The sequence below is a fragment of the Lathyrus oleraceus genome, chromosome 5 (assembly GCF_024323335.1).
Source record: "Lathyrus oleraceus cultivar Zhongwan6 chromosome 5, CAAS_Psat_ZW6_1.0, whole genome shotgun sequence".
Lineage (NCBI taxonomy): Eukaryota > Viridiplantae > Streptophyta > Magnoliopsida > Fabales > Fabaceae > Lathyrus > Lathyrus oleraceus.
The window spans coordinates 307,759,098-307,831,186 of NC_066583.1; positions in this window are offsets into that span (position 1 = coordinate 307,759,098).

A 72,089-nucleotide genomic window follows, 5' to 3' on the forward strand; every position below is an offset into this window, starting at 1 on the left:
TCACCGTGGGGTGCACCAGTGTTGTTGGTTAAGAAGAAAGAAGGTACTATGAGGTTGTGTGTGGACTACAGGCAACTGAACAAAGTGACGATCAAGAATCGGTATCCTTTGCCGAGGATTGATGATTTGATGGATCAGTTGGTTGGTACGAGTGTGTTCAGCAAAATAGATTTGAGATCGGGTTATCATCAGATACGTGTGAAAACTGAGGATATCCAGAAGACTGCTTTCAGAACAAGGTATGGACATTATGAGTATTCTGTAATGCCTTTTGGTGTGACTAATGCGCCTGGAGTATTTATGGAGTATATGAATAGGATTTTCCATCCGTACCTAGACAAGTTTGTTGTGGTGTTTATTGATGACATTTTGGTGTATTCGAAATCTGAAGAAGAGCATGCTGAGCATTTGAGAGTGGTTTTAGGAGTTCTACGAGAAAAGAAGTTATTTGCTAAACTGTCGAAATGTGAATTTTGGTTAGAAGAGGTTAGTTTTCTTGGTCATGTGATTTCAAGAGGTGGTGTTGCTGTTGATCCTTCTAAGATAGAAGCGGTATCTAAGTGGGAAGCTCCGAAGTCTGTTGCTGAGATTCGAAGTTTCCTTGGGTTGGCTGGTTATTATAGGAAGTTTATTGAGGGATTTTCTAAGTTGGCGTTACCGTTGACGATGTTGACTAGAAAGGGGCAAGCGTTTGTTTGGGACTCAAAGTGTGAAGAAGGTTTCCAAGAGTTAAAGAGAAGGCTAACTACTGCTCCTATTCTGATATTACCGAGTTCGTCGGAATCATTTGAGGTTTACTGTGATGCTTCATTGTTGGGTTTGGGTGGTGTGTTGATGCAGAATAAGCAGGTTATAGCTTATGCTTCAAGACAGCTGAGGGTTCATGAGAGGAACTATCTGACACACGACTTAGAGTTGGCAGCTGTGGTATTTGTTCTGAAGTTATGGAGGCATTACTTGTACGGGTCAAGATTTGAGGTTTTCAGTGACCATAAGAGTTTAAAGTATTTGTTTGATCAGAAAGAGCTGAATATGAGACAGAGGAGATGGTTAGAGTTTCTGAAGGATTATGACTTTGGTTTGAATTACCATCCGGGTAAAGCAAACGTAGTGGCTGATGCATTGAGTCGGAAATCATTACATATGTCTATGTTAATGGTTAAGGAATTGGATTTAATTTAGCAGTTTAGAGACTCGAGTTTGGTGCGTGAGAGTACTCACAATAGTGTTAAATTGGGAATGTTGAAGTTAACGAGTGGTATTCTGGATGAGATTAGAGAGGGTCAGAAATCCGATGTGCTTTTGGTTGATAAGTTGACTCTAGTGAATCAAGGTCAAGGTGGTGAATTTAGAGTCGATGAGAGTGGTGTTTTGAAATTTGGTAATCGGGTGTGTATTCCGGATGTTACCGAACTTAAGAAGAGTATTCTTGAGGAAGGACATCGTAGTGGCCTGAGTATTCATCCTGGGGCTACGAAGATGTATCATGATTTGAAAAAGTTATTTTGGTGGCCGGGAATGAAAAGAGAAATTGCGAGTTTTGTTTATTCTTGTTTGACTTGTCAGAAGTCAAAGATTGAGCATCAGAAGCCGTCTGGACTAATGCAACCGTTGGCTATTCTAGAGTGGAAGTGGGATAGTATCAGTATGGATTTTGTTTCTGGTTTACCGAGGACGATTAAGAATTTTGAAGCCATTTGGGTGATTGTTGACAGATTGACGAAATCGGCTCATTTCATTCCGATCAGAATGGATTATCCGTTAGAGAGATTAGCCGAGTTGTATATTGAGAAGATTGTAAGTTTGCATGGTATTCCGTCGAGTATTGTTTCGGACAGAGACCCGAGATTTACATCGAAGTTCTGGGAAGGTTTGCAGAAGGCTTTGGGAACTAAGCTGAGATTGAGTTCTGCATATCATCCGCAGACTGATGGTCAGACTGAGAGGACGATTCAGTCATTAGAGGATCTTTTGAGAGCTTGTGTTTTGGAAAAGGGAGGTGCTTGGGATTGTTATTTGCCTTTGATTGAGTTTACCTACAACAATAGTTTTCATTCGAGCATTGGTATGGCACCGTTTGAAGCTTTGTATGGTAGAAGATGTCGGACGCCTCTATGTTGGTATGAGTCCGGTGAGAGTGTTGTGGTTGGACCGGAGATTGTTCAACAAACTACGGAAAAGATTAAGATGATTCAGGAGAAGATGAGAATTGCTCAGAGTCGTCAGAAGAGTTATCACGATAAAAGGAGGAAGTCACTTGAGTTTCAAGAGGGAGATCATGTGTTTCTTCGTGTTACTCCGATAACTGGGGTTGGTCGAGCTTTGAAGTCAAAGAAGTTGACACCTCGATTTATTGGTCCTTATCAGATTTTGGAGAGGATAGGGGAAGTAGCTTATCGTATCGCTTTACCGCCGTCACTTGCGAATTTGCATGAGGTTTTTCATGTGTCTCAGTTGAGGAGGTACATTCATGATCCGTCGCATGTAGTCCAAGTAGATGATGTACAGGTGAGAGATAACCTGACTGTTGAAACATCACCTATGAGGATCGAGGATCGAGAGTTGAAGCAGTTGCGGGGTAAAGAGATTGCCTTGGTGAAGGTAGCTTGGGGAGGACCAGCAGGTGGCAATGTGACTTGGGAACTGGAGAGTCAGATGAAGGAATCTTATCCTGAATTATTCGCTTGAGGTATGTTTTCGAGGACGAAAACTCTTTTAGTGGGGGAGAGTTGTAACACCCCAATAAAAATAAGATAATTATTTGATTTAAATTAATATTATATTTATTAATTTAATTAAATAATTGGAATTTATTGGATTATTATTATTATTATTTTGGAATAATAATTATTGGAAAATATATAAGTGTGAAATAAGGAAAAAGAATCCCATTTTTGGTAAAAAGAGTTTTTACGTGAAACAGAGAAGCGGCTGAAAAGTGGAAAGTGGAGAAAGGGCAAAGAGGAAGAGCAAGGGCAAAGGTTGGAGAAGAGAAAAACTTGGAGCTCAAAGAATTGCCGGATTAATCAGGTAAGGGGGGTTTATCGTCGTTTAATGGGTATTATGGGTTAGCATGTAATGGGTAGTGATAAACCGTTGAATTGACCCTAATTGGGATTTGGAATGCTGAGAAATTGTGATGAATAAGTTGTGTGAAAACTGTAATTGAATCGATAATGGTGTGTGTCGTAAATTGTTGGACGTGTAGCGTTTTACGGAATTGGAATCGGAGGTCCGGAAGTCCTCCAACGGCGGAAAATGCGGAGAATTCTGCATTCTGCTTTGTGTTAGCGCAGGAACAGCTTTCTGTCTTGCGTTAACCGGTTAACCCAGGGTGTTAACCGGTTAACACTGTTATAAATTGTGAAAAACTGTTGTTTTGTCTGCGTTAACCGGTTAACCTAGGGCGTTAACCGGTTAACACTGTTGCGTTTTGCCAGAAAGTGTGTTCTGTGTTGCGTTAACCGGTTAACCCAGGGCGTTAACCGGTTAACACTGTCAAAAAATGGAAAAATGGAAATTTTAAATGTTATGTGTATATGTGATGGGTGGCCTATATCGGTGTGTGATATAGTAGGGATTATTTCCGCTGTTTTGAGCAGTATAGGTATTAGTAGAGTGTGCTAATACTGTGATTAATTATTTGACACGATATGATGTTTTGATGAATGTGTTGATGATGTATGATGGTATGCATAATGCTATGAGTGTATATATTATGCATGTGTTTGTGAATGGACTATTTTATGGCTTAGAGTGTGAGCATATGTCCATTGTGGATTATTGTTGATGATGTTGCATTGCTAGGTGAATTAGCATGCATATTGTGGCCTTTATGGTGGTAGCTAATTCCCATGGTGAGGAATTAGTGATGTTAGTCATTTTGGACTGTTGTTGATGTTTGCATGCTAGGTGAATTAGCGTGCATAGCATGGCCCTTGGGGTGGTAGCTAATTCCCATGGTGAGGAATTAGTGATGTGAGTCACTAGGTCTCAAATGAGTGGGACTAGTGAGCTTGGTAGCCGTACCTGGATTTGGTCGGTGAAGTTGAACTATATGTTCACGAATAGTCGGTACCGCATGCATGGAGTTTCATTGCATAGTGTATGTATGGCGTATAATATGAATGGATGTATTCCAGTATGATACGTGTGTTTGTGTTGATATTGAGTATGAGTTGCATTGGTATTGAGTATGATATTTGAGTTGATGTGCCGTTACTGAATGTGTGATGTGATTAGGGTGATTAATGTGTTAAATTACTTAACATGACATGATATTTTATAATGCTTATTATATCGATTGAGGAACTCACCCTTACAACTATTTTTCAGGTAACGAGCAGTGATTGAGTTGAAGCTAGTGCTTGGAGTCTAGTGTAGTCTCCTTAGTGGGTCATGCTCTGATAGATGTAACATCGGGATGGGATGTTTTAATTGTTTTATCGTTGGTGGTGAACCAGTTTACATGTATTGTGTTACATGTTTTGAATGATCGATTTGATCTCTATCCGCTGCGTATTGTGCAAATGTTTTATGTTTTGAGTTAATAAAAGAGCATGATAGTTATTTTAACGATTGGTGTGAAGTGTTTGTGTAACACCCTTAATTGCATATTTACTCTGATTGATATATGTTGTTATTTTAATTAAATATTTGGGGTAATTTAGAAGAGTGTTACAGCTAATGCTATTGGATTGCGCCAACCCATGCTTGATTTGAACCCTTTTTGTGGTATTCAGCCTATGAATATACTTTTCCTTTTCAACACTATGTTTATAGGAAACCTTGGACCTGAAGAGTTTGAACTATTAATTAACAACCTAGCTTTTTACCTATTCACCATGCCTAGCCCGATGACTAGTGTCCATAACCGAAATAATTGGCTCTACAACCTGGATGGAATGCCTTCTCCTGTTAGATTTGTTGAAACCATCCAAGATTATGAGATTCTTGACAACCAGATTCCGTATGCTGAGTCTGATCCGCAGACACCAACTGGTTACCATGATGCTGCCTCTCCACCTCATCCTATCCCGTCCGCAGAATCGGCAATACCTGATCTTAGACATCATATGCCCGGAACTGATTATAATACCGCTATCCAAGCCTTGATGTCAGAACAAGATGCCATTAGAGAAGAGTTAACTAAGATGGGACATGAATTTATGGAACACATGAGTAGAATGACAAATCAATTTCACGAGTTGCTACACCGTGTCAATTCCTTTGCTCCTCCAACGAGAGATTCTACAAGTGGCTAGAAGAATTGGAGTTAGCTAGTTTTAGTCTTAAGAAATTTATAGTTTCGTTTGACAGTATTTTTAATCTTAGGATTTATTTTTCGCATGTTTTTATTTTTTCAGTCAAATATTACATCATGTTTATTTTTATGAAGTTACTCGTAGTATTGTTTAAATTTTATTTTATTTTATGCATTGGCTAAAATTACCAATAATGATATTTACTGTATGCTACTACTTACATGGCTTATTAGAGAAAAATATATATATTCTATGGTGTAGTAAAGTAGCATTCATAGAATCTCAAAATGAAATAATAAAATGAAATAATAATAAAACAAAACTTGTCACATATTTTAGCCAATGCATGCTGCCTCCATGCTGTCACGGCCGTTGCAAAACTCAGAAGTGTGACGATCGTCACACATGCTGTCACGGTCGCCACGCAGCCCATGACGCCCGTAACACATTATGTGACGAGCGTGACAGTGTGCTTCCTCGTAAATGTTGTTGACCGTTATGGTCATGACCGTTACTCCCTTCATCTCCCCATTCAACTCACCTCTTTACTCCATTCCACCCACATTCATCCCCATTAATTTTCTTCTCAACCAATCCTCTTCCCAATTTCAAAACTCTTCCTATAAATACCTACAATACATTTCTTCCTACACCAAATCATTCCAACAAACCATTCTATACAAATATATTTCATCCTCTTTTTCCTTTTTTCTACCTCCCGATCAATATGGCGGAGAACCAACATCAAGAAGTGCAATTCGGAAATATTATTTTCCGATCTGAAGATAGTAACTATCAACGGGAGCAGTTCGTTCAGTTCCAGCAACGCGGTGTCATATCTACCAGGTACCCAGATTTAAATTGCTTACAAGAATTAGGATTACTTCAAGGTGTGCAATGGATGCTTAGGCTATCCGATTTAACTTTTCTGTGCACACAAAATCACCCAACATAACCATCACTCACCTTGGAGTTCTTAAGCTCTTATTCATACTCCACCCCAACCGGTGAGGACGAGTACTTAAACGGTGTCGCAAAATTCCGTATGTTCAACACTGAGTACTCACTATCTCAGGACCAGTTGAGTGCCATGCTACATTTCCCTGTAGGAGACGACGTCCACCCAAGAATCCCTCCAAACTCAGAATGGAACACGAACGCATTTGACCTTTTTGGAAAAATATCCGGTGTGGAAACCAGCAATTGGGATGCATTACTTGCTTCGCACATACACAACCCCACTATCCGGTATTTTATCCGTATTTTGCAAAACACCATCTTTGGAAGAGCCAACAATAGCAAAGTCAACGCGAAAGAATTATTCTTCCTACACTGCATCTTTTCAACAGATACAAAGGTAAACGCCGCCTCTTTCTTACTTCACCATATCCGTACCCTTTGTGCTCGAGGCAGTCAACCTTTTGTGATTGGAGGATTAATAACCACCATTACACTCGGTTTAAATATAGGGGGTCGACTTCAGAATTTGCAATCTCTGCCACCCCTGTTTATGGATATCAGCTATTGTCGCTCCTACCGCTTAATCAAAAATAGGGTAGGCGGGAAATATTATCTTATGGTGAATAACCAAGAAGTCCCAAGCGTCGTTATGCCCAACATTGCGCTCACCGATGTTACTAACCCCAACAGATTCATCTACGATCTGAATGCTCCCGAACTACCATGCCTACACAAGCAAACCCGCCCCCAGACGAGTTTGGTGAAATGGAGCAAGGTGAGCAAGTTTGATGACTTGGCAGTACGTCAGCGATCACCGGGTCCGAGAACAAGAGGACGCAGACAAAATTGAGTTTGGGTTCCATTTTTTTTCTCTTCTTTCGTTTTTTTTTTGAAACATTGGGGACAATGTTTCATTTAAGTGTAGGGGGGAAAACTTTGTTTCAGTTATGTTTATTTCCCTTTCAATATTTCCCTTTCAAGTATGTTATTTCCCTTTCATTAATTTAAAAACAAAAAAACAAAAAAAATTATTTTAAGTCAAGTCCCTAGTGTGAAATTTTTTATTATCTATTCCCCTCAATTTTCTTGAGTCAGAACAAAATTCAACACACTCAATAAGTATAAAGGTTGCTTATTTTATAAAACTTGAGTGAAATTAAGACAAAATTATTACCGCCCCAACACTCTAAAAACCTCAGCATGTTAGATCAGGCTAAGTACCTATTATACCAATTCCTTGAACTTTTAGTTTTATAGTAGCCCCGAGTAGTTTATACGAGAAGTCGACACCATCTTAATAGCAAACTACGTGGAGAGCCGATGAATACAAGTGAATGATTCCCAAAACAACATATTAAAAATCAGGAAATGCAGTAATTAAGTTAGGTGATCCTTACCCGATCATTTAATCCAAAGGTTGCGGACCCTACAAAAACATGGTATGAACGATCCATTGTGAGTTGGTTCAGCGGTTTCTGGTGTTGAACTTGGTAGGGCGGACTACGGTCCGATCCCCCGCAATTTGCAATAGACTAAATAAAGAAGTTATCCAACTTATGTACCAGAACTTCTAACTAAAAGGGGAACAGAATCGCTAATCGGTTACTCCACTATGTGCGCGAAAAGATAAAGGGCTTAATGTGATTTCGCTAGAATGAAAACGGGTGAAATAAGAGTAAAAGAACTAGGTTGAGCTATAATAGCATGACTCGAACTGGTTTGCATAAGGTGGGGTTATCTGGTGTTGTGACGGTAGTTTTTGATGTTAAGAATAAACTCAGGTTATTTCTAAACGAGATTTACTTGCAACCTACTACGAATTGATGTGTGTTTGGAAATTTCATCTGGCTAATATTTTAAATCGATTTCCACATTGTATCTTGCTTGAGGACAAGCAAAAGTCTAAGTGTGGGGGAGTTTGATAACATGAAATTATATCACATTTTTAGACTTGATTTAATTAAATTATATCGTTATTTGATTCAATTTATTTTATATTATTCAATATTACTCGGTATTTTTCTTATTATTTATTTCAGGTATCATTAATTGAAGCATATGTGAAAAAGAAAGAAGAGGGGTGCAAAAGAGGAGTTTCTGAGAAAAGCAGATCACCAAAGCCCAACCCAAAGAAAATGGTTGTCACGACCGCCACAAGCATGTGACGAGCGTCACGCCCCAAAACCTAGTGTTACGACCGTAACACATAGTGTGACGGGCGTCACACAGTTCAACCTATATTTTAGGCTTGACGTGCGTAACAGAAGGAACGTTCTCCCCTAAATTTTCTCATGCACGCTTTGAACCACACGGAAGACCAGTTCAAGGAAACGGTTACTTTGGAGGTGAATATAAATAGACCTCAAAAGATCCAATTGAGTCTCTCTCGCTTCTCCGTGCAATATTTTTCCAGCTTTATAATTTTCCAGCATTCTAATTTCTAAGCATTTTATTTTCTTTTCTTTTCTCGTTAATTTCCGAAGCATTCAATTTATTTTCTCACGATAGTTTCTACACCGGAAACTATTGTGTAAATTTTACATGATCTAACCTTACGTCTGTAAGAACAAAAATTGTTCTACAACAGATTCCATGATTTTGATGATAACAAAGGATGAAACCAAAAATGGCACCCTAACGAAAAGTTTCTAAGTGTGCAGGTTTCTAAGGAAAGAAGGAAGAGATCTGATGACGTCATCAGATACAGAATCATATCAGATATAAATTATCAGAAGACCAGAAGTAGAAACACGTTCAAGAAAGTCTAAACTCTGAGCAAAACAGCAAAATATCAGAAGCATCTGAACAAGAAGTACGCTCTAGAAGTTCTGACTCTGAACAACGCCATGTCAAACTCCAGAAGCTCTCAGCGCTATCTGAAGAAACCATCAGAACTCAAAAGAGATCAACATCAGAAGTTAGATAACAAGATTTCCAGAAACATGAAGACTCTGATCATGGATTTCCTAATAAAGAAAGAGTAACGTTAACTTCAAATAAAGGTTGGAAATGGATTTCCTAATACAAAAAGAGACGTTAACTCCAAATTCAAATGAAAAGGAACTATATTTGGAAAGAAGTCATTCGAGGAGAAAAAGTAGTGTTGGCAAGAAGCTATATAAGTTATGGCATTAATTCAAATTATTATCCATCAATTTCAACGACTACTTCACTCCTATATAAAAAGGACATCAATTATCTTTGAGAGGTAAAGAAGAAAGAATACACAAAAACATTCATCATCTCTCTCAATATTTCACAAAGCTTTTACTTAAAACGTGAAACACTTTTGTTCTTACTGTTGTAATATTTGCTTATCTTAGAAGCACTCTAGATTACATTGTCTTTCATCTATTGTTTTATTTTCCTCAAGTGACTCTGCGCAGTCTGTATACTTGAGAGGACTAAGAGATCTTTCTCTTAGACGTTGGTTGTAAACAATCTTTCAAGATTAGTGGATTAAGTCCTTGTTGAAGGCGAAATCACCTTGGCCGGGTGGACTGGAGTAGCTTTGTGTTATAAGCGAACCAGTATAAATTCCTTGTGTGGTTTTTATTTTAAAAATGCTTATTTTCCAAAACAATTCAAACCCCCCCTTTCTTGTTTTTCTCACCTTCAATTGGTATCAGAGCTCCGGCTCTGTTATTGATTTTCTAATCAAACACTTAACAGTGTAGAGAGATCCAGAACGAGAAAAACTATGGCCCACACAAATGAAAAAGATAGTTACAATGCTAAGCCTCTTGTCTTTGATGGAGAGAAATTCGATTACTGGAAAGATAGAATTGAAAGTTTCTTTTTAGGCTATGATGCTGATCTCTGGGACATTGTCACAGATGGATACAAACCTCCTGTCACAGAGGATGGAGCTGAAGTTCCCAGAAGTAAGATGTCAGATGATCAGAAGCGAGTTTTCAAAAATCATCACAAGGCCAGAACCATACTCCTCAATGGTATATCTTACAACGAGTATGAAAAGATCACCAACAGAGAAACAGCCAAAGACATATTTGACTCTCTGAGGATGACTCAGGAAGGAAACTCTCAGGTCAAAGAGACAAAGGCTCTGGCGCTTATCCAGAAATATGAAGCCTTCAAAATGGAGGATGACGAAGCCATAGAGGTAATGTTCTCTAGATTCCAAAATCTTGTTGCAGGTCTCAAAGTTCTAGACAAAGGGTACACAACTGCAGACCACGTCAAAAAGATAGTCAGAAGCTTGCCAAAGAAGTGGAGACCCATGGTCACTGCTCTGAAGTTGTCTAAGGATCTGAACAATATCAGTCTTGAAGAGCTGGTCAGTTCTCTCAGAAGCCATGAGATAGAACTAGAGGAAGATGAACCTCAGAAGAAGAACAAATCTGTAGCATTAAAGTCCAGACCCGAAAGACGCAAATCTGACAGAACCAAAGCCTTCCAGGCAGAAACTGAAGATGCTGATGACTCTGAACCAGAAGATTCTGATGATGAAGAAGAATTGTCCCTCCTGACCAGAAGAGTTAAACAACTCTGGAAAAAGAGGAACAACAACTTCAGAAGACCAAGACCCAGAGGGGATCGATCAGAATCAACCTCAAAAGGTAAAACTAACAAAGATATTACTTGTTATGAATGTAAAGAAACAGGTCACTACAGGAATGAATGCCCCAAGCTAAAGAAAGACAATTCTAGAAAAGAAAGCTTCAAGAAAAATACCTTCAGGACAAAGAAAGGATTAATGGCTACCTGGGATGATAGTGAATCTGGCTCATCAGAATCTGACTCTGGTGAACAGGCAAATGTGGCATTTATGGCTACCACAACCAGAAGCAGCTCAGATGAAGAATCTGAAGAGGTATTTTCTGAACTCTCTCGATCTGATCTAGAATCATGCTTGTCAGAAACTCTTAGCTCATATCAGAAATTAATACAAAAGTTTAAAAATATAAAAGGCTGTTTTGAAGCAAAATTTGAAGAATGTGGCAAACTTGAGATGACAATTCTAAAACGAGAGGATGAAATCAGATCCTTAACATTACAAAGAGATGCAGCGAATAAAAAACGTTTAGAACTGGAAGAAGTGTTATCTCAAACTCCACAGACTTCAAATGCAATAATTTATAAATACGAAGAAGCTTTTCAAGAATTTCTGAAAAATGGGATAGGAAGGAGTGTCATGGCATCCATGATTTATGGAGTCAGTCAGAACAATAAAAAGGGAATTGGGTATGATTCTAAGGAAGATAAAATTTCTACTGGTGACCAACTTAAATCTCCATTTTCATATCACTATACGCACACACAAGAACAAAAATTTGAAAATGCTAGAAAACCCAAAGTTATAAGAAACTCTGGGAAAACTAATCAAAGAGGACCCAAGAGATTCTGGGTACCAAAAGATAAGATTGTTTATGTTGCAGATATCCTATGCAGCAAAGTTCAGACACCAGTCATGGTACCTGGACTCTGGATGCTCGCGACACATGACGGGAAGAAAGTCTATGTTCCAAATCCTGGAACTTAAAGATGCTGGATTCGTAGGCTTCGGAGGAGATCAGAAAGGAAGGATCAGAGGCTCCGGAACTATTGGTAATGGCACTCTTCCCTCTATATCTGATGTTTTTTACGTAGAAGGATTAATGCATAACTTGTTATCCATAAGTCAATTAAGTGATAACGGTTATGACGTGATCTTTAATCAAAAAACATGATAAGCCATAAATCAAAACAATGGTTCAGTCCTATTCACAGGCAAGAGGAAAAACAACATTTATAAAATCAATCTTTCTGATTTAAAAGAACAAAATGTTAAATGTCTGATGACTGTTCACGAAGAGCAATGGGTGTGGCATAGACGCTTGGGCCACATTAGCATGAGGAAACTTTCTCAGCTAAATAAACTCGAGTTAGTCAGAGGCCTACCTAAACTGAAGTTTTTTTCAGATGCTCTATGTGAGGCATGTCAGAAAGGAAAATTTTCAAAAACGTCCTTCAAAAAGAAAAATGTTGTTTCTACCTCTAAGCCTCTGGAACTTCTCCACATTGACTTATTTGGTCCTGTGAAAACAACATCAGTCAATGGAAAGAAGTATGGACTAGTCATTGTTGATGATTACAGTCGCTGGACATGGGTGAAATTCCTAAAGCACAAGAGTGAGTCTCACTCTGTATTCACTAGTTTCTGCTCCAAAGTGCAAAAAGAATTTGACTCTAAAATTATTAGAGTCAGAAGTGATCATGGTGGGGAATTTGAAAACAAAGATTTTGAGGAATTATTTGACTCTAATGGAATATCCCATGATTTCTCTTGCCCTAGAACTCCACAACAAAATGGAGTTGTAGAGAGGAAGAATAGGACACTCCAAGAGATGGCCAGAACCATGATCAATGAAACTAATGTGGCAAAGCACTTTTGGGCAGAAGCTGTAAATACAGCGTGTTACATTCAGAATAGAATCTCTATAAGACCTATTCTGGAAAAGACTCCCTATGAACTGTGTAAAGGAAGAAAACCAAACATTTCATATTTTCATCCTTTTGGATGTTCTTGCTTTATCTTAAACACTAAAGAACATCTGAACAAGTTCGATTCCAAAGCACAGAAAGGTATTATGTTAGGATACTCAGAACGCTCTAAAGGCTATAGAGTATACAACACAGAAACCAAAATTGTGGAAGAATCAATTCATGTCAGATTTGATGATAAGCTTGACCCTGAAAAGTCAAAGCTAGTTGAAAATTTTGCAGATTTAGAAATCACTCTTGCAGGATCTGATAAAGCTCCAGAAGCTACTGTCACTCAGAACTCTGAAGAAATTAAATCCCCAGAAATCCCAAAGAAAGTTAAAAGTCGTATCAACGTATCTGAAGATTTGATTCTGGGAAACAAGGACGAACCTGTCAGAACCAGATCTACCTTCAGGACCTCTGAAGATACTCCTCTGGGACTAGTGTCTCTGATTGAGCCTACGTCCTGTGATGAAGCACTTCAAGATAACGACTGGTTTTCAGCCATGCAAGAAGAATTAGATCAATTCACAAATAATGATGTCTGGGATCTTGTTCCAAAGCCCAGAGGCACTCACGTTATTGGAACCAGATGGGTATTCAGAAACAAGCTGAATGAGAAAGGAGAAGTCGTCAGAAATAAAGCTCGACTGGTAGCTCAAGGTTATAGTCAACAAGAAGGTATTGACTATAATGAAACCTTTGCTCCAGTCGCAAGGTTAGAATCTATTCGTCTTCTTGTATCTTTTGCTATAAACCACTCTATCAAATTATATCAAATGGATGTCAAGAGTGCATTCCTTAATGGTTATATATCAGAAGAAGTGTATGTCAACCAACCTCCAGGTTTTGAAAATCCAAATTTTCCAGAACATGTTTTTAAACTTAAAAAATCTTTATATGGACTTAAACAAGCTCCCAGAGCTTGGTATGAACGTTTAAGCAATTTTCTTCTGGAACACAATTTTATCAGAGGGAAAGTTGACTCCACACTCTTCTGTAAGAACCTTAACAATGATCTCATGATATGCCAGATATACGTTGATGATATTATTTTTGGTTCAGTTAACGCCTCTGTTTGTCAAGAATTCTCTGAGTTAATGCGGGCAGAATTTGAAATGAGCTTAATGCAAGAACTAAAGTTCTTTCTGGGAATTCAAATTAATCAAACTTCAGAAGTTACATACATTCATCAAAGCAAATACATTAAAGATGTTCTAAATAAATTTGATATGGCTGACTGCAACTCTGCAAAAACTCCCATGCATCCGACATGCATTCTTGAAAAGGAAGAAGTAAGCAAAAAGGTTTGTCAGAAGCTCTATCGAGGTATGATAGGCTCTCTTCTCTATCTGACTGCTACTCGTCCTGATATTCTCTTTAGTGTCTGTCTCTGTGCCAGATTCCAATCAGATCCCAGAGAATCTCATTTAACAGCAGTTAAGAGAATTCTCAAGTATCTGAAAGGAACTCCTAACCTGGGCCTGATGTATGAGAAAACATCAGAGTATAGACTTTCGGGTTACTGTGATGCAGATTATGCAGGAGATAGACTAGAACGAAAAAGCACATCTGGAAATTGCCAGCTTCTGGGAAACAATCTGATATCCTGGGCCAGCAAGAGACAGTCAACTATTGCTCTATCTACTGCAGAAGCAGAATATATCTCAGCATCACTGTGCACAACTCAGATGCTCTAGATGAAGAATCAGTTAGAAGATCTGCAAATCTTCGAGAGTAACATTCCTATCTTTTATGATAATACTGCTGCCATTTGTCTAAGTAAGAATCCCATTCTACACTCCAGAGCTAAGCACATTGAAATAAAACATCATTTTATCAGAGACTATGTTCAGAAAGGGATAGTAACATTGAAGTTCATTGATACAGATCATCAATGGGCAGATATATTTACTAAGCCTTTAGCTGAAGATAGATTTCTTTTTATCTTAGAAAATCTGAACATTCAAAATTGCCCTGAATAAATTGTGCCTCTGAAGATGTAAAATGAGACTCTGACATAAACAAACAAATTTCTGTCTCTGACTCTGATACTTCTACCAAGTTAAGAAGATATCTGAGTTAGAAATCTCCAGGAACCAATCCTTTGGTATTCCTGAAGATCAGATACATCAAAACACGTGGAGCACTTAGCGTCTAACCTTGGAACTTCTAGACAACTGTCCAGAAGAAATTCAAAGGCCAGACGATTGAGATCTCCTCGAGCAGTGTGCATACTGTTGGGATTAGACATTCATTAATGAGCCTTAATCATTTTTCCCCCAAGCGTGCTAACTTGTGTTTTGTGCTAACGCTGAATAGTGTGTCGTTTTGCATGTGTCTCGTTTAGGGTATTTAAATACTCCTCTCACATTTCACACACTTATCACTCTCACTCACTCTCAAACCCTCTCTGAAGCATTTCTACAAACACTTCATCTTCATCTTCTTCTTCATCAACTATGGATGCTCAACAACAACAAGTTTTCAACTTTTCTCAACAAATGGAATCCAACACCACTGTCCAAAGTTCAAGCATTTCCACTCCAACAGTTACAGGCGTTTCCATTACTCCAGTGTACAAGGAACCCCATGTTCTTGATCGTGAACCCCATATAAACCTAGCAACTCCCTTTGAGGGACTGGAAGTTTTGTGTGAATCTCTAGTGGACTTCAACAACATTGTAGCACCTCAAATTTGCACCTATCATTATGCATACATTTTCATATTAGGTCATAGCATATCATGATCCATTGCATATCAATTGCATTGTCCCTCAGTTGCCTCAAGAGCAAGCAATCAAGAATTAGGTCAAACTAATCTCCTGATCAGTCAACCAAGCAAACAAAGGAATTTCTCATTGAATCGAGGCCTTGGGGTTTGTCCAACAAGTTCACATGGCTTGGAGGTCTATTTGAAGTATTTTGGTCAAGGGTTGAGGGCTCAGAGGTCAGCAGTTCATGCCCAGACAGTCAAAAGTCAAAGAAAGTCAACTGTCAGTCAAAGCAATGGATGGTGGTCATTCTTGTGGAATTTGGGCACCATGGTCAATAATTAAGAGTTCATACAACTTGGGACATCATTTGAAGTCAAATTCTCAAGGAATTAGGGTTTGGAATTCATCAGTCAATGCACAATCAATCAGAAACCCTAAAAGTCAACTGTTGGTCAACTGTCCATTTAATCAGTGATTGGATGATTGGATTTGGTTTGTGAGAGTTCATTCATGTCCAAATAGTCATCATATATCATGCCAAACACCATCATGGAAGAATTTGAAGCCAGATCATGAATTTCCCAAAATGGAAACTGGGCCTGTAACTGAAACCTGCCATAAATGGAAAGTCTTGATCCTCAAACTTACATTGTGATACAAGCCTCAAATGAATTTTTGCCCAACATGAAAGTTGAAGATCTTGTTCTCCCATTTCCAAAAAGTCCTAGAACTCTCAATTCCCATGTATGGTTGGCAAGTTATGATCGAATCGATTTTAGAAAATCTTGAACTTCAAAGGGCCATATCTCCCAAACCGTTTGGCCAAATTTGGTGGGGTTTTTTCCTACAAACCACATTTTTCATCCTCTTTCCAAAAATATAAATTTCATGAGCCAAAACTTCACCAATCAAAATAGCATATTTTGACCTTTTTCATTTAAATGAAAGTTTGACCAAGAGTTGACTTTTTGATTTAAACATTTTTTCAACATTTGGCCAATTGGAAAAGCTCATAAATGTCATTTAGAATGTGTTTGCAAAGTCAAAATATGCAGTACTTGCACTCATCATGAATCCATACTTGGTTGCTTGAATTGTAAGGAAAGTACAAATTCAACCATGCTTGTCCATACATTCCACCATACCATGATTGGTACTATGGAAACAGAAATCTAAACCACCATTTGCTGCCATTTTGAAGCTCCATTTAGCAGCATAAAACCACAAAAAGAAAGCCTTGCTAGCTTACTTAAACATTGGCCAAAGTACATGTTTACAACAACCATATCCCACATGGTCATGCTTTGTACCATGACAGCAAAATCATCACCATTTTCTGTCAAAACCACACAGCAACAGCATGGCATTTTTGTTTGTCATGAGTAGCAGCAGATCACACTCTCTCTCAAAGCCTCACCCTGCTGTGCAACTAAAAGAACAACTATACCATGCCATGTACTATGCAGCAGAATTCAGGCCTTTTTTTTCTGTCATGACAGTAGTAGCAAGGGCAGTAGGACAAAACCTTTTCTTTGGCCAAGGCAATTGGTGAAGACATGCTGATTTCAAGGAACCTTGCCTTGCCTTCACAATCCTGTCACCATACCCTGCAGCAGAAGAAAAGCATGGCATTTTTGATCTTTGTGAAAAAGGAGCCAACCTAATCAACAATGGCACAACCTACCTTCACTTTTAACCAACCTCTCAATTTTCTCCCAAGTCTCACTTTACCATTTCATTTTTTGAAATCCCACCACAAAGCAACCTAGTAGCAGACTTTTCATCCATCTTTTTCTGCTGTCAAAGGAATAGCATTAGCAGTAGCAAAATACAACTGACTCCCTCAAGCACCATCTCATAGGCCCTGCTAATCTGCAACACACAAGCACACAATACTGCAGCAGGAGATAGAAAACCTTGGCATTTTTCTCAAAACAATACTTCCATACCAGACTGGTACCATGTCACATAGCAGGTTTTAGGGATGAGGAGAGGCTGTGATCTTAAAAGACAAAACTGCTGCATAACAGAAAAGGGGGATGCTGTAGAAATTGATTTTGGGGCCATTTGAACCAAGAGTTGAAAAACTTCAAAAAGAGAATGAAATCCTGCCAATGGCCAACAACAGAAAGAACATAAGAACACCAAAACCCTGCAAGAACCAAGGTTAGCCCTGCTATTTGCATTCCAAGGATCCTGTCAAAAACAAAACAGAAGCAACCTAGCTGTAACCATCACACTATACATCCTGCATATTCCAGTTTTTGCTGTAAAAGACCAAAAGCCTAAACCTTAACCCTTGCTCTCACACCACCCAACTGCAGCAACAACAGTAGCACCAAAGTTGCAACATGGCCTTGTACCAAGAACAAACTTCTAACAGCAGGGCTTTTTGATCTTTTTTTTTCTGCCACTTGAAACAAAAATTAACAACCATAAAAAACACATTGCAGAAAAAAGTACTCAACCTAAAAAACCTGCATTTGACCATGCTTTTGGCATTTACCAAACTTGTCCAAGCTTGCAAAAACAAAGCCTTGCCACTTGCATTTCCTGTCATGAGCACCCTACCACAAGCCTTGTAATCCTGCCTTGCACCACAAACCAGCATAAAACCACACTTCCCAATTTCCTGTCCAAAAGTCTCTATGAACTTGGCCCTCATTCACTCAAAACCTCACTTTTGCTTGCCTCTTCAAACAATCAGTCAAGCTTCTAACAAAACCAAAGCCTAGCCATTTGCCTTTTCACCATCATCTTCATCACATTACACCACTAGTAGCAGACCATACCAAGACCCTTGCCCTGCATCCCACAAAACCTGTCATAACTACCTAGCAGCAGGCAAAACACCATCTCCTGTCATCAAAACCTTGCAAACACATCAAACCACAGAAAACCTCTCACACTCTCATCTTGCATCTTGCCATAAGAACTTTTCTGGCCAAATCCTTCAAACATTCAAGCAAGCCTTGGTTCAGCAATCATACAAGCAGCATTTGGAGACCATAGCAAGCCTTGTGTTCTTGCTGTAACAGCTTTTTCCTCAACTGTTTTCACCAAGCATCAACCATGGTGGAGCTAGATTGGAGCAAAGTTAAGTATTCTTGAGACAAGCTACCTTCACCATTCACCATTAGAAGTCCAAATCACCATCTGTTCGAGCTTGCCTTGGCCAAATAGTCACTGCATCATCAGCTTGCACCATTATTGGTAAGATTTCGATTGCCTTCTCTTGCCAAACCACCACATGATTAGCATAGGTCTTAGCTTGCTGAAGAAGTTACACTTTGTCTCACATGAATTGGTTGATTAACTTGCAAGAAATTTGGAAAATAAGTTTTATGCACATTTTCTTTTTTGCTCGATTCTACTGCCATGTTGTGTTACACTGAAAAATAATTATGGATTTGCTTTCACCATGCCCTAATGGCTCTAATGATATGCTGCTCATCCATTTCTGGGACTTTTTGTTCATAATCAAAATTTGATGTTCATACTTTCTATGCTCGATTCATGCGTATGTTTGTGCTATATGGAAAATTGACATTGGATTATTGATCCCCTAGCCATGCTGAACACGTGTGTGTGTGCAATTTCACTTTCTGGGATTTTCTGGGAAATAACATGAATTAGGGATGAAGGTTGTTGATGTTGTTCTTAAACCCTAGGATTTTCATTTGCAATGCCCAGATTTTTTGCATTTTTTATGTATGCATACCACTGTTTGGCCATGCGCCAATAAAAACATTTCATGGGGCGCCCTGAAACGACGCCGTTTCAATTAGTGAATTGCCAAATTACAATAGTGCCACTCGGTTGACCACATGTTGACCAATTCTCCATGCCATTTGCTCACATTTCATCCAATTGTTCCCCAACTTGCAAAATTAATTTCTCTTTCAATTTAATTCCAAAAATCCTGAAATTTTTTCCTCATGATCACAAATGTGTCTAGTTTTTTATTGTGATTTTTAATGATTTTTTCCATTGGCTGGATTTTTTATGGTAATTATTTTCCCAACATGTGTGCATAAATGATACATCTTACCATTCCTTTTGTGAAATTGTCATGTTATATCCATCGACTTTGAAATTTTTTGTGATGAAACTAGACACTTTGACCTTTGTTTCCATATAGACTTTGTGTATTTATCATTTGTGGATTGAGAGTTATGATTTTTTGAAGTCATGTGTTACATTTGTTGCTATACCATGATCATGCATTTTACCAAATTTTGTTCACATACTTCCTTACATCCAAATGACCCCAAATTTTGCATGAGCCTACTCTTGTATGTCTAGTTTACTTGTGATTTTTCTTGGATTTAATTGAACTATTTTCCATTTGTTTGAGATTTTTTCTTCCATGCTTAGTCATTTGTTGACTTTTTGTGCTATACATTGCCAAATCTTTTGGGAAATTCTCACATCATATTGTATGACCATGAAATTTCATATGTGATAACTAGACATCTCAAGCTTTGCATTGGTGTTAATCTCATTCATTTCTCATCTGTTTTCAATTTGATATGACTTTTTGAAGTTGACCCATGCTTGTTGACTTTCTTTGTACGTGCTTGAACTTGGTTTGACTTCATGATTTTAGTTGACTGCCTTCCTCTCATCCAAATGCCATGAAATTTTACATGTCTACCATGTTAGATGTTAGGATTGAGTGTGATTTATTTGATGATTTTTTGAGATTGTTTAGGTTGACTTTTGATGCAAGTCATTCTGTTGACTTTTGTATGCTTTCCTTTGCCTTACTTTGATTTCAAATGTTCATGAAATGATAATGATGCATGATATGATTGTGGGCCCAATTGTGATTGCTTTCTAATTGGTTGACTTTGACTTTGAGTTGACTTTTCCTTGCTGCCTTGACTTTTTCTTTCATCTTTGACCCTAGGCTAGCCCTAGTGGTCCTTTGGACTTATGTTGAGTTCATCTGTTTCAGGTTGAGCATAGTGCTTCCAAGATCATACCAATTTGATTGATGTTTGTTTGTCTATATTGTGCTAACCTTTTGTTTTGTAGGTGACTCATGTGTTTGAGTCTTACTTTGCACAGTTGACCTTCTGTGGTTGACTGTTTATCCATTCCTTTTGGTTTTAACTTTGAAACTGTTTACTGATTGGTTTGACTGTTTCAGGTGCTTTAGTTGCTTAGTTCCTTGTGAACTTTTTGCTTTGCCTTGCTTGTATAAGCAATTTGCATTGAGGTATGTCTCTTCTACTTCATGTAGTCTGGAAGACCTGGCCTGTTACTTGGCCAGGCAACTGTCTGAAGTCCTCCTTAGGAGGCAATGTTTGTGATTGTTTACTTTTGTCCTTGCATAGAGTCAAAGTCCTCCTAAGTGAAGAGGCAATTGGTGGAAGGTAGGGATATGCAATCTATCCCCCACTATTCAGCGTGTCATCTGCTTTGCTCACACCACTGTGTTGATGCATTGCAGGTACAAACCCAAGATCTTGTGCAACTGCACAGTTGAGTCAGTTTTAAATGTGTAGAAGGGTTCCCACTTTCTGAACCCACACATTCTTGTCTTGAGCTCTCCCAGGCCAGGGATAAGAGCTGTGAGGTCTCATCCTCACTTCATCCTTTCATCTGCTTCATCTTAGCCCCTCAATGGCAAGGTTAAGAGCAACATTCACCCAGTTCCAGAGGTTTGTTTGTTGAGGTTGATATGACCCCTTGACTAAAACCTAACCCTTGTTTGAGCCACTTGTTTGTGTATAGCGTGTGCTATCTGTGCTTGTAGGATTGTTTGACTTGCTTCCTGTGCAAGTTAGGATAGTTTGACTTGCTTCCTGTGCAAGTTAGGATAGTTTGACTTGCTTCCTGTGCAAGTTAGGATAGTTTGACTTGCTTCCTGTGCAAGTTAGGTTTAGTTTAGACTTGCTTCCTGTGCAAGTTAGGTCTTGCTTGGCTTGCTTCCTGTGCAAGTTAAGTATGTGTGGCTTGCTTCCTGTGTGAGCCATACTTAGGATAGGTTGGCCCTTGTGCCAATTAGCTAGAAACCTTAACTTAGGGATAATTTGCATGATAACATCTAGGCTCGAGTCGTAGTCTCCCTAGTTGTGTCTCCCTCTGTTATCTGGTTAGGCTAGTCCTTTATCCCTCTGTAGGGGAACTACATCGCCCTGATCTTCATACCAGATGAAGTATGTAGGCAGGAGATTGAGCTGATCTCTCCGGGCGCCCTTTTTCTTTTTTGTGTGTGTTGTTTGACAGTTGCTAGGCTCGAGTGCCTGACTCCTTAGCAATTTGTTGTCTGTTTGTTTGTGTGTGTTGCTTGACAGTTATAGGCTGAGTCCCCGACTCCCTATCTATCTGTTGTGTTGTTTAGGTTCGGATGCTGATGTAAGTCCAGCAATTGGCATTCAGGCTCCGTGTTTGCCTTCTTGTGTGAGTTTTAGGTTCGGATGCTGACATAAGTCCAGTGATTGGCAGTCGGGCTCCACGTTTGCCTTTGTCTGTTTGTTTGTGTGCGTGTCAGCCGAGCTACGAATGCTCTGATTCTTCTCTCGTCCGAGAAGATACGTATGCATAGGATGCGATATCCTAGCGAGCATGTGTCGTTTCCCCAGTCCGAACTACTTCGACTCTGATGTCTATGCCTGATAGACTAAGTAGGCCCAGGATGCGACATCCTGCCGAGTTCAGTTTCAGTCAGTCTCCTTCGTTTCTTTCAGCCAGTGTGTGTGAATATTTGAGCAGTGTTTAGCAACCAATTTCCTTCCTTTTGTGCGTGGATCCCGTAGAGTACTACGGATGCGTAGGGGTGCTAATACCTTCCCTTCGCATAACCGACTCCCGAACCCATTCTCTTTGGTCGCGAGACCATGTTCTTTCCAGGTTTACTCTGAGCGTTTCCTTTCCCTCTTTTGGGATAAATAACGCACGATGGCGGCTCTGTTGTTTCTTTCTTTTCCCGCCGGTTTTTCGCGTGATGCGACAGCTGGCGACTCTGCTGGGGATGTAGAGAAGTTGACCTATGCTGGTCCATCTTCCCTGAGCGAGTCTCTCCTAGCGCTCTCTAGGTTAGGATTTTGGTTGCTGTTGGCTGTTGTATTTATTGCATTCATTGTATATATGTGCACTTACTGTTTGCATTTATTACTTGCATTAATGTTTGCATTTCATTCATATTCATCTGCCGTGCTGCCTGTGTTTCTCTGTTTGGGGGTGGGAGTTACTTGAGGTAAAAGGCCCAATACCCAGGCTATGAGTGAAATCTAGGAAACCTAGGAATAGAGTGATTCATGGGAAGCGGGTGGTATGGCGCCACTTAGCGGAACATTGATATCACGAGCAGTACAGACCCTGGTGGGATATTGTCGTTACATACTTCAGGTGTGTATATGATGGTATTCTGCGAAAGGTTATTTATGCTGCGTTTCTCTTCGACTTTACCCTGGCCTAGATAACACCCGTGAGTGGGGAGGGTTTGATCATTACAGGTACAGTTGCTGATTGTTGGTGACTTGTTGGTGACTCTTGGTACTGATGGTGACTATGAATTATGGGGCATTTATTTCTGGGACGCCAGAGTTCTGCCCATGGTTTATCAGCGGGTTCCGTTTATTTCGGATCCCCGGGCTGAGTTGAGAGTACTTGTTCAGAGGATCCGTTTGTCACCCGTTTAGTGGTTGTTCCTGCAAAGATAAGTGATATAATCTCCGGTTCCGTTTATTTCGGAACCCCCCAAGTTGGATTTATGGTGATTTGGTCCCGCAAATTGACTGGTTCAGAAAAGCAGAGGGTCTACGGTTGACTTGGTGGCACAAAGGCCTGCATTCATGCATTCGCATCATATCATCTCGCATTCATCTGCATTCAACTCATGTCTGTCCGTACTCAGGGTCCATTATTTTTAAATTAAAAACCCCGGTTGAGAGACATCCAGATGTCAAAATGTTGTTGATGAAATTTTATCTGTCTCAATGAAACCAAAGAAAAAAAAAGAGGACTGAACATTCCTGGTACGGACAAACATTGCATGTGTGAGTCATACTAACCTATTTGCTGTTTTGTAGGTTTCAGTATTCAACCGGTACACATAGCTCGTCTGTTCAGATAACCTGCTGAGGGTCAACAAATCCAAGCTGATGGATCTTCTCAACGCCGACATTCTTGAGCTGAAAGAGATGATGAGGGAGTTGTTCAGTGTTGTGCAAGGACTTGCCTTGGGGCAGAAAGCCATGTCTGAAAGACTGGAAAGGATTGAGAAACGGCTGATAATGGAGAAAGTTCAGGGGAAGGCTCCGTCCTTCGAAGTGAACAAACCTTCTGGTACTGTAGCAGAGAAACCCTCCGACAGTGGTCCATTCAAGAAGAAAGTTGAGCCAGTTGGTGTGTCTGCAAAGAAAGAACGTAGCAAAGACCGTTATCATCCTTATGCTGCCACTGTAACCATTCCTGTCAGCAATCCCCCTGCTCAACAGCAACAACTGCCACCTCAACAGAAGACACCGGGAGCTAAGAACCAGGTGAAGAAGAAGAATGAGGATCGTCAGTTTGAGGAACCACCGGTGACTTATGCCTTTCTTTTCCAAAGGTTGAGGGATCTGGGATTAGTTCGGCCGAGGATTTTGATTCCTATAGAACAGCAGCGGAGGCCTGCCAACTATGATGAGAGTGCCAAGTGCGAGTTTCACTCTGGGGCACCCGGACACAGCATTGAAGGTTGCAGAGCTTTTAAGCATATCGTCCAAGATCTGGTGGACTCCAAGGCTATTAGCTTGGCCCAGATAATGAATGAGGATGTCGACCCCGCACTCAGGCAGAGACAAGCAAAAGTCAAGATGGTGAAGAAGGCCAAGAAAGGAGTAGAAATGATTAAAGAGGGTCAGCTAAAAGGTCCAAAGGCTATGTTTCCAAAACTTCTGCTACAGGATGGAGCCTTACCTGCTGCTGATAATGCTTATGCCGCCGTCACTACAGAAGAGTGCGTATTGATGAAAGACACGACCCAGAAGATGAAGAAAGTAGAAATGGACGGCGTAAGATGCAAAGCACCCAGTCTGACAGTTGAAACCAGCCAGGTAGAGAATGCCCTTGCTGCTGAGAAAAAGAAGAAGCTGTCCATTTCTTCTTATAAACAAGCTCTGGAGGTGGTGAAGAACCAAGAGGCCCAAGGCTGGGGAAGGATCATCGACATCGTGGCAAAAGCAGACATGTTTGGAGTCGGTTATCATCCAGATTTAGAGTCATCCAGACCAGACAGAGGATGTCGTCCACTATACGCCTTCGTCAGTGCAGGAATGATGGATCCTGGTCATGCCCGTTCAGTGGGTGGAGATGTTGACAACGACCGCGAGCTTGAGGCATGGATAAAGTCATGCGTACCAGGCAATTGGAAGGCCTCCAAAAGCATCACTGTCACTCGTTCTGAAGAGTAGTATTTCTGTTTTTCAATTTTTGTTTGCATGAAAGCCATACGTTTTGCCCGAAACGTAATGGTCCATTGTAAGGGCCATCTCATGTGTTTCATTATGCAACATTTTGCATCAGTAATGAATGGATGTTTTTGTAGTTAAAAGCGGTGTTCCCTGTTTTTCATTTAATTTTGCAATTTAAAAAAGGAAAAAAACAAATAAAAATGGCAACGTTTTTCATTCTCTTTCCTTTTGGATTTTGTCTCGTTCCAAAGTGATTACCCTCCTGATCTCACCGATAACGATCTGGTTACACCTCTATATGACTTCGACAATTCGACCTATCATGCCAGAGAAAAAAGGCGAAGAAGATGGTGTTTTGTTGGAATTAGCCAGGACATTGAAACAAGAGGAGAAGGTGATTCAACCACACGAGGAGCGATTCAAGATTGTTACTCCAAGCTCCGCCGAGGTTAGAAAGCAAAAGCTGAGGCCGACAAAGGATGAGAAAGAGAGAGGGTGTGAATAGACTATCAAGATGCGAGCAGAGCTAATCAGAAAGATGCATTCCCGGTACATCACGATGAGGTATTGGTTGATTATATGGCTCAGGTCTCAGTGTTTATCTTCATGGATGGCTTCTTGGCCAAGACCAGATTGAATTGTTTCCAGATGATATGAAGTAAACCAGATCCATCACACAAGGGGCACCTTCTTGTTCTAAGTTGATGTCGTTCCGTCACGTGAGGCCGGTGCCACGTATCAGAGGTCTACGGTGACTTTGTTTCATGAGATGATTCATCGTGAAAGCAAAAGCCATGTTGATGACATGATGGCAAAGTCCCAAGCAGAACAGGGGCATCCGGTAGACTTGGGGCAAGATTGTTTGACCGTTTTAGATAACTCATACTGTTGAGTCTGAAGCAGTGCACTTATGGAATGTTGTCCATCAAGCTACCGAGGCTTGTTATGAGCGAATCAGAGGAATCGAGGTCGATCCTGCTAAAAAAAAAAAAAAAAAAAAAAAAAAAAAAAAAAAAAAAAAAGAGAGATAAATTGCAGGAACTTCTGATTCCGATGCTTCCCAGGGGGATGATGGTTAATCTGGTACCCGGCAGCCCTCGAGGGGTCTATGAGGTGCGTACTGAGTCAGCATGACTAGTCTTGTCGAAAAGAGTATGCAATTTACCTAAGCAAAAAGTTCATCGACTGTGAAACAATACACTCACTGTTCGAAAAAACTTGATGTACTTCGGCATAGGCTGCTCGCCGACTGAGACAGTGTATGTTGATTCATACCACTTTGTGGATGTCCAAAATGGATCTGATCAGATAAGTGTTTGAGAAGCTAAAAGCAACCCATGGAAGGTTCTCAACCAAGGAAGTTTGAGGTCCCTGATGAGGACATCTCGAGGTACTCAAATCGAAAGATTGAAGAGTGACTGATCCCGGAGGAGGGGTCTGACCCCGAATCCGAACGGATTCCGATGTCTGAGGGGGAAAGAGACGAGGTAAGTAAGGTAGTGCTTCCCGGATCACAGTTGGTTGCACCAACAATGGTGGCTGAACATAAAGTCTGTATCCTGGATATTGAGCCTAGGGATGTGCATCTACCTGGGGCAGTGTCTTCCTCACAGAAATATGAGAAATCAGAGAAGACTGAATGGATAAATGACACGTCGAATCCAATTGAGGAAAGAGGGCTGACAGTTAATTGTCATGGGGGCAGTTGTGCTCAGTGAGCGAAGCTTATTGTTGACCGAGAAGCGTGACCTTGGGCGTACCACGTGGAAGAGTTGGTTGAAAAAGATCATTCCTCCTCAAGACGATTGTGGGGCAAATGGACAAACAGTTATGAATGTCCATTCGTGGTCAAGACGGTTTCCTCTGATAAAACCTTGTTACTGACGACCACGGATGATGACGATTTTCCATCCCTTGTGAATGCGGACGCAGTTAGAAAATACTTCGTGAAAGAAACCCGCTGGACAAAAAGAATAAAAGAGTCCAGGCAAAAAAGGGCATCCCGGCGAACCAAAAAACAGAAAGAAAAGGTTCGGGCAAAAATTAGGGATAAAAATAAAAGAAAAGAACTGTACACCCGGCAAGTTGAAAACCCGCAAGGGCGACTTGGGCAAGAAAGGGTATCCCGGTGGACTGAAACCCGAAAGGGCGGTCCAGGCAAAAGAGGGATTGAAACGAACAACTGCGTCCAGCATGATCATTTGTGCTCATGATGACTTGGATAATCTCCGACAGAGACCGATCAGAAGCGTCTTGTTCAGAAGACAGAAGGTACGGAAAGTCCTGAGAACATATGAGGTATAACTGAGTTGGAACCCGATGAGATCGCAGTTTCACGTTGCCATTAGGATAGATTTTTCTTTTATGTGCAATCACCTCTTTCCAGGGTTTGCTTCCTGTGTGTTGCTCAATTGTGAGCCATCTTTTATTCCAGTCAAATAAAGCGTGTGTTCGATCAAGTAAATTTTGTTTTTGTGTCATTACTGTTTTGATTACGAAAACATCTATTCATTGTGATAAGAATATTTGCCTTTTGAAACATAGAGGTCCCTTCTGATGCATGCTTGTGAGATTGAAATCTGGAAATCTTACTTGGAAGTCTGAGTGACCTAAGTGTTGAAATATCAGAACACCTGGGGCATACCTGGGGCATGTTTTTATCTGACGATCTCTTGTGCAAGTACTGTTGGATATATTCACTCACTTGTCAAGTGGTGATGTGAAACCCGTTTGACAAGAGATCCCCTCAGAGTCCAACCAGGGGCAAGGGATAGATGAACCGTGAAAAGACGGTGAAGGATTACAACGACGATCCTGGAAATTTAATCAAGAAGACTCTTCAAAGTCTGATGATTGGAAAGTTTGTATGAATACCAGGAGTTCGATCCCCGTGGAGTACGGACGAGATTTGGAATACAAGATGATGGAGCAGAAAAGTCCAGAAGAGTCTGGGAGTTCTTAAAAGTGGAAAGTCAACACTATGGGTGGATGATGAGTCGACCGACACCCCCGTCCAACAAGCTGTATCTCCCCAGAGGATTGAGAGTGTAATCTCCCTGGTAGATTCAAGATCGTTGTCTCCTCAGCAAGCCTGAAGGTCATCACGTCCCCAGCCCAGGCCAGTATTGAAGCTATCAGAGTTATTTCCCCTGCAGAGATACCTATGGACAGTACCTCCTTTCCCAAACAGATCTAAGGATTGCTTCTCCCCAGCAGTCCTGTGATTGCAGATTTCCCCAGTTGAGAATCCCCGCTGAGCGCCTGGCAGTTATTTTCCCCGGGAGCACCCCAGTGGAGTTTATCAGTAGACTGTTGGTGTGTTCCCCAACAATTGGTTTTGTGATGCTATCATCTCCAGTGTGGCCGTGAGTGCTTATCCCAAGCAGGTTTGTGGGAATTCATCTCCAGTATGATATGACGTGCTATCACCCTCGACAGAGTTGTTACTCTCGCCACTATGGTTGTTCTCTCCACTAGGATTGTTCTCCTCAGCAGAATGGTGTGGTTTTCCTCAGCAAGTTCCCCGAGTGGAGCGGGTCTCATGAAATACATCTCCAGCAGTGATTCTCCTACATATGGATTGGTTGGGTCGTCCCTAATGGAGTAGCATTTATTTCTCCAGCAGAGTTCATCCTACCAGTGGATTAGACGGGTTTCTGTAATAGACTGATATCTGTATCCCCAGCGGAGTTGTGACTGTTTTCCAAGTCTGAAGCTGTCTTCCCAGCAGAGGTTGTGTTGATGGTTTTTCCCCAGCAAAGTTTGTCTCTCTCCAGCAGGATGGAAGTTGACATGGTTATAGGATCCCCAGCACAGTTCCTGGAGTTCCCCGGTGTTGTCTCTGAAGGAGACGTGTGTTTATGCATTCATCATTTAGACAAGCATAGCATATCGCATCATTAGTGCATAGCATTTCCATAATCATGGGGCATGGTGTAAAGCAAGAAAAAAACTCATGCATCAACATTGCAGGCATATCCATTAACCCTAGGCCGTGGCGGCTAGCCAAGGTTGGGTCAGTTGGAAAGAGTTTAGCATCGCTTGGATCGGTTTCAGAATTGGGTTCATCAGCATGGTTGAAAGGTTGGTGTTTTTCCCAACAAATGATTCCTCAGTCGGTTGGGTGTCCCCATCAGTGTTACTCCCAATTGTTAGTGTCTTGCCAGCTTGGGTCTTTTTCCTTAAGCAAATATGGGTGTGTCTGATCTCTCCATGTAGAGTCTACCCCTTAAGCAGAAAGTGCCAATCTTTTCCTGCCATTTCCCCACTGAGATACATCCTCGTGGATGACGGTTGCTTCCGTTCCCTCCCTAATGGGATGGGTTTTCCCAATTGAGTTCTTTCCTCATTAGGATGAGTCTTGATTCAGTCTGCCTTTTTGGATCAATCCTAAATTGGCTTCTTGTTGACTATCTCTTGTGCTGCCCTGGGGCATAAATGAATAGTCGCTCACTAACCGGCACTCATTCATTTCATCCTCAGCAGAGCTTGTTGTTGGCCTCTACCACCAAACCGGTAGTTGTAAGTCCTATCTTTGTGGTTTTCTACCCACTAGCTGGTGGTTGTAAAATCCCACTTTCATCCCCTTGTTGGAGTTGACCGTTCGTGCTCATCCTATGGATGACTGGTTACTTTTCCGTGGTTTTGTGCCTACTAACCGGTAGATGTAATCCCCTCTTTGCAGTTATCAGTATCCGGTTTGCGGTGTTGATGGTCTTGTCCCCTTTGGATGCTTGCTTTGATCAAGCAGTATTTTCCCCATTGGGTCCTCACTTTCTTTTTGGATACTTGCTCCAAGTTAGCAACTTTATCCTCTTTTGATTGGTCATCTTTTGCATACCTAGTCTGGTACCCAGATGCCTTTCTTTTCGGTCGATTGTTCATTTAGCAACCTACAACCCGGTTATGGATAATCTTCCATGCGAGTGTATTATCTACGTTTTGACGGCTATAGATAATATGTACTTATGACTTCCCGGTATTCAGACCGAAGGAGTTTCCGACGATCAGGTCGATGTACTCATGGCACAAGGCCAATTTTCCGGTATTCAGACCGAAGAAGTTTTCTCCTCTCTGTTGGTGACAATAAACGTCGAGTTTTTCCTAGTTATCCGATGATGTCTAGTTGTACCCCTCTCCATGCAGAGTTACCTCTCCGTTGGTGACAATAAACGTCGAGTTTTTCCTAGTTATCCGATGATGTCTAGTTGTACCCCTCTCCATGCAGAGTTACCTCTCCGTTGGTTTCGATAAACGTCGAGTTTTTCCTAGTTATCCGATGATGTCTAGTTGTACCCCTCTCCATGCAGAGTTACCTCTCCGTTGGTTTCGATAAACGACGAGTTTTTCCCAGTCGTCCGTTGCCGTCTGGTTGTGTTTCTCTCATTCCCATTCATCTGTAAATGTCTGGTCGATCTTTTTGGTGTTTGTAAACATCATCTTCCGATGTCTGTAAACGTCGAGTCTTCCCATTCATCAGTAAATGTCTGGTCGATCTTTTTGGTGTCTGTAAACATCATCTTTCGATGTCTGTAAACGTCGAGTATTCCCATTCATCTGTAAATGTCTGGTCGATCCTTTTGGTGTCTGTAAACATCATCTTCCGATGTCTGTAAACATCATCTTCCGATGTCTGTAAACGTCGAGTTTTCTCCCATTCATCCGTTGATGTCTGGTCGAGTCTCCCCAGTCATTCATTAATGTCTGGTTACCTCTCCGTTGGTTTCGATAAACGTCGAGTTTTTCCTGGTCGTCCCCAGTTGGTTACCTCTCCGTTGGTCTTGGTAAACGTTGAGTTTTTCCCATTTCGTCCGTTGACGTATGGTTGTATCCCTTCCATTCATTCATTAATGTTTGGTTACCTCTCCGTTGGTCTTGGTAAACGTCGAGTTTTTCCTAGTTGTCCGTTGGCATCTAGTTGTGATTTCTTCCCCCCATTCATCGTCGTTGCGATGTCTGGATGTGGCTGTACCCTTTGAAAACAAAACCAAAAAAACAAATATATACCCAGCAATAAATCAAATCCCAGTGGACGTTCCCATTGGTGGATCCCTGTGTTGTGCAAATTCTACGGTTCTTGGTATTCAATCCCTGTTTACCCTGAAAGTCTGACAGCCGTTGCTCTCATCCATTCGGGTTCCCAGCTGATTGAATAGGGGCAGCTGTAGCACCTCAAATTTGCACCTATCATTTTGCATACATTTTCATATTAGGTCATAGCATATCATGATCCATTGCATATCAATTGCATTGTCCCTCAGTTGCCTCAAGAGCAAGCAATCAAGAATTAGGTCAAACTAATCTCCTGATCAGTCAACCAAGCAAACAAAGGAATTTCTCATTGAATCGAGGCCTTGGGGTTTGTCCAACAAGTTCACATGGCTTGGAGGTCTATTTGAAGTATTTTGGTCAAGGGTTGAGGGCTCAGAGGTCAGCAGTTCATGCCCAGACATTCAAAAGTCAAAGAAAGTCAACTGTCAGTCAAAGCAATGGATGGTGGTCATTCTTGTGGAATTTGGGCACCATGGTCAATAATTAAGAGTTCATACAACTTGGGACATCATTTGAAGTCAAATTCTCAAGGAATTAGGGTTTGGAATTCATCAGTCAATGCACAATCAATCAGAAACCCTAAAAGTCAACTGTTGGTCAACTGTCCATTTAATCAGTGATTGGATGATTGGATTTGGTTTGTGAGAGTTCATTCATGTCCAAATAGTCATCATATATCATGCCAAACACCATCATGGAAGAATTTGAAGCCAAATCATGAATTTCCCAAAATGGAAACTGGGCCTGTAACTGAAACCTGCCATAAATGGAAAGTCTTGATCCTCAAACTTACATTGTGATACAAGCCTCAAATGAATTTTTGCCCAACATGAAAGTTGAAGATCTTGTTCTCCCATTTCCAAAAAGTCCTAGAACTCTCAATTCCCATGTATGGTTGGCAAGTTATGATCGAATCGATTTTAGAAAATCTTGAACTTCAAAGGGCCATATCTCCCAAACCGTTTGGCCAAATTTGGTGGGGTTTTTTCCTACAAACCACATTTTTCATCCTCTTTCCAAAAATATAAATTTCATGAGCCAAAACTTCACCAATCAAAATAGCATATTTTGACCTTTTTCATTTAAATGAAAGTTTGACCAAGAGTTGACTTTTTGATTTAAACATTTTTTCAACATTTGGCCAATTGGAAAAGCTCATAAATGTCATTTAGAATGTGTTTGCAAAGTCAAAATATGCAGTACTTGCACTCATCATGAATCCATACTTGGTTGCTTGAATTGTAAGGAAAGTACAAATTCAACCATGCTTGTCCATACATTCCACCATACCATGATTGGTACTATGGAAACAGAAATCTAAACCACCATTTGCTGCCATTTTGAAGCTCCATTTAGCAGCATAAAACCACAAAAAGAAAGCCTTGCTAGCTTACTTAAACATTGGCCAAAGTACATGTTTACAACAACCATATCCCACATGGTCATGCTTTGTACCATGACAGCAAAATCATCACCATTTTCTGTCAAAACCACACAGCAACAGCATGGCATTTTTGTTTGTCATGAGTAGCAGCAGATCACACTCTCTCTCAAAGCCTCACCCTGCTGTGCAACTAAAAGAACAACTATACCATGCCATGTACTATGCAGCAGAATTCAGGCCTTTTTTTCTGTCATGACAGTAGTAGCAAGGGCAGTAGGACAAAACCTTTTCTTTGGCCAAGGCAATTGGTGAAGACATGCTGATTTCAAGGAACCTTGCCTTGCCTTCACAATCCTGTCACCATACCCTGCAGCAGAAGAAAAGCATGGCATTTTTGATCTTTGTGAAAAAGGAGCCAACCTAATCAACAATGGCACAACCTACCTTCACTTTTAACCAACCTCTCAATTTTCTCCCAAGTCTCACTTTACCATTTCATTTTTTGAAATCCCACCACAAAGCAACCTAGTAGCAGACTTTTCATCCATCTTTTTCTGCTGTCAAAGGAATAGCATTAGCAGTAGCAAAATACAACTGACTCCCTCAAGCACCATCTCATAGGCCCTGCTAATCTGCAACACACAAGCACACAATACTGCAGCAGGAGATAGAAAACCTTGGCATTTTTCTCAAAACAATACTTCCATACCAGACTGGTACCATGTCACATAGCAGGTTTTAGGGATGAGGAGAGGCTGTGATCTTAAAAGACAAAACTGCTGCATAACAGAAAAGGGGGATGCTGTAGAAATTGATTTTGGGGCCATTTGAACCAAGAGTTGAAAAACTTCAAAAAGAGAATGAAATCCTGCCAATGGCCAACAGCAGAAAGAACATAAGAACACCAAAACCCTGCAAGAACCAAGGTTAGCCCTGCTATTTGCATTCCAAGGATCCTGTCAAAAACAAAACAGAAGCAACCTAGCTGTAACCATCACACTATACATCCTGCATATTCCAGTTTTTGCTGTAAAAGACCAAAAGCCTAAACCTTAACCCTTGCTCTCACACCACCCAACTGCAGCAACAACAGTAGCACCAAAGTTGCAACATGGCCTTGTACCAAGAACAAACTTCTAACAGCAGGGCTTTTTGATCTTTTTTTTTCTGCCACTTGAAACAAAAATTAACAACCATAAAAAACACATTGCAGAAAAAAGTACTCAACCTAAAAAACCTGCATTTGACCATGCTTTTGGCATTTACCAAACTTGTCCAAGCTTGCAAAAACAAAGCCTTGCCACTTGCATTTCCTGTCATGAGCACCCTACCACAAGCCTTGTAATCCTGCCTTGCACCACAAACCAGCATAAAACCACACTTCCCAATTTCCTGTCCAAAAGTCTCTATGAACTTGGCCCTCATTCACTCAAAACCTCACTTTTGCTTGCCTCTTCAAACAATCAGTCAAGCTTCTAACAAAACCAAAGCCTAGCCATTTGCCTTTTCACCATCATCTTCATCACATTACACCACTAGTAGCAGACCATACCAAGACCCTTGCCCTGCATCCCACAAAACCTGTCATAACTACCTAGCAGCAGGCAAAACACCATCTCCTGTCATCAAAACCTTGCAAACACATCAAACCACAGAAAACCTCTCACACTCTCATCTTGCATCTTGCCATAAGAACTTTTCTGGCCAAATCCTTCAAACATTCAAGCAAGCCTTGGTTCAGCAATCATACAAGCAGCATTTGGAGACCATAGCAAGCCTTGTGTTCTTGCTGTAACAGCTTTTTCCTCAACTGTTTTCACCAAGCATCAACCATGGTGGAGCTAGATTGGAGCAAAGTTAAGTATTCTTGAGACAAGCTACCTTCACCATTCACCATTAGAAGTCCAAATCACCATCTGTTCGAGCTTGCCTTGGCCAAATAGTCACTGCATCATCAGCTTGCACCATTATTGGTAAGATTTCGATTGCCTTCTCTTGCCAAACCACCACATGATTAGCATAGGTCTTAGCTTGCTGAAGAAGTTACACTTTGTCTCACATGAATTGGTTGATTAACTTGCAAGAAATTTGGAAAATAAGTTTTATGCACATTTTCTTTTTTGCTCGATTCTACTGCCATGTTGTGTTACACTGAAAAATAATTATGGATTTGCTTTCACCATGCCCTAATGGCTCTAATGATATGCTGCTCATCCATTTCTGGGACTTTTTGTTCATAATCAAAATTTGATGTTCATACTTTCTATGCTCGATTCATGCGTATGTTTGTGCTATATGGAAAATTGACATTGGATTATTGATCCCCTAGCCATGCTGAACACGTGTGTGTGTGCAATTTCACTTTCTGGGATTTTCTGGGAAATAACATGAATTAGGGATGAAGGTTGTTGATGTTGTTCTTAAACCCTAGGATTTTCATTTGCAATGCCCAGATTTTTTGCATTTTTTATGTATGCATACCACTGTTTGGCCATGCGCCAATAAAAACATTTCATGGGGCGCCCTGAAACGACGCCGTTTCAATTAGTGAATTGCCAAATTACAATAGTGCCACTCGGTTGACCACATGTTGACCAATTCTCCATGCCATTTGCTCACATTTCATCCAATTGTTCCCCAACTTGCAAAATTAATTTCTCTTTCAATTTAATTCCAAAAATCCTGAAATTTTTTCCTCATGATCACAAATGTGTCTAGTTTTTTATTGTGATTTTTATTGATTTTTTCCATTGGCTGGATTTTTTATGGTAATTATTTTCCCAACATGTGTGCATAAATGATACATCTTACCATTCCTTTTGTGAAATTGTCATGTTATATCCATCGACTTTGAAATTTTTTGTGATGAAACTAGACACTTTGACCTTTGTTTCCATATAGACTTTGTGTATTTATCATTTGTGGATTGAGAGTTATGATTTTTTGAAGTCATGTGTTACATTTGTTGCTATACCATGATCATGCATTTTACCAAATTTTGTTCACATACTTCCTTACATCCAAATGACCCCAAATTTTGCATGAGCCTACTCTTGTATGTCTAGTTTACTTGTGATTTTTCTTGGATTTAATTGAACTATTTTCCATTTGTTTGAGATTTTTTCTTCCATGCTTAGTCATTTGTTGACTTTTTGTGCTATACATTGCCAAATCTTTTGGGAAATTCTCACATCATATTGTATAACCATGAAATTTCATATGTGATAACTAGACATCTCAAGCTTTGCATTGGTGTTAATCTCATTCATTTCTCATCTGTTTTCAATTTGATATGACTTTTTGAAGTTGACCCATGCTTGTTGACTTTCTTTGTACATGCTTGAACTTGGTTTGACTTCATGATTTTAGTTGACTGCCTTCCTCTCATCCAAATGCCATGAAATTTTACATGTCTACCATGTTAGATGTTAGGATTGAGTGTGATTTATTTGATGATTTTTTGAGATTGTTTAGGTTGACTTTTGATGCAAGTCATTCTGTTGACTTTTGTATGCTTTCCTTTGCCTTACTTTGATTTCAAATGTTCATGAAATGATAATGATGCATGATATGATTGTGGGCCCAATTGTGATTGCTTTCTAATTGGTTGACTTTGACTTTGAGTTGACTTTTCCTTGCTGCCTTGACTTTTTCTTTCATCTTTGACCCTAGGCTAGCCCTAGTGGTCCTTTGGACTTATGTTGAGTTCATCTGTTTCAGGTTGAGCATAGTGCTTCCAAGATCATACCAATTTGATTGATGTTTGTTTGTCTATATTGTGCTAACCTTTTGTTTTGTAGGTGACTCATGTGTTTGAGTCTTACTTTGCACAGTTGACCTTCTGTGGTTGACTGTTTATCCATTCCTTTTGGTTTTAACTTTGAAACTGTTTACTGATTGGTTTGACTGTTTCAGGTGCTTTAGTTGCTTAGTTCCTTGTGAACTTTTTGCTTTGCCTTGCTTGTATAAGCAATTTGCATTGAGGTATGTCTCTTCTACTTCATGTAGTCTGGAAGACCTGGCCTGTTACTTGGCCAGGCAACTGTCTGAAGTCCTCCTTAGGAGGCAATGTTTGTGATTGTTTACTTTTGTCCTTGCATAGAGTCAAAGTCCTCCTAAGTGAAGAGGCAATTGGTGGAAGGTAGGGATATGCAATCTATCCCCCACTATTCAGCGTGTCATCTGCTTTGCTCACACCACTGTGTTGATGCATTGCAGGTACAAACCCAAGATCTTGTGCAACTGCACAGTTGAGTCAGTTTTAAATGTGTAGAAGGGTTCCCACTTTCTGAACCCACACATTCTTGTCTTGAGCTCTCCCAGGCCAGGGATAAGAGCTGTGAGGTCTCATCCTCACTTCATCCTTTCATCTGCTTCATCTTAGCCCCTCAATGGCAAGGTTAAGAGCAACATTCACCCAGTTCCAGAGGTTTGTTTGTTGAGGTTGATATGACCCCTTGACTAAAACCTAACCCTTGTTTGAGCCACTTGTTTGTGTATAGCGTGTGTTATCTGTGCTTGTAGGATTGTTTGACTTGCTTCCTGTGCAAGTTAGGATAGTTTGACTTGCTTCCTGTGCAAGTTAGGATAGTTTGACTTGCTTCCTGTGCAAGTTAGGATAGTTTGACTTGCTTCCTGTGCAAGTTAGGTTTAGTTTAGACTTGCTTCCTGTGCAAGTTAGGTCTTGCTTGGCTTGCTTCCTGTGCAAGTTAAGTATGTGTGGCTTGCTTCCTGTGTGAGCCATACTTAGGATAGGTTGGCCCTTGTGCCAATTAGCTAGAAACCTTAACTTAGGGATAATTTGCATGATAACATCTAGGCTCGAGTCGTAGTCTCCCTAGTTGTGTCTCCCTCTGTTATCTGGTTAGGCTAGTCCTTTATCCCTCTATAGGGGAACTACATCGCCCTGATCTTCATACCAGATGAAGTATGTAGGCAGGAGATTGAGCTGATCTCTCCGGGCGCCCTTTTTCTTTTTTGTGTGTGTTGTTTGACAGTTGCTAGGCTCGAGTGCCTGACTCCTTAGCAATTTGTTGTCTGTTTGTTTGTGTGTGTTGCTTGACAGTTATAGGCTGAGTCCCCGACTCCCTATCTATCTGTTGTGTTGTTTAGGTTCGGATGCTGATGTAAGTCCAGCAATTGGCATTCAGGCTCCGTGTTTGCCTTCTTGTGTGAGTTTTAGGTTCGGATGCTGACATAAGTCCAGTGATTGGCAGTCGGGCTCCACGTTTGCCTTTGTCTGTTTGTTTGTGTGCGTGTCAGCCGAGCTACGAATGCTCTGATTCTTCTCTCGTCCGAGAAGATACGTATGCATAGGATGCGATATCCTAGCGAGCATGTGTCGTTTCCCCAGTCCGAACTACTTCGACTCTGATGTCTATGCCTGATAGACTAAGTAGGCCCAGGATGCGACATCCTGCCGAGTTCAGTTTCAGTCAGTCTCCTTCGTTTCTTTCAGCCAGTGTGTGTGAATATTTGAGCAGTGTTTAGCAACCAATTTCCTTCCTTTTGTGCGTGGATCCCGTAGAGTACTACGGATGCGTAGGGGTGCTAATACCTTCCCTTCGCATAACCGACTCCCGAACCCATTCTCTTTGGTCGCGAGACCATGTTCTTTCCAGGTTTACTCTGAGCGTTTCCTTTCCCTCTTTTGGGATAAATAACGCACGGTGGCGGCTCTGTTGTTTCTTTCTTTTCCCGCCGGTTTTTCGCGTGATGCGACAAACATGAAGAGAAATGGAGTAGATCTTACTGAAGAACTCCGTCAACAAGGGTGGGAAAACTACTTCCAAAGGCTTTATGGCCCTGTTTACCCAAATCTCATCAAAGAATTCTGGAGATTTGCTGACGCTGATGACCATTTCATCGTCTCCTACGTATTGGCGGTAAAGATAGTGATTATTGAAAAGTCAATTGCTTCTTTACTGAACATGGAGAAAGATGGAGGAAGAAGGATCTACAACATCAACCCCAGGTCAAGGCGCATTGCTCAGGAAATAAATCCAACCATTTTCAAACTCAACACTGAAGGCAATCCTTCAAAGAACAAAGAACTTCATCAGAACCTCAAAGTATGGCTCAAGATCATTCTGGGAACCATTCATCATCGCCCAGCATCAAACTCCTCTGACTACATCAATACAGATCAGAAGTGCATTCTGTATTGCATTCACAAGGGGATGAAGCTCTGCCTTCCTGCACTACTCTTCAGATATCTCAGAGACTCTGTAAGGGAGACAAGAAACAACATGAAACCCAGATCCTACATCCCTCTAGGAAGACTTCTGTCTGATGTCTTCATCGAAAATGGGCTTGTAGATCATCTGGAGAAGAACAAGCGTATGGAAGATCTGGCAATAGATACTGGAAAGCCTCTGAACGCCAGAAACCTCAAGAGCATGGGAATCTTGAAGAAGATTCAAGTCAGACCCACGCTGGACACCTCCTGGGACGCCTTGAAAGATCAGAGGAAGCTGCCCCACGGTCTTGCAAGGTTCTACAAGAATGAACCCAGAGAAGCTATCCTCTTCTATATGCAGCGTCTGAAGGATGAAGGAGTCGACATCTCTGACTTCAGACTGGACGATTGTCTAGATTCAGAAGAAGACTTTGTCAGGTTCAAAAGAGGTCCCTCTGAAGAGAAGTCTTCAAAGGCCAAGAAAGCAAGGTTAGGAGAGACTTCTGGAACCAGATCTCCAGCACCTCTGCAAGTAACTACTGGTGAGTCTGCTCCCTCTATTTCCTCTGAACCTCTTATGGCTTCTTCTAATCCTCTCCCAGCACCTATATACACCACCTCTGAAACCCCACCTTCTACAACCAGAACCTCACAACCTCTACCTAAATTTAATGTTGCCCATACATCACTACCTCTATCCGAAGCTGAAGAACTCAATCAAACCACCTCTTCATCTTCAAATCCAGAATCACCCCCTACCTTATCCTCTCCTCTGACCCAGAACCTTCTGACCCCGCTTCTCCCACTTTAGCTCACCTTTACTCTCTAAACCAACACTCACAACAACTACAACAACCTCCACCTGAAACTGAAGTTACTTCACCACCCCCAGAACAAACAACCAACGACCCTTCTGAAGCTCAACCCTCTGACATCACCCCCCAAACCACTTCCGCTGAACCTGAACCTGAACCTCTAACATTAGACTTAAACCCTACAAACTCTCCACCCCAAACATCTGAACCTGAACCTGAACATTCCATTCCTACCCTTGAGGAAGCCATAATGTTGTTCGCAGGGGCTTCAGTACAGAAGGTCAAGTCTCTGACCAGTAACTCTGGCATCAGTGATGATCCCGATTCTATAAGGACACACTGGAACAGAGTCATTGGCTGGATGACCTCTGAGGCTTTTAAACTGAAGCACATCTCTGAACAAGTCAGAAACGACTTTATCAGAGATGCTGAGGCAAGACTACAGGAGAGACTTGCAAGAGAAGCTGAAGAAGCTGCCAGAAGGCTGGAGGAAGAAAGAGCAAGGGAAGCTGAAATCCTAAGGGCAAAGGAAGCTGAAGCTAAAGCTCTGGCCGATGTTGCTGCTGCTGCCGAAGCTGAAGCACAGGCTGCTGCTGAAGCTGAAGCACAGGCTGCTACTGAAGCTGAAGCAAAGGCCGCTGCTGAAGCACAACAGACTCTGACTCAGGGGGAGTCCTCATCTGTTGTTCCTATGGTTCTCCAGACGCTGGAAGAACAGAAGAAAGATCAGAAGGAACTCCGTGCCAGAATGGATAAACAAGACACTGTCAACGACAACATTCAGAACATGCTAGCTCAATTGCTTCAGAGAATGCCTCCGCCTCCCAACCCCTAGGCACTTAGGATTTTGTTTGCTTGTTGTCTTGCTTTCCTTGTCTCTGATGTTTACTTGTTCTTTTTGCCCTTGTCTTTGTTGCCTTTTTATCTGAATACAATGCTTTTCTCTTGAATTTTTTTTGCTATGTCTTTTTGATTCTGACAAAAAGGGGGAGAAGTCATTAATAGCTCTGATGAAAATACTGTCTAAATACCTTAAGCACTCTGCAACATATTTTTCTTAAAAATAAATTTATCTAACACTAGACTTAAGAAATTGCAGAAGGTATCAAGAAACCTCATTGCTTGGAAGCTCTGGTAAGGACTTCTGAACTCCCTAGCCTATCTCAGGGGGAGCTCTTGTCTATCTGATCTGATATTGTTTATGTTTCATCTGCTAATTGAGTTTGTTTTGTCATCATCAAAAAGGGGGAGATTGTAAGAACAAAAATTGTTCTACAACAGATTCCATGATTTTGATGATAACAAAGGATGAAACCAAAAATGACACCCTAACGAAAAGTTTCTAAGTGTGCAGGTTTCTAAGGAAAGAAGGAAGAGATCTGATGACGTCATCAGATATAGAATCATATCAGATATAAATTATCAGAAGACCAGAAGTAGAAACACGTTCAAGAAAGTCTAAACTCTGAGCAAAACAACAAAATATCAGAAGCATCTGAACAAGAAGTACGCTCTAGAAGTTCTGACTCTGAACAACGGTATGTCAAACTCCAGAAGCTCTCAGCGCTATCTGAAGAAACCATCAGAACTCAAAAGAGATCAACATCAGAAGTTAGATAGCAAGATTTCCAGAAACATGAAGACTCTGATCATGGATTTCCTAATAAAGAAAGAGTAACGTTAACTTCAAATAAAGGTTGGAAATGGATTTCCTAATACAGAAAGAGACGTTAACTCCAAATTCAAATGAAAAGGAACTATATTTGGAAAGAAGTCATTCGAGGAGAAAAAGTAGTGTTGGCAAGAAGCTATATAAGTTATGGCATTAATTCAAATTATTATCCATCAATTTCAACGACTACTTCACTCCTATATAAAAAGGACAACAATTATCTTTGAGAGGTAAAGAAGAAAGAATACACAAAAACATTCATCATCTCTCTCAATATTTCACAAAGCTTTTGCTTAAACCTGAAACACTTTTGTTCTTACTGTTGTAATATTTGCTTATCTTAGAAGCACTCTAGATTACATTGTCTTTCATCTATTGTTTTATTTTCCTCAAGTGACTCTGCGCAGTCTGTATACTTGAGAGGACTAAGAGATCTTTCTCTTAGACGTTGGTTGTAAACAATCTTTCAAGATTAGTGGATTAAGTCCTTGTTGAAGGCGAAATCACCTTGGCCGGGTAGACTGGAGTAGCTTTGTGTTATAAGCGAACCAGTATAAATTCCTTGTGTGGTTTTTATTTTGAAAAGTGCTTATTTTCCAAAACAATTCAAACCCCCCCTTTCTTGTTTTTCTCACCTTGAACGTCAGATCATAGTATTTTATTTCCTTGCTTTTACTTTCCTATTTGATCGAGAATTGTGAAGAACAAATCCAACCGACTTGTGGTGGAGTGTTCGAGCATCGAAGCTAGAAGATAAAGCCAAAAATTCTAGTTTTTTTTTACAGGTTCATTAATTAATTGATTTATTGTTTTAATTTACATATGCTCTGTGCTGCTGTTTATATATATTGTTCGTTTGATATGGCCGTATTTATGCATGATTATTGTTTAGGCATGTTTAACATGTCCGGCTAATTAATTTAGACATCAGTATGTAAAGTAAGCGGAATAAAGGAATCAAAACTGAGTTGGTTTAAATTTATTTCAAAATATAGTCACTCTTTTTCTGGTCTCAATTTACAAAGTTAATACCAAAGTTTTTGTACGAGAGTAAAAGACATACGAAGTTAAAATCAATAGAACGACGGTTTGAGCTTTTAACTGGACAGTGTAAATTGAACATTAAGTTTAAATCAGGGCGAAAGCAATTTTTAAGGTTAATTGAATTCTAATTATTTTCAATAATTATTTTTAAAAGTTAAATGTGAGGACGAGAGTTAAGCATTTAAGTTTAATCATATAATCTAAGTCAACAGAGCGAGAGTTTGAGACGAGGGCGTTTAAACGATTAGTATTTTCTCAAAAAGAGTTTCTTTAGATTCTAATATTTTCAAAAAGTGATTTTAGATTTGACGAAATAGTGAGAGCGTACGTTAAAATATAAAGTCATAGTCTAATTCAACAGAGCGAGAGTTTGAGGAAAAGACTTTTAATTAATAGTGTCTACTGAAAAGACTTATTTTAAAATTAAGAAAAAGACCAACGGAGATTTGATTCCCTAATTACGACGAACTACATATTGATATCCGTGTTATTTGATATTTAATCTAGATCCAAATTTAGTTTTACTTTTCCCCCTAATCATAAAAGTATCATCCGCCTTAGCTTTACGCAGTAACCCTAGAAAAACGGTATATCGATTCATTAAATCCCTGTGGGATCGATATCTTTTAAAACTACGCGATTAGACTGTGCACTTGCAGTTAGTAACCCGATAGACTCATAAAGTCGCGATCACTTGACCTTCTTATCAAAAGCTTTGTTCATCCTCTGCTGATATAACTAACCATGACACATGGCCGTCAATCTTTTCTCTTCTATCAAATTCAACTGGTCAAACCCAGTCTGACACCATTCAGCTTCAGTCAACTTGGCTTCCATGAGCACACGCAATGAAGGAATCTCAACATCTACGGGGAGCACTACTTCCATACTATATACAAGAGAGAAAGGGGTTTCCCTTGTTGAAGTGAGGACGGATGTACGATACCCATGCAAAGCAAATGGGAGTATCTCATGCCAATCCTTATATGTGACAACCATCTTTTGGATAATCTTCTTGATGTTCTTGTTCGCAGCTTCAACAACCCCATTCATCTTGGGTCTGTAGGGAGAAGAATTATGATGTGCCATCTTGAAGTCTTTGCAAAGAGCTTCCACCATACTGTTATTAAAGTTCGATCCATTATTGGTAATGATCTTACTTGGCACACCATAACGACATATAATTTGATTCTTGATAAACCTTACAACAACTTGCTTGGTCACATTTTCATACGATGCCGCTTCAACCCATTTTGTGAAATAGTCAATTGCCACCAAAATGAAATGATGTACATTCGAAGCTTTGGGCTCAATCATCCCAATCATATCAATTCCCCACATGGAGAAGGGCCACGTGGAAGAGATAACCTTCAATAGTGTTGGAGGAACATGGACCTTATCAGCATAAATTTGACACTTATGGCATTTCTTGACAAACTTGCAACAGTCAGATTCCATTGTCAGTCAATAGTAACCTGCCCGCAACATCTTCTTCGCCATTGCATGTCCATTGGAATGAGTACGAAAGGAACCTTCAAGCACTTCAGTCATCAACAAGTCTGCTTCGTGTCTATCCACGCATCTGAGCAAAACCATGTCGAAGTTTCTCTTGTACAGTATATCACCATTCAAGTAGAAATTACCGGCTAATCTTCTCAAAGTCTTCTTATCTTTCAAAGATGCCCCAAGCGGCTAAATCTGACTTTGGAGGAAACATTTGATGTCATAATACCATGGCTTCTCATCTTTGATCTCTTCAACAACAAACACATGAGCTGGCCTATCAAGACGCATCACAGATAAATTGGGAACTTCATTCCAATACTTTACTACAATCATTGATGCCAGCGTTGCAAGAGCATCTTCCATCTGGTTCTCATCTCGAGGGATATGATGAAACTCAACCTTTGTAAAGAAAGTTGAAATCCTCCTCGCATAATCTCTATATGGTATCAAACCGGGTTGATTTGTCTCCCATTCTCCTTTGATCTGATTCACTACCAAAGCTGAATCACCGAAGACATCTAAATACTTGATTCTGAGATTCATGGCCTCTTTAAGCCCCATAATACAAGCTTTATATTCTACCACGTTGTTTGTACACTTGAAAGTTAATCTAGCTGTAAATGGTAGATGTGTGCCTTGAGGAGTAATAAAATCTCTCTAGCAGGTTCTAGCCCTTCTTCTAGCAATGGTTCATCACAATCTTTCATTTTCAAGTACAAAATCTCTTCATCGGGAAAGTTATATTGTACTGACTGGTAATCTTCAATTGGTTGGTGAGCCAAGTGGTCAGCTAAGATACTACCTTTGATCGCTTTCTGAGATCGGTATTCGATATCATACTCTGATAACAACATTTGCCAACGGGCAATTCTCTCAGTTAAAGAAGGCTTCTCAAATATATACTTGATTGGATCCATTTTGGATATCAACCAAGTGGTATGATTCAACATATACTAACGCAGACGCTTAGCAGCCCAAGCCAATGCGCAACAAGTTTTCTCAAGCATTGAATACCGAGTCTCACAGTCGGTGAACTTCTTACTGAGGTAGTAAATTGCAAATTCTTTCTTCCTAATCTCATCTTGCTGACCAAGGACACAACCCATACTATCCTCTAGCACAGTCAAATACATGATCAACAGTCTTCCTTCAACAAGTGGAGATAAAATCGGAGGCTCAAGCAAACATTCTTTGATAGTATCAAAAGATTTTTGGCAGTCTTCGGTCCAATCACAATACTGATCTTTCCGAAGAAGCTTGAATATAGGCGCACATGTGGCAGTCATGTGGGAAATAAATCTGGAAATATAATTCAAGCGGTCGAGAAAACCTCTGACTTGCTTCTCAGTTTTGGGCGCAGGCATCTCTTGTATTGCTTTGACCTTGGCAGGATCAACTTCAATACCCTTCTCGCTGACAATAAAGCCCAAAAGTACATTTATTGGGATTCAAGCGGAGTTTATACTTCCTCAAACGCTAGAATAGCTTCAACAAATGCTCAACGTGTTCCTCTTCATCAATTGATTTAGCAATCATGTCATCGACATATACTTCAATCTCTTTATGCATCATATCATGAAAAAGAGTAGTCATTGCTCTCTGGTAAGTTGCACCAGCATTCTTTAGACCGAAAGGCATCACTCTATAACAGAATGTTCCCCAGGGTGTAATGAATGTGGTCTTCTCCATATCCTCGGGTGCCATCTTAATCTGATTATATCCAGAAAATACATCCATAAAGGAAAAGACTTTGAATTTAGCAGTATTGTCTACCAACATATCAATGTGTGGCAAAGGGAAATCATCTTTCGGACTGACTTTATTCAAATCTCTATAGTCAGCACACATGCAGACTTTTCCATCCTTCTTTGGCACAGGCACAATATTGGCCACCCATTGCAGATACTCAGCAGTTACAAGGAAACTGACATCAATCTGCTTCTGAACTTCCTCTTTGATCTTCACAACCATATCAGGATGCGTTCTTCTCAACTTCTGCTTGACTAGCGGGCATTCTGGCTTCAAAGGTAATCTATGCTCCACAATCACAAAATCCAACCCAGGCATGTCTTGATAGGACCAACCAAACACATCTGAATACTCTTGAAGAAGATCAATCAACCCCTTCTTAGCATCTGGACACAGTCGAGCGCCAATCTTGACTTCCTTCACATCATCCTCGGAACCCAAGTTGACTAGCTCAATCTGCTCCTCAAACGGCTATAATCTTCTCATCTTGCTCAAGAAGACGAGATAATTCTTCACTCACATCTACATCACTTTCCTCCTCAGCTTCAAACACAGGGAATTCAAAATTTGGAGAAGGAGAAGGATCATTGTATTCAATGGGGTTAGGAACCAACCTGCATAATGATTTGATATTTTGATTTTAGAGAAGTGAATAAGCAAAAAGTAAAAACAAAACATCAAAGATGTGGATGAATAAAATTAATTTTATTGATGATAAATTTAAAATGCCTAACAATGTTCACTTCTCCTTTAGGCATAAGAGAAGGATTTTTAAAATATAAAGCAATTACTTAGATCGATGCAAAATAACAGGAATATCAACAGCAGTCCAATTGTTGTATGTCTGTCCATGCGTCACATAGTTGGTGCAGTCTTCCTCTGTATTGTCCTCTAGCACAACAACTAAGTGTTGTTCATTCCCATGAATGAACCCTCCGCTACGGAAGCTGAGTTGCATCTCTTCAGATCTTGCAGTCGACGAGCCCTTCTGGAACCCCAAACCAGTTCTTCCTTTGTTGTCGGTGACCTCTACCACGCGCCCCCACTGATCAATAGGACCTTCTTCAACAATCTTCTGTGCATCCTTCAAAGAGGACATAGGTGCCCCAACTCTCTTCTCAGCAGCAATAGACAAAGCTTGGAACAACGTTCCAACCTCATCCTCAGCTTCCACATATGAAAAAGATGTCAGCTGTCTGACCAACAACGCTTTCCCACCTCCCACAATCACCAACTTTCCATTCTTGACAAACGTAGCTTCTGGTGCAGAGTGGAAGTAACAGCCCCTGCTTCATGAATCCATGGCCTTCCCAACAAACAGCTCTAGGCCGGGTGAATATCCATTACCTGGAAAGTAATCTGAAAATCACTCGGACCTATCTCGACTAGAAGGTCCACTTCTCCAATGACAGTCTTGTGCGAGCCATCAAAGGCTTTGACAATCACCCCACTGTATCTCATGGGAGCTCCTTGATACGATAACTTTGACATTGTTGATTTTGGAAGCACATTGAGTGACGACCCAGTATCAACCAGCACATTTTACAAAGCATCTTCTTTGCAATTCATTGAGATGTGCAAAGCCATATTGTGATTTCTTCCCTCCTCGGGGAGTTCTTCATCACCACACATAAATCTTTGAGGGAGTCTGAAGCAATTTCTCAACCACGTTGAATTCACTCCTCTTGATCAGTCGGAGTACCTCATCATCATCACTATTGGCTTTCAAATTGCTGGATTCACCAGACTTATCTCTTGAACAACCCACAGGATCTACACTAGGCACCTCCGCCTTCTTACCAACAATCAAATCTTCCTTATTCTCAAGGACAACTGGCCCAAAAACTCGACCACTACGGGTCACCTTCGTAACATCTACAATGCTTACTACTGAACTGGTCGTAGGCAACGAGACCTCTTCACCTTTCTCAATCATCGTAGCATTGTATTGATACGGTACAACTTTATCAGATGCATACGGGACTGGGCCCGCCAACCGTATTACCTACGGAGAAACTGACCTATTGCTGACGTTCTGGCTACTATCATACTGCATCACCAACTGCTCTGGTTGCTTAAAAATGGGAACAATGACATTAACATCTTCATCTATATGACGGGATTGAATGATCTGGATCATGCCTTCATCCATCAGGCGCTGGATGTCCCTTTTCACAACAATGCACCCCCTTGGGTTCACGCTACTGAAGGAGAATAGCCATCCAAGGCGCAGCGGAATTTAAAAATTTCTCCATTTAGTGATCCTTACGAATGGGCATGATCAGTGATAGAATCATTATCTCTTGTAGCGATTCAAACCTTTGGTGCAGATCTCTGATAATGATCAAAACCTTTGATACAGATCCACGGGGAGATCACGAACATTGAACGATGACAACGTCTCTACTCAGTCCACACGAACGGATTCCTTCAATCGCAGTGCTAGCTGTTATGAATGAAGGCTTTGAGTGAGAGAAAGAGGGAAACAAAATTCCAAGTCTCTACTTGAATTTTTGTCTGAGTGGATTTTTTGTAACAATGCTTCTACCCAAGGGGTTCTATTTATAGAACCACTTGTGTGGGCTTCAAGCTCAAAAGCCCACTTAAGTGTATTTTGGATCATATCTTATAATATGCCCAAAATCACTTAAGTATTTGGTACCTTACCATATTTCGTCTCCCACTTAAGTGCACCGTACCTTACGGTGTTCCTTAGTTACTCTATCTCTCATCAATCCGTCCTTTGTGTGTGACCCTATAGGTTTTCGTGACGTTGGCAATTATATTAAATCACGCATTTAACATAATAAACAGTGAGCGGTATCTAGCAACACATCACTGCTACCCAAGTCACGAAAATGTCATGTGATCTGACAAAACCTCCTATGATGATAATTATGTGTATAATTACCCCTTTTCCCTTATGTCTATATTGAACACAAGGTATAGACCGTGTCACCCTTGTCCAGTTCAATATTGGGCCCTTAGACATTTATCCTGTTACGCAGGATTGGCAAATTCCATCTAGGACACTCATGTCCCTCAGCATGCTTTGTGGAATACCCATCAACTGTCTTTATGGTTATCCAGTTACGGACAACGTTGGGTCAGCAATAAAGCACTCGACTCTACATCTAGGGTCCATAGTGGTTTGAGGTCGAAGAGTGGTATACACTATTATCACCATGAGAATAACTTATGACACTTTGCATAACTTTCTATATAGTATTCTCATAGCGGGTCAATCTGGTATAAATATTACTCCTAATATTCATACCTATGTTTAAGACTTGATAACTCTTTATCCATGATCCATGAGATGTGATCATCAGTCTACAAACATAATAGTCTTAATGCTTTAATGTTATCCCACTTCACATTAAAGCTCGACTACGGATACTTTAAGAATAGTGCCCTTATGTTTAATGTGTTCTCATGATTAAGTCACACTTAATACATTAAACGGACTATCTATTCTAGGGACTTTATTAATCAACCATAATAAAGAAAATGCCTTTAAATAATTCGATACAAGTACCAAAAGTATTGGCCTCTAGGGCTTACACCAACAATCTCCCACTAGCACTAGAGCCAATCAGGCATACCCCGCATGCCCATTGATCTAGTATGGCCATCATGCTTCTGCTGCGCAAGGGGCTTTGTCAGTGGGTTAGCAACATTGTCAAGTGTAGGTACTTTACATATTTTCACACAACGTCTAAGTATGTGTTTGGATCGTTGGTGAGATCTAGGCTCCTTAGCTTGTGCGATAACACCATTGTTATCATAATAGAGACCAATGGGATCCACAATGCTAGGGACTATGCCAAGTTTATTGATCCAAACAGCTTCCTTTGCTGCACTTAAGGCAACAATATACTCGGCCTCAATTGTAGAATCAGCAACTGCATCTTGCGTTGAACTTTTCAAGCTCACAGTGCCACCATTTAAGCAAAACACATAACCAGATTGGAATCATTCATGTTAAAGCGTCTCAACACTTTGTCTATGTATTCTGACTTAGGCCAAGCATTTCATGATCTATCTCTATAGATTCTGATAGGCTGCTTCACCCAGGTCCTTCATAGAAAAGCGTTTCCCCAACCAAGACTTTACTTGTTGCAGGGTAGGGATATCGATTCCAATGAGTAATATGTCATCTACATATAATCCCAGGAATACGATCATGCTCCCACTAACCTTCTTGTAGACACAAGGCTCATCTTCGTTCTTGATGAATGCATACAGTTTTACTGTTTCATCAAAATGAAGATTCCATGAGTAGGTCACAGGCTCATCTTGATCCATGAGTAATACATCACCTAGATCAGATATCCATATATCTCAGGTAGGTCATGTATCCTGCATGACCTACGCTGGTCTTGTTCTACTTGAGCAGGTTGCTCTTACACAACTACTTGTGTTTCCTGCTCTAATTCCTCCGTAGGTGTATCGATGCTTTATGATTCTTGAATTTCTTCAAGCTCTACTTTCCTCCCACTGGTTCCTTTGGAGTTAAAATCCTTTTCTAGGAAAACTCCAGTTCGAGCGACAAACACTTTGCCCTCCGAAGGATTGTAGAAGTAATATCCTCTTGTTTCTTTAGGATACCCCCACAAATAAGCATTGGTCAGATTTGGGCTTAAGCTTAGTTGAAATTTGTCGTTTCACATAAACTTCGCAACCCCAAATCTTCATGTAAGACATATGTGGTCTCTTACCACTCCATATCTCATATGGTGTCTTTTCAACCTTTTGGATGGAACACGGTTAAGTGTGTAAGCTGATGTCAATGGTGTATGTCCTCAAAAGGAGTTTGGGAGATTGGTGTGACTCATCATGGATCGGACCGTGTCCAACAGGGTTCGATTTCTTCTCTCAGATACACCCTTCCATTGGGGTGTGGCAGGAGGAGTAAGTTGTGATAGGATCCCACACTCTTTCAGATGGTCATAAAACTCTAGGATTAAATACTCACCACTTCGATCTGATCGAAGAGTTTTAATATTCTTACCTAGTTGGATTTAACTCGTTAGGTTTCACCCTTTGTATTAATGTTATTAATAGGCATTTCAAGATCAAGGACATATAGTCCATTGTTCATTTGTGCAGTAGCATAGAATATATCATTCAAATAAATTGAGCAACAATTGTTCTTTATTATAAATGAAAAACCAAACTTGTCCAAACAAGCAATGGAAATAATATTCCTGCTAATTGCAGGTACATAATAACAGTTCTCTAACTGAATTATTAAACCACTAGGTAAAGTCAATACAAAAGTTCCTACGGCTAAAGCAGTAACCTTTGCTCCATAGCCAACTCGTAGGTCGACTTCACCTTTTGCCAAATCTCTACTCCTTTTTAGTTCCTGCACATTTGTACAAATGTGAGAACTGCATCTAGTATCTAATACCAATGATGCAGAAGTAGATAAATTAATAACAAAAATACCTGAAGTTGAAGTCTCTACTCCATTCTTCTTATCTTCCAGGTACTTTGGGCAGTTCCTCTTCCAGTGTCCGGTCTTACCGCAATGGAAGCAGGTGCCTTCTTTTGCTATGCCTCCATTAGGTTTCAAAACAGCAGTGGTTCTGGGATTGGCAACTTCCTTTCCCTTCCCCTTATCACTCTGCTTAATGGGCCTTTTGTTCTGTCTCTTTCCATTTCCGATCATCAGAATGGACTTCCCTTTTGACTTCAGATTCTGCTCGGCAGTTCTTAACATGGCGAGCAGTTCAGGAAGAGATTTGTCCATATCAATCATATTGAAATTTAGGACAAATTGACTGAAGCTATCTAGCAACGATTGCAAGATCAAATCAGTTGCAAGTTCCTTTTCGAGGGGAAAACCCAATCTCTCAAGGTTTTCCACATACCCAATCATCTTGAGTACATGGGGACCTACAGGGGCTCCCTCAGCTAACTTGCTTTGAAAAAGGGCTTTTGAAACTTCAAACCTCTCATGCCTTGCTTGCTCTTGATAGAGCAACTTCAGGTGTTCGATCATATCGAATGCTGACATGTTCTCATGTTGCTTTTGCAATTCTGAGTTCATGGTAGCCAGCATGAGACAAGCAGTTTCATTGGCATCATCGACATGCTTCTTATAAGCATCTCTTTCTGCCTTAGGTGCAGAATTAGGAGGTTCCTCTTCAGGAACAGGTGTCTCCAAGATATACAGCTTTTTATCATGTTTGAGGACAATCCTCAGGTTTCGGTGCCAATCCAGAAAATTTGTCCCAGACAATTTTTCCTTATCAAGGATTGATCGCAGGATGTTGTTAGAGGTGTTTGCTGTCATGGTAATCTACATAAGGATTAATGAAAATATAAGTATCATTGACATATTCAATTAGGCCTTTAATTAAATATGCTCCCACTATTTTACTCAAAACAAATGACCCTCATCATCTGATTCGGAAAATCCCGTTGGAAGATTTTCTAGTGGGTCGAGATCCATATTTCACTTCGTTCTAAGTCCGCGTAGGCGGATTACACAAAACTAGGTTATTTAGGTAGGAACTCCTTCCAATTGTATCTCATACAACTCTCGAAAATTTCAGTTGGGTGAATAACTCCTTATTCCAATCCATCATATGGATTATTCCCAACTCTTGCTTCTAAACATATATATAATATTATTATAAATTGTTTAGTTAAGTTTGACCCATTGTTTTAACAGTTGGATATTACAATTATCCCATCGCACCTTACTAATATATAGATCATGCACCTCGCGTAGGCGAAACCTACATTATCCATTACTAGTCTTGATGAGTGTTAAAACTTGGAAAGCATAAACTTAATATTTAATTTGAGGGAATTGCAATTTTTCTGATCTCACCGGCTTGTTTATCATATAAACCGTCTCTCACATGAATCAACATACATTCGCATGCATCAACATACATACAAACAAAATGAAACAGTTATGGCCCCTAGCGCAATTGTTCTCCCAAGCCAATGAGAGAACCTAAGCTAACCTACAACGATCTAAGCTTCTCCAAGCAAGATCTTCAAGGTTGTCCTCCTTTGGTACTGACTTCTTTGCTTTCTTCATATCATTACATTACATGAAAGAAACTCGTTTTACATACGAGGGAGTGAGATGAGAAAAGAAGTTACATTTGGGAGATTAAGAGAGAGGCACGACACGCAGGTCGTATTTTAAAAACCAAAGCAGAATAAAGGAAAACTAAGGCCATAACCGATCACCACAAGACAATAATAAACACTTTATTATTATTATTATTAATTCCTTTAATTAATTAAAATCAAATTAAATTTCGACGACCGATCATCATATTTTAATGAACAATTCATTTAAAATCGATGTCGCTTTTCGTATCAACACTTGACACTTTTAAAGCACTGAGTTAGCCGAACGGGTGAAAATTTCCTTGTGTTAACCGGTTAACCATATGCGTTAACCGGTTAACACTGTTTGAAATCCAAAAAAAAAATGTTTTCTGCCTTGCGTTAACCGGTTAACCAAATGCGTTAACCGGTTAACACTGTTTGAAAATTCAAAAAAAATTATTTCGCATTCCGTTAACCGGTTAACCATACGCGTTAACCGGTTAACACTGTTCCAAAAAGTGTTTAGGAAGCACAACTCTTGTGTGTTCAAACCCCAATTGCATAACTCACTGATAACACAACCCTTGTGCCGTCACCAACCCTGATGCACCAATTTCAGACCGTCAAACACATCTCGATTGTTAATTTAGTATGATTGATCAACACGTCATTGCTTCATCATACTAATGTCGGATCAAGAAGCAAACGACCATTGATCGCTCAAAGGAAAACAATCATCGAGGGTTTGAATGAACGAAACGAGAACACTATATCATATATAATGTTACTTGATATCACATATATGAAACTTTCTCGATCTCAATTTAACCTTTGATTCATTCTGTTTTAATCATATTATTACAGAACAAAAACAGTTATCAGATTCATGGTTTCGTAAGTGGCTCTGATACCACTGAAGGAGAATAGCCATCCAAGGCGCAGCGGAATTTAAAAATTTCTCCATTTAGTGATCCTTACGAATGGGCATGATCAGTGATAGAATCGTTACCTCTTGTGGTGATTCAAACCTTTGGTGCAGATCTTTGATAATGATCAAAACCTTTGATACAGATCCACGGGGCGATCACGAACGTTGAACGATGACAACGTCTCTACTCCGTCCACACGAACGGATTCCTTCAATCGCAGTGCTAGCTGTTATGAATGAAGGCTTTGAGTGAGAGAAAGAGGGAAACAAAATTCCAAGTCTCTACTTGAATTTCTGTCTGAGTGGATTTTTTGTAACAATGCTTCTACCCAAGGGGTTCTATTTATAGAACCACTTGTGTGAGCTTCAAGCTAAAAAGCCCACTTAAGTGTATTTTGGCTCATATCTTATAATATGCCCAAAATCACTTAAGTATTTGGTACCTTACCATATTTCGTCTCCCAGTTAAGTGCACCGTACCTTACGGTGTTCCTTAGTTACTCTATATCTCATCAATCCGTCCTTTGTGTGTGACCCTATAGGTTTTCGCGACGTTGGCAATTATATTAAATCACGCATTTAACATAATAAACAGTGAGCGGTATCTAGCAACACATCACTGCTACCAAAGTCACGAAAATGTCATGTGATCTGAAAAAACCTCTTGTGATAATAATTATGTGTATAATTACCCCTTTGCCCTTATGTCTATATTGAACACAAGGTATAGACCGTGTCACCCTTGTCCAGTTCAATATTGGGCCCATAGACATTTATCCTGTTACGCAGGATTGGCAAATTCCATCTAGGACACTCATGTCCCTCAGCATGCTTCGTGGAGTACCCATCAACTGTCTTTATGGTTATCCAGTTACGGAGAACATTGGATCAGCAATAAAGCACTCGACTCTACATCTAGGGTCCATAGTGGTTTCAGGTCGAAGAGTGGTATACACTATTATCACCATGAGAATAACTTATGACACTTTGCATAACTTTCTATATAGTATTCTCATAGCGGGTCAATCCGGTATAAATATTACTCCTAATATTCATACCTATGTTTAAGACTTGATAACTCTTTATCCATGATCCATGAGATGTGATCATCAGTCTACAAACATAATAGTCTTAATGCTTTAATGTTATCCCACTTCACATTAAAGCTCGACTACAGGTACTTTAAGGATAGTGCCCTTATGTTTAATGTGTTCTCATGATTAAGTCACACTTAATACATTAAACGGACTATCTATTCTAGGGACTTTATTAATCAACCATAATAAAGAAAATGCCTTTAAATAATTCGATACAAGTACCAAAAGTATTGGCCTCTAGGGCTTACACCAACAGCTACAAATATCACAACCTTCGTGATCATGTTCACATTCACCCACCAAACAGATATCTTTATGTATCTGCACCAGAGACCTTCGGATAAACTGGACATCGAAAAATTTAAATTCACCTGGACAACCGTCCACCATATTCACTGAAGTATTCCCATGAGCGGGGAAGGGATTAGCTTTCACATTAGGCGCGCTGTCTTCAAAAGACACCATGCCACTCTTCATAAGCTTTTGCACCTCATAGTTCAACGGATAACAATTCTCAATATCATGCCCAGGTGCACCCGGTGAAAAGCACAGTTAAGCTCGGGTTTATACCACCATGGAAGTGGTTCTGGGATCTGTGGTGGATTCCTCTGTTGGATCAAATTCTTGAGGACTAAAGATGGGTACAGCTCGACATACGACATAGGAATCAGGTCGAAAGAGACCTTCTTCCTCTTGAAGTTATGTTGCTGGTGATGATTGTTGTTGGAATTGTTGTTGTTGTAGGTGTTTGTTCTTTGTTGCGGTTGTTGTTGTTGACATTGATTTTGATACTGATGTTTTTGTTATTGTTGAATTGGTGTTGCTGGTTGATTTGAAAACACTGGAATAATAGAAGATACTTGGTGATGATGATGTTGACGGGGTAGTAAATTCCTTCTTGCTTGAGGCCTCCTTTGCCTCCCACTACTTACTGCATTTGTTTCATTTTGTTTCCTATTGCTAAAATTTCTCCCATACTTCTTGCTAGTTGACGCCTCTTCTTTCGACAATTGTCCCTCACGGACCCCTTCTTCAAGTCTCATCCCCATCTTTACCATTTCGGTAAAATCACTAGGGGCACTGGAAATCATACGTTCATAGTAAAATAAACTCAGGGTTTTGAGAAAGATCGTCGTCATCTCCTTCTCCTCCAAAGGAGGAGTAATCTGGGCAGCCAACTCCCTCCAACGCTGAGCGTACTCTTTGAACATCTCCTTGTCCTTCTGAGACATGAACCTTAACTGGTCCCTATCTGGCGTCATATCCACTTTGTATTTGTACTGTTTCACAAAATCCTCCCCTAGATCATTGAAAGTGCGGATGATTGCACTATCTAGCCCCATATACAAACGAAGCGCAGCACCTGTCAGGCTATCCTGGAAATAGTGAATCAGTAGTTGATCATTATCTGTCTGGGTTGACATCTTGCGGGCATACATCACAAGATGACTGAGTGGACACGAGTTTCCCTTATACTTCTCAAAGTCAGGCACTTTGAATATGATTGGGATTTTCACGTTGGGCACCAAGCACAATTCATTAGCACTCTTCCCAAACAGATCTTTGCCTCTCAGCGTTTTCAGTTCCTTGCGCAGCTCAAGGAATTGGTCCTTCATCTCATCCATCTTCTCATAGACGTCCGGGCCCTCAGATGGCTCAGAAATATAGATGGTGTCTTCAACACGCGGTAAGGTATGCACAACGGGAGGTGGCACAGACATGACCGGGCTAGATGCCGGCATGGAAGCAAAAGTGGGAGCGAAACCTTGTGGCATAAAATTGGGTGGCATTCCCCAAGGGAATCTAGCAAGCAGATTCGGAGCGAAGTGGGCGGTGGCAGCAGGCATTGTAGAGGTAACCACTTCAGAAATAACAGTCCTCGCGGGAGGAGTTGCAGGAGTTGGAGAAGCTTGGCTCTGGGCAGCAAGAACTGACTCCATCATGGCAGTCAGTCGGGCGATCTCCTCTTTCAAGTCTCGATTCTCTTGCTCAAGGTGTTCCATGATCTTTGAATGATTGGCTCGAGTGTTGTACCGGTGAGTCAGCTTGGCTAAAGCACAGAAGAACACTGATCAAACACTTGGAGAAAACCTGCTTATGCAAATGATGCATGAAATGCAATGCTTAATTATTTTTATTTCCAAGGAACTTACTATATCATTTACAAATATATATATAAATTGAAATGGCAATTGCAATAATTTTGATATGACCAAAAATCTCTTTTTATTTATATAAATTGGAAGGATTACACTGAGTATAATTTCAGAAACCAAAATAAAAGATACAAGAGAAAAGGAGATTAGTCATCCTAAGGATCCCTAACAACAATGTTAAAAGATCTGGCTGAAGGCGCGTACTTCCTTCGAAAGCGACGATTCTTGGTCTCAAAAGAAGCCTTCATCTGAGTCTTCTCGAGGACAAGCTGGTCAACAATCTTCTTCCAAGCAACGAAAGGCTAAGGTATGCTAGAAGATGAAACCTCTTGCTCTCTCTGTCTCTTCGTCACTCAGTCTTCAAGTAGCTCAATCAATGCATCTTTGTCCTTAGACTCCAACTGCAACTCTTCACGCTTCTTGCCTAAAGCATGGAAACGCTCTTCCCACATATCCTTCTCTTGCTTCATCTTCACGAGCACGTCTTCCAACTCCTCTACATCTTGGTTAGGGAGAGTTAATGGCTCAGCCACAACCATAGACATAGGTTTTTCACAAGGATAAGACATCTTCAATTCCATAGCTCTCTTCTTCACCCAAAGAGTGTAAGCTTCCAAAGCTACACAGTTGCACGGACCAAGCTCTGATCCTCCTTTCCTATGCACATTATGACAAGCATGCACAATCTTCTGCTTCAAATGTTGGGGATCTTTACCCTCTTGATAGAAAATACCTTCTAACAAAGTGTTATTAGGGTTGTCTCTCAAGAGGAACCCAAGTTGGCGACGAGCCAAAGCAGGGTTGTAGTTAATTCCTCCTTGTATACCAATGAGAGGTACATTAGAGAATTCACCACAACTATCAATAATTTCCAAACTGCTTAAGGACGGATCATACCAAACTATATCATCATTAGTGAGAGATAGAAGTCTCTAAGACCCCCTTAAACATTGTTTGTTATCCACAAAAGCAGGTGTCTGAGGCAAGTGCGAAATAAACCACTTGTACAGAAGAGGAATGCAACAGACAGTCGTTCCACCACCCTTAGAATTCCTTAGATGCAAAGAGAAATACATATCACCCAGCAAAGTAGGCACAGGATTCCCAATCAAGAAAAGTCTAATTGCGTTAACATCAACAAAACTGTCAATGTTAGGGAACAAAGCTAATCCATAAATGAGCAACACAAATATAGCTTCAAAAGCATCCACACTACCAGCTTGAGCAAAAGTGGTAGCTTCCTTGATGAGGAAAACAGATGGAAATCCAAATAACCCTTCTTTCTTGACCCAATGAGCCTCTATCTCAGACTTCTTCAAGTGAAGAGCTTCAGCAATAATACTAGACCGGGGAATCTCCTTCAATCCACTAAAAGGCACTCTACTAGAAACAGGTATCCCCAAAAAATGAGAATACTCCTCCAAGGTAGGCACAAGCTGAAAATCTGGGAAAGTCAAACAACGGTAGAGAGGATCATAGAACTGCACTAGCACACTCAATAATCCTTCAACTACATCGGCATACAAGATGGACAAAAGCTTCCCATGACGTTGTTTGAAGTCCAAGGATCTAATACAAAAGATGCTAGCTTCCTTAACTCTTTCAAGTCGGGACATCTGAAACTGTACTTCTTAGTGTTCCTTCGTCCATAATCCATGGTCTTAAAATATTTGCAAATGATACCTTTGTTCCTTGAAATTTTGTGTGATGAATGTTATGATACGCATGGAATGCATGAATGCAACAACCACAGATAAGGGATCACACACAAGGCAAACAAAGGTCAAGGGATAAATCATGTCATTGTCAAGATCAATCATCCATTTTGGTGGATTATGGTTTGCACTTTATCAACACCTAAGTTCCATTGATATTGACAAGACTTGATTGGATCAACCAAGAATCAAGGGTTTGTTGCAAGTCACGAGCATGGAGTCTGGGTAGGAACCATCCCAAAGGAGTGAACTAAGGATAAAACTTGTAGATCATGTTCTAAAAAGTTCTCAGAGTCTTAATTCCATGTATCAGATATTACAGGTTAAGATGATTGACTCATCGACCCATAATATTCTCAAGAGAAACTCGTCTGAGTGTAGTATCGCGTAACAATTGTTATCAAGTCTACACCTGAACATTTTCCGCACTACGTCCTAAATAGGCCAAGACGAGTTAGGTGTTCTAAGGTCCTCAGCTTTTCAGACCCAATTAAAAATAGTCATGCCTAACCACAAATACTTGTGTGACATTCCCAAATCCAAAGGAGTCTCCACTGAGCGGATGGATCTCAAGCCAACTTGTTAAGAACTACTCCACATAAGTCGAACATGACTATACCATCCTCCTATCTTAATTGCACTCAAGTTCGGGTTAGAACTTATCTCACCACTCAGAGATCACCAAGCACAACAAGCAAATTATATCACACACATATATACAAACATCACATATATACAAATATATTCACACAAAAAGTAGGCTAAACCCACTGGAGACTACTCCCCAGCAGAGTCACCACTTAATTTCTGTAGCGGGAAATTCATGACCATTAAGCTATTAACAAGCTAAAGATCAATTAACAAGAGTCGCCATCGCGATTTTATTTTTTCCAAGGGAAAAGGGAAAAAATGCGAACTAAACCCAAATAGTAAGAAGTTTTCAAATAAAAACTAATAAAAGTCAGAGATCACAGGTAAGGGGGTTGATTACACAGAGGGAAGGTATTAGCACCCAAAGTATCCTAGGTACTCATAGGGAGCCCTTATTGTATGCATATGTATTTTGTACAAAGTGATGTTTACAAACAAATAAAATGAGGGGATGAGAAAAGAATTGATTAATTATATTTTTGTGTTTGACATGACCTTCGGTCTCGTGCCTACGTACCAACATATACATGAGGGATCAAAACCTCGTAGTTCGTGCTAGAAATTTCAAGGTGAGTATGTTGGTTTTAACAAAAATTGAGTTTGGAAAGGCACAAACGCCTAAAAATGGTTTGAATGAGTTAGTTCTTTTTGGCTTTTTTGAAAGTGTAAGTCAATTACAGTTGAGTTCATTTACAATTTTGATTTAAGAAAGTAAGTTTGAAAATGCAATGGCATAAGGCCAAAGTTTCTACCTTTTTGAAAGTGGTCTAGGTTTAGAACAAAAGAGTAGTTCACACAAAGAAAAATTTGAAAATGGAGGGAGAGATTTTGAAATTAAAGAAGTGGGGAGAAAATGAAGAGACTACCCTAGATACAAGAAATTTAAAAGTTTAAAGTTGAAAAGATCTGACCAAAATGGGAGTAATCCAATAGACAAGTATGTCAATAGAAACCCAAAATTCCCTTGGACTTTTTAGAATCAAGCAACACACAAATGCACATTTAAACAAACAAAGACCAATCAAACAACACAAATTCCCTTGGACTTTTGTTATTATTATGTGCATTAATGGTCAAAGACCAAACAAACAAACAAAGCAACAAAGTATATCACACAATATGGTCCAAGTGGACAAAGTGAAAATTGCATAAACATAAACAAATAGAATGATATGTACAATGACAAATGATAATAAAAATAAATTGCATTAAAAGTAAAAGCTTGAAAGTAAAAGTTAATGATTAGTAAGTCAATGGTTAGTTTTGTTTTGCTTTTTCGTTCAAGAAATTCTTTGGACAACACTCAACCCACTTGCCACAAGCATGGATCCTTGAACCAAAACATCTTCCAAAGGAAGTAAATAAGACCAAGTTTCCACACAATACCATGGAAGAGGGGAGACTTACAATCTCACTAACTACAATGCTTATGCCTTTTGTGTCACAAATTTAGAGCTATGTTAAGCAATCGTAATTGGACTTATGTAGAAGTCAGAACTATTTGAGGCCGGGCAATAAACTTTTGGTGTTAATGCATGTTGGAGATATAGTATTAAGAACTATGCTCATTAAACATACCACACATAAAAAATATGCAAAGGTGTGGCATAATCTCATCCATACTCATGTTAATCTTTCAATTAACTAGCATTAGGACCTTGAGATATCATTGGCCAATTGAAAATGAATGGATGAAGAAGGGAAATTAGATGAAGAGGGAAAGGGATGAATGAGATCACAAATTGGTCAAAGGAGTACTTTTACCAAATTAATATTATTCATTCATTTTGGGAGATGGAATGAACATTCCATCAATCCCCTAAATCCAATAATATTAACTTGACAAAGTCAAATCAACCTTAATCAAGGCCCAACAACAAATGAGAAACCCAAATAAGTCAATCCAAATAGTCAACACAATTAAAATGGCATTTATTCAATTAAAAATATTAAAATAATACATTAAATTCAAATATATTTTGTCCAAATCCTAAAATTACACCCAAACACCAAATAAATGGCCATGTGATTTATCATAGGTCAAACAAGGTCAAAGGACCTTGGATAAAAAATTTCATAATTTTTGGATACTCAAAAATATTTTTAAACAATTAAAAACAAATGAAAAAATCAATTAAATCATGAAAAATATTAATAATGATCCAAAAAATAATTTAAATTTAAAATATGTAAAAGAAAAATATTTGAGGATTTTTGGTGAAAGTCCCATATTTTTTGGATCAATATTAAATTTATTATGAATTATTGAAAATAATGGAATTAAATGAAAAATCAGAAAATGCAAAAATACGTGGACCATCAGATCTCCCTCATTAATTGAGGTGGCAGATCTGATGATCCACAGCGCGCGTTCCACCAACACCTTAGTCAAGCGCGCTGTAAACGTGGTAATCACAATGCATGGCCAAGATTAGAACACATGAGTTGGATCATACGGTCTGGACCTTAGACACATCATCACCGAAGCCAGAGCTCCGGTTGTCTTCTCCGGCGAGCCTCGCCGGACTGGTCATCATCAACCATCACCAAAATTTCAAACAGGGACATGATTTTAAAGAGAAAACATCACTGAGCAAGAATATCACCTCCATTTCTTCCAATTCGGACTATATTGAGAGATATGTGGAATTGAAAAATGAGGTTTATGATCTGAGTTGCTTCAATTCATCATCAAAACAACTTAAACATCTTGCCTACATTGGTAGGACTTCAGCCAAAACAATAATCAAGAGAATTGAGCATGAAACAAGGAGAATCGAAGAGATCAATTTTTCTGAAATTTACCTTCAATGGAGGTCTGAACTTACTAGATCTCGATCTGAATTATGCTTTGCTTCACTCCAATAGCTTGCAGAAGAGGAATGGAATGGCTTAGAATCAATGGACTCCTGGAGAATTGAATTACAAAATAGTGGAGATTCAAGCTCAAATTCAAAAGAATTTCTCAAGTTTATCCTCTTGGTATGAAGGGTTTTCTATGGGGAATCAAAGCTTGCACAGTGTGTCTTGATTGTGAGCAAACGAGCTTCAATTTAGAGAGGATTCAAGTGTTAATTGCACACTCCATTAAAGTTTCTAAAATTGGCAAAGTGTGATAAGCAACTGCATGGGCGCGCATAGGCCCATCAAATGATTGCTAAAAGTCCAAATTTGAAGTTCAAATATGTTGAAGCAAGCATGTAATGCAAGGCAATTGAGAATTTGAATTTGAAGTTTGATCCATGACACATGATACCATCCTGTTTAAGCCATGCACAACCTATGCATTTCTCATCCAAAATACATGAATTTTATCTCTTTGGAAAGGTGAGATCAAGAGGAACAAGTTTGACGTTGAACACTTTTTCATTTGGAGCTTGGAACTTGGAGATATTTGAGGTGGAATTTGGAAAAATTTGACATATTGAAAATTTTCTAAGTGTCAAGCCATATGTCTCAACATTCCACCTTGCTTAACATTTTATGGGAGCTTCAAATGAGAAAAGTGTCTTCATAAGAGTTATAGCTATCTAAAAGACCTTCAAAATGGTCACTAATTTCATGTCATTTGGATTTGAAATGATAGAGTTATGCATTTTTGATGTTTGGCAAAATCACTTGATCAATGGTATAGGTCAAAAGTGACCTATAATATAGCCTCATATCACATGTGCAAAGAAGTTGAATTAGATCTCTCTCCAAACATAAAAGTTGAAGTAGACACATTGAATTTGAATTTTCAACTTGGAAATCTTTCATCTCATAAAAATTGAGCAAGTTATGTCCTTGGGAAGTTGACTTTCAAATTAGGGTTTAGACAAAATGACCTATAATGTTTCAACATAGAAAATGATTTTCCAAAGCAATACTAGCCCTAGGTCTCAACATGAAAGTTGTTTATAATGTCATTTATACTAATTTTTCTCTTGGAATCATTTTCGTATGATGAAAATAGTATGAGATACGGTCTAGGGAGACCTAGTTTTGATCAGATGAATTCATCTGGCCAACCACCATCAACCAACTTGCTAAATTCCAATTCTCTTGACTTTCTTAGCTCATGGTCGATCATATATACATAATATGATGAATTTTGAAATACACCTTGAGAAATTTGATCTATTGGTGAGATAGCTTGTTGGAGAAGTTACTCAAGATACCCAGTCAAACTAGGGTTTCCAAGGCAAATCACCCTCAAACTCTTGAAGCAAACTTGATCAATATAACATGTAGAAATAATTGGGAATCAATTCTTGATTGTGCTCTTTGTTCATGAGGGTCTCAAACCCTATATGTGATCAATGAATCAAGGAAATCATGTCCCTACCTACAAAAGAGTTAGATAGATACAAAGACATATTTTTGGGTATTTTGGTTAGTGAAATGATAAAATACAAGTATGATATAATCACAAAGTGCTTGGTGATCTCTCCCCAAAACAAACCCAATGAAAAGGGGTAAGGAGAATACCAAGGTATGATCCATATGCTAATGCTTATAATGAAAGTGCATGAGGGATCTTAGGGTCAAATTTGGGGTCTTACAATTATTAATATTTTTCATGATTTAATTGATTTTATGAATATTTTTAATTGTTTAAAAATACTTTTAAGTTTCCAAAAATTCTGAAATTTTTTCTCAAAGGTCCTTTGACCTTGTTTGACCTATGATAAATCTCATGGCCATTCCTTTGGTGTTTTGATGAGATTTTAGGAATTTGATAAACCATATTTAATTTAATGCATTATTTTTAGTATTTTTAAATTGAATAAATGCCAAATAATTGTGTTGAGCTATCTTGATGATTTGTTTAAGTTTGACTTGTGTTGTTGGGCCTTGGTCTAAGTGGATTTGACTTTGCTAGGTTAAGATCATTGGATTTAGGGGATTGATGGAATGTACATTCCATCTCCCAAAATGAACGAATGATATTAATTTGGTAAAAGTCCTCCTTTGACCAATTTGAGTTTTGATCTATTCCCCTCCCTCTTCATCTAATTCCCCTTCTTTATGCATCCATTTCATTTGGCCTATGATATCTCAAGGTCCTAAGGCTAGTTGATTGAAAAATCAACATAAGTATGGATGAGATTAGGCCACCTCTTTTGCATATTCTTTTTGTGTGTGGTATGTTACATGAGCATAGTCCATTATACTATGTCTCTAACATGCATTAACACTAAAATTCTATTGCCCGACCTCAGATAGTTGTGACTTCTACATAAGTCCAATTACGATTGCTTAACATAGCGCTAAATTTTTGGCACAAAAAGGCATAGAATTCTAGTTAGTGAGATTGTAAGTCTCCCCTCTTTCATGGTATTGTGTGGAAACTTGGCCTTTTTTCCTTCCTTTGGAAGATGTCTTGGTTCAAGGATCCATGCTTGTGATAAGTGGGTTGAGTATTCTCCAAAGAATGACTTAAAATGAAAAGCAAAAGCAAAAACAATACTAACTTCTAATTCATTAACAACTAACATTTAATTTCAAGCCATTTACTTTTAATGCACTTTAATTTTTTAAGCTCTATTCATTTACCATTATTCATACTATTTTAAGTGTTTATATTAATGCCTTTTTACTTTGTCCACTTGGACCATATTGTGTGATATATCTTGTTTGTGTATATTTTGTTTGTTTGTGTGGTCTTTGACCATTAATGTACATAATAAGAAACAAAAACCCTAAAAAACTATTTTGTGGACTGCTGATTTGATCTTGGGCAATTGGACTTAGAATCTAGGCAACGTCCCTATGCAAAAGGACTTGGCCAATGCCAACTTTTATGTAACCAAGTGCTTGCAATTTGAAACTTCATCAGATACATCATTGAAGATCCATCTCAGTTCATCTGCAACATAATCATTGTGAAGCTGTTATTTTGAACCTATGACGTATGGAATTCATCTGCTACATGGGAAAATTTGAAGAAGATCATGGAGTGGCTAAAGTTTGGATGTGGTTATCTTTATTTGATGCCTCGCTCTTCAAGTTAATATTGTGCATTGATTGTTGCTTGATTCAAATATCCAAGGGGATTTGGGGTTTCTATATGACATTCTTGTCTATTGGATTGCAGCCCATTGGTCAGATCTTTTCAACTCTTAACTTTTAAATTTATGCTTAGGATTAGTCTCTTAATCTCCTTCCCACTTCTTTAATTTCAAAATCTCTCCCTCATTTTAAAAAAGTCTTCTTTGCTTATACTAGCTTTTTGTTAAACTTTGACCACTTTGCAAACTAGAAACTTTGGCCTTATGCCATTGCATTTTCAAACTTCTTTTCTTAAATCAAACTTATAAATGAACTTAACTATATTTGACTTAAAATTTTCAAAAGCCAAAAAGAAATAAATCATTCAAACCATTTTCTAGGCCCTTGTGACTTTCAAACTTAATTTTTGATTAAAAAGCAATGCATCCACGAGGTTTTGATCCCTCATTTTTATGTTGGTATGTAGGCAAAAGTCCGAAGGTCTTGTAAAACACAAAAATACAATTAATGAATTTTCTTCTCATCCCCCCATTCTATTTGTTTGTAATCTCTGGTATTTTATTAGTTTTGATTTGAAAACTTCTTACTTTTGGGTTTTGTTCGAACTTTTGCCCTTTCCCTTGGAAACAATAAAAGCGTGGTGGCGACTCCTGTTATTTGATATCTAGCTTACCCATAGCTTGATGATCATGAATTTACCGCTACAAACTCCAGTTCGAGTGACAAACACTTTGACCTTAGAAGGATTGTAGAAGTAATACCCTCTTGTTTCTTTAGGATATCCGACAAATAAGCATTTATCAGATTTAGGCTCAATCTTAGTTGAAATTTGTCGTTTCACAGAAACTTCACAACCCCAAATCTTCATGTAAGACATATGCGGTTTCTTACTACTCCATATCTTATATGGTGTCTTCTTAACCTTTTTGGATGGAATACGGTTAAGTGTGTAAGCTACTGTCAGTAGTGCATGTCCCCAAAATGAGTTTGGAAGATCGGCGTGACTCATCATGGATCGGACCATGTCTAACAAGGTTCGATTTCTTCTCTCAGATACATCGTTCCATTGGGGTGTTGCAGGAGGAGTAAGTTGGGATAAAATCCCACACTCTCTAAGATGGTCATCAAACTCCAGGCTTAAATATTCATCACCTCGATCTGATCGAAGAGTTTAATATTCTTACCTAGTTGGTTTTGTACTTCATTCTTGAACTCCTTGAACTTTTCAAAGGACTCAGATTTGTGTTTCATTAAATACACATAACCATATCTACTGAAATCATCAGTAAATATGATGAAGTACTGAAAACCTCCTCTGGCTGGTATGTTCAGTGGTCCACATACATCAGTATGAGGGCCAAAAGATCATTATCTCTTTCGCATTTTCTTGTGAATGGAGACTTTGTCATCTTTCCAATTAAACAAGATCTGCATGTCTCATATGATTAATAATCAAAAGTGTCCAAGAGTCCATCTTTATGGAGTATTGAAATGCGTTTCTCATTTATATGGCCTAATCGACAATACCAAAGGTAAGTTGGATTTAACTCATTAGGTTTTGTAAGCCCCCAATTTTGACCCCAAGATCCCTCATGCTATCTAATCATATGCATTGGCTTTGGGATCACACCTTGGCATCATCTTTATCCCTTATTCATTGGGTTTGCATTGGGAGAGGTCACCAAGCATATTTGAATGTATCATACTTTGTTTTTCATTGTTTACTAACCAAAATGCCAAAAATATGTCTATGTATAGTTTGTTACTTTTATAGGTAATATGTGTGTTCACCCATGCTCCATCAAGCTCATATTTAGGGTTTGAGAACCTCAATGCAAGGAGATCAATCAAGAGATAGTTTAAATTTACTCTAGACATAATTTATGGATCCCCATGGTCTTCACATATCATTTTGATAAAGAAATCATCAAGAGTTTGGAGTTTGTTTGCCTTGGAACCCTTATTTCATCTAGGTATCTTGTGTGACTTCCTCAACAAGTTTCTGCATCATTTGATCAAATACTTCAAGGTATATTTAATATTACATCATATTACACATATATGATCCTCTATGAGTCCCAAATATCAAGAGAATGTCAGGTTTGCAAGATGGTTCATGGTAGTTAACCAGAGAAAGTCAACTGATCAAAATTGGGGTTCCCAAGACCCTATCTCCTACAGTTTTTGTCATATAAAAATGATTCCAAGAGCATATTTACTCCTTATTAAATTCCAAATAACTTTCATGTTGAAGTCAAGAGCTAGTTTTTCTTGGAAAGTCATTTTTTTGGTGAAAGATTATAGGTCATTTTATCTGAACCCTAGTTAGGAGGTCAACATCCAAGGATCATAACTTTCTCAATTTTTATGAGATGAAATCCATTCAAGTTCCATGATTAAATCTAATATGTCCTTTTTAACTTTTATGTTTGTAAGAAGTTCAAATTCAACTTGCAAATTCATGTTCCAAGAGGAAACATTATAAGTCATTTTGGGTCATTACCATTGAACAAGTGATTTTCCTCAACTTATAAAATGCATAACTCCTTCATGCCAAATCCAAATGAGGTAAAATTTGTGACCAAATTGGAGTGGTTTAAAAAATTGACAACTTTGATGAAGGAACATTTTCCATTTGAAGTCCATAGCAAATTTTATTCAAGGTGGAAGAAGTGAACATTTGGCTTGGTACTTAAATTTTTTCAAACATGTTTGATTTTCCAAACATCCACCTCAAAATTCATCATGATCCAAGCTTCAAATGGAAAAGTGTTCAACATGAAAGTTGTTCCCCTTGATCTCACCTTTCTAAAAAGTCTAAGATCACATCATTTGACTAAATAATGAAGAACTTGCGCATGTGTTCTCTTCAAGGGACCAATTGGATGGGTTTCACCTTCACATTTCAAATTCAAATGCATGGCCACATGACATGATTTCAGCATGATACACAAGCAATCTTGGACCTGAATACATCACTTGATGGGCCTATCACACGCCCATGCAAGCATGCAATGAAAATTGCTAAATTTGGCAAAATTTGGAAGTATGTGGAAATGAATCACATTGGCTACAAATACAACCCTCATGGCTCATAATTGAGGACCTCATGCCCAAGCTTTGAACCGGAAATCCAAACCCTCGCCATTAAAGGATAATCTTAAAGGTTTTCATTTGAAAATCGAGCTTCAAATTTCATTCTGTTTTGAGATTAAAACTCCAAGAGTCCAAGCCTCTCTTTGATCTTAATCACCTCCTACAAGCTTCTGAAGCCAAGGCAAACACAACTGGGATCAAGATCAAGCAAGGTTGAAGCTTCTTCGAAGGTAATTTTTCAGAATTTTCATCTCTTCGATTCTCCCTCAATTCTTCACTATTCTTTGTAATTTATGTTGACTGAAGTCCTACCAATATAGGCAACAAGATTGAGTTGCTTTGAGGTCAAATTGAAGCAACTAAGTTCATGATCCTCAAAATTCAAATCCCTGTATCTTTTTATATACTTGGAATTGGAGAAAATTGAGGCCAGATTCGAGCTCCTGAGCATTTTTTCTTTAAAACCATGTCCTTGTTTTTCATTTTGATGGTGGACCAGTCTGGTGAGGTCCACCGGAGAAGAAGACTTGAGCCCTAGCTCCGATGATGTGTTGGCAATGTCTTGAACCATCAGATCTGCCCTCCATCTTCTAATCTTGGCATTCGCTTCTGATTAGCACGTGTGTCCACGCGTTGATTGTGGTGCATTATGGAGCGCGTGTTTTGTGTATCAGATCTGCCACCTCAATTAATGAGGGAGATCTGATGGCCCTTGTTTTTTTTGTATTTTCTGATGTTTCATTTAATTGCTTTAATTTTGTTTAATTCATAATAATTTTATTTTTAATCCAAAAAATATGGGACTTTCACGAAAAATCTTTAAATATTTTTCTCTTTCATTTTCTAAATTAAAATTATATTTTGGATTAATTTTGATATTTTTCATGAATTAAATGTTTTCGTGTATATTTTTTGATTGCTTAAAAATACTTCTGACTTTTCAAAAATCATAAATTTTTTTGTCTAAGGTCCTTTGACCTTATTTGACCAAGGATAAATCCCTTGGCCATTTATTTGATGTTTTGAAGAGGTTTTAGGGTTTCTATATGGCATTCTTGCCTATTGGATTGCAGCCCATTGGTCAGATCTTTTCAACTCTTAACTTTTAATTTTATGCTGAGGATTAGTCTCTTCATCTCCTCCCCATCTCTTTAATTTCAAAATATCTACCCCCTTTTTAAAAAACTTCTTTGCTTGTACTTGTTTTTGTTTAAACTTAGACCCTTTGCAAAATTAGAAACTTTGGCCTTATGCCATTGAATTTTCAAACTTCTTTTCTTAAAGCAAACTTGTAAATATACTTAACTATACTTGACTTAAAATTTTCAAAAGCCAAAAAGAATTAACTCATTCAAACCATTTTTTAGGCCTTTGTTCCTTTTAAACCTAACTTTTGCTAAAAGCAATGCACTCATTTTGAAATTTGTATCACGAACTACGAGGTTTTGATCCCTCATTCTTATGTTGGTACGTAGGCACAAGTCTGAAGGTCTTGTCAAACACAAAAATATAATTAATAAATTCTTTTCTCATCCACCCATTCTATTTGTTTGTAAACATCACTTTGTACAAAATACATATGCATACAAGAAAGGGCTCCTTAGGAGTATCTAGGACACTTTGGGTGCTAACACCTTCCCTCTATATAACCAACCCCCTTACCTGTAATCTCTGGCATTTTATTAGTTTTGATTTGAAAACTTCTTATTTTTGGGTTTTGTTCGTACTTTTCCCGCTTCCCTTGGAAACAATAAAAGCGCGGTGGCGACTCTTGTTGTTTGATGTCTTGCTTATCCATAGCTTGATGATCATGAATTTACCGCTATAGAAATTAAGTGGCAACTCTTCTGGGGAGTAGTCTCCAGTGGGTTTAGCCTACTTTTTTGTGTGTATATAATTGTATTTATGTGATGTATGTGTATTTGTTTGTGTGATATAATCTGCTTGTTGTGCTGGGTGATCTCTGAGTGGTGAGATAAGTTCTAACCCTAACTTAAGTGCAATTAAGATAGGAGGATGGTATAGTCATGTTCGACTTGTGTGGGGTAGTCCTTAATAAGTTGGCTTGAGATCCATCTTCTCAGTGGAGACCCTTTTTGATTTGGAAATGTCACACAATTATTTATGGTTAGGCATTACTATTTCTAATTTGGGTCCGAGAAGCTGAGGACCGTAGAATATTTGACCCCCTTGGCCTATTTGGGACGTAGTGCGGAGACTGTACAAGTGTAGACTTGATAACAGTTGTTACCCGATACTACACTCAAACGAGTTTCTCTTGAGAATATTATGGGTCGATGAGTCAGTCATCTTAACCTGTAATATCCTATAGATGGAATTAAGACCCTGGGAACTTTTTAGAACATGATCTATAGGTTTTTATCCTTAGTCCACTCCTTTGGGATGGTTCTTACCCAGAATCAGTGCTCGTGACTCACAATCAAGTCTTGTCAATATCAATGGAACTTGGGTGTTGATAAGGTGAGAACCATAATCCACCAAAATGGATGATTGATCTTGACAATGACTTGATTCATCCCTTGGCCTTTGTTTGCTTTCCTTGTGTGTGATCCCTTATTTGTGATTGTTCCATTCATGCATTCATATGCATCATAACATTCATCACACGGAAATTTCAAGGAAACTGAGGTATTATTTGCAAATATTTTCAGACCATGAATTGTGGATGAAGGAACACTAAGAAGTACAGTTTCAGATGTCAAGACTTGAAAGAGTTAAGGAAGCTATCATCCTTTGTATTAGATCCCTTGGACTTCAAGCAACGTCATGGGAAGCTTCTGTCTATCTTGTCTGCTAATGTGGTTTAAGGACTTTTGAGTGTGTTAGTGCAGTTCTATGATCCTCTCTACCGTTGCTTCACTTTTCCAGATTATCAGCTTGTGCCTACGTTAGAGGAGTATGCCCATCTCTTGGGAATACCTGTTTCTAGCAAGGTACCTTTTAAAGGATTGGAAGAGATTCCCATATCTCATCTTATTACTAAAGCTCTTCACTTGAAGAAGTCTCAGATAGAGGCTCGTTGGATAAAGAAAGGAGGATTGTTTGGGTTGCCCTCTGATTTCCTCATCAAGGAAGCTACTGCCTTTGCTCGAGCCGGTAGTGTGGGCGTTTTTGAAGCTATCTTTGTGTTGCTCATTTATGGATTAGCTTTGTTCCCTAACATTGACGGTTTTGTTGATCTTAATGTTATTATAATTTTCTTGATTGGGAATCATGTGCCTACATTGATGGGTGATATGTATTTCTCTTTGCATCTAAGGAACTCTAAAGGTGGTGGAACTATTGTTTGTTGCATTCCTCTTCTGTACAAGTGGTTCATTTCGCACTTGCCTCAGACACCTGCTTTTGTGGAAAACAAACACTGTCTACGATGGTCTCAGAGACTTATGTCTCTCACTAATGATGATATAGTTTGGTATGATTCTTCTTCGAGCAGTTTGGAGACTATCGATTGTTGTGGTGAATTCTCTAATGTTCCTCTCATTGGTACACAAGGATGCCTTATCCTTGTGAGAGACCTATGTCTATGTTTGTGGTTGAGCCTTTAACTCTCCCTAACCAAGATGTAGAGGAGTTGGAAGACGCACTTGCCAAGATGAAGCAAGAGAAGGATATGTGGAAAGAGTGTTTCCGTGCTTTGAGCAAAAAGCATGAGGAGTTGTAGTTGGAGTCCAAGGACAAAGTTGCATTTATTGAGCTACTTGAAGACCGAGTGACAAAGAGACAGAGAGAGCCGGAGGTCTCATCTTCCTCTAGCAAGCCTCAGCCTTCCGTTGCTTGGAAGAAGATTGTGGATCAGCTTATCCTCGAGAAGACTCAGATGAAGGCTTCTTTCGAGACCAAGATTCGACGCATTCGAAGGAAGTACGCGCCTACAGCCAGATCTTTTGACGTTGTTGTTAGGGATCCTTAGGATGACTAGTCTCCTTTACTCTTGTACTTTCCATTTGGTTTCTGAAATTGTACTCAGTGTGATCCTTCCAATTATATAAATGAAAAGAGATTTTTGGTCATATCAAATTGTTGCAATTGATGTTAAATATATATATTTACAAATAAGATAGTAAGTTCTTTGAAAAAAATAAAATAAATAAACAAGCATTTCATTTCATGCA